The sequence below is a fragment of the Alligator mississippiensis genome, chromosome 3 (assembly GCF_030867095.1).
Source record: "Alligator mississippiensis isolate rAllMis1 chromosome 3, rAllMis1, whole genome shotgun sequence".
Classification (NCBI taxonomy): domain Eukaryota; kingdom Metazoa; phylum Chordata; order Crocodylia; family Alligatoridae; genus Alligator; species Alligator mississippiensis.
In genome coordinates, this window is record NC_081826.1 from 211454382 (window position 1) to 211526470 (window position 72089).

General features: G+C 43.9%; 1 long non-coding RNA gene across 2 annotated transcripts; it reads left to right on the forward strand.

The window, feature by feature from the left end:
* The first annotated feature begins 4903 nt into the window (after positions 1–4903).
* On the forward strand, positions 4904–43452 carry LOC106738417 (uncharacterized). Of its 2 annotated transcripts, none has more exons than XR_001373624.3 (5): positions 4904–5021; positions 7937–8036; positions 14478–14572; positions 16289–16383; positions 41802–43452. It is a non-coding gene; the product is annotated as an uncharacterized LOC106738417 (long non-coding RNA). The 2 variants fall into 2 exon arrangements; XR_001373623.3 differs by lacking the exon at positions 41802–43452 and adding an exon at positions 17026–17231.
* The last annotated feature ends 28637 nt before the right edge of the window (positions 43453–72089 follow it).

Below are 72089 nucleotides of genomic sequence, written 5' to 3' on the forward strand. Positions count from 1 at the left end.
CCCACCCTTCATTCTCTGGTGCTTCACAGTAGTAGCAATTAGAATAGTGGAATGTGGCACTAGTAATAAACTATTTTTCCTCAGTTTTATTCTCTTTAATTTAGAGTTTCTATTCATGTCATTTTTCCACCTTAATTTTGCAGGCCAGCTCTTCAAATAATTTGCATATGGTATTTCTAGTGGTTGGAAATGCAGCAATTGAGCAGAAGATATTACTGTCACTTGGGCTTGACTTGATCTTAACAACCTCTTTTTCAGTTATACTGTTGTAATAGGAGCAATTTGGAACAAAAAACATAAAAAAGCGAAGCACAGGAAAAACATTTCTGGCTTGCTGAACCCTTGGATGTGATGGCAATTTAGTGTTTAGTGAAAAATTAACAAGTTATTTATTCAATATGTTTATCTTTTTTGCTTGTAGAATATATTAATTAGGAAAATTAGATTGGAGTCTTACTCTGCATATAAAGTCTGAATATAAACTATTTGTTTTGTTATGATTAGTCAGAAGTCATGTGCTGTTCTTCCTGATCCTTCATTGGCAATAATTAATTTTCTAATCTGTGTGCTCATATGCAGATTTAAAATTCAGGAATCTTTCATACTGACATGCAAGACTATGACATTTACTTTCCCTGAATTTATGACAGCAATATTTAAAAGTTTAAATATTTTAGGAAAGCAAGCACAAAAGGAGTACACATACATGCATCCAAAGTAAATTCATTTACAAAAATCAAATAAATATTTGTGGAAAACAATGTACCAGCTCTAATTCACATAGTACAGGTGCAGTTGCTAGTATGTTAAAAAGCATTTCTGTGGCTTTGAATCTTTAATTTTCATTTAAAAAAAAAAATCGACCTTTCTACTGGTGAGACAGTAAATTAGTCATTCTCTTTCATCCATCCATACATAGGTTCCAGTTTTCTCAGATCTTTCTCTGCCTTTCCCCTTCCTCTACCTCTCTGCCTTAATCTCTTCCTATTATCTGTTCTGCTTCTCCAGCTCTTTGAATACTAGACTTATTTTTGCTCCCTCCCTGCACCTGTCCCCCAACAGTAGGAAATGGTCCTTCACCATCTGGACTAGCTGTTCTCCCTCTAATTGGCTCAGCCTCTTCAAATTATATCTCAAGACTTAGCTTTTCCACAGTATTAAAAAAAAATGAAATCCTATCTCATCTATGCTTTACACTTCTTTCTTTAATAAGATAATTACATCCCTTTTTAGCCCTCTCTATCCTATCTGCTATGTGGCCATTTTACTTTACATACATGAGTCTTGTTTGGCAAATACTGCATAAACTGTTTTGTGTTAACTTTCACAAGAGACTAACTCGGTTGCATTGTACAAAGTAATCTGAATGTTTCTGTGTGATTGATCTTTAAGGCTGGTGCTTTGTGCCAATAAATCATCATCCTAAATAGACTTGGAGACAATTTAACTTTGCAATAATGAAAAATAGCTGGCAGTTATTTGCTGTTTAAAAATTAAAGGAAGGCTCTTAAAATAGAACCTTGGCTCGAGCGGCAAAGTGGTTTCTTAGACATGAATTGAAATTAATTACCAGGTTTTTATGTCTGCTTTGCTATTGGAAGTCTTCTGTCTTAATTCATAGCCCAGGAGCATACTAATTTTTAGCGTTTAATTTACTTATGTTACTAATGGTAAGATGAGTACATTGGTCCATCCTGAGCTAGGTCTCCTCAGTCACCTGCTCTTAGCATATGCATTATCCAAAGAACTTCATGCTATTATAAAATACTGGGTCAGGATATTTGGCCTAGGCTAAGGTTTCTACTTGATTAAGTGCTCTTTTTCATTACCTAACAAGAAGCATGAGCCTATACAAGTCATCAATAACTGCAAGGTACTCTTAGTATGTGACTTCAGCCATCTTTGTAATCTTTAGTCGACAAAATATCTCTCTTTTTTAGGAAGGGACTAAATTTTGAAGAACAGTTAGTATTTTAATAACTATCAAATAATATCATAAATTGTATGGAAGTCCAAAGATTCTCAGTCAGGACTGCAATAATATTTTTTGTGGTTAAAGTGTATTTATGAATAATATTTTTTGAGGTAGAAGATGATGGGAAAGTATATTTTACTTAGCCATTATGAAATAAGGATTTCATTTGTGCTTCTTTGTTAATTTGCTGCTCAGCAACTGGGGCAAAATGGCCATATTGAATACTTGCTTCTAAATAGACAAAAGTTTCTGAGGGGATACTGGTTTCTGGTGCAAGCCCAGAAATGCAAGTATGGCTAATAATGAGAGGCCTATAACACCCACATAATCCATTAGGGATTGTTGGCCTTCAGCATTTCTCAGGATCACCCTCATTATTTATTACCTGTTCTGCAGATAACTAGTTGTTCGAAACCCCCCCCAAATAGTCAACATACAGACTGCCCTCACATGTGAACATCATATGCCTGTGGTAAATTGGACAGCCATGTGATAAACTACATTTACTGTGTACCTTTGTCACAACTGCACTTTGTCCTTCAATCCAGCTCTACCAGCATGACTCTACTTCTAATATTCAACATGTGGGAGCAGCTTTTAACTGACATCACTTATTTCCTACACAACCTGCCTTTTTTCACCTCCATATTTCATAAGTGTAAAAGGACAAGAGAGACAGTATTACTCCTTGGACCAGAGACATGTTTGTCATGATCAGGGCATTTTACAGGTGTCTAAAAGGTCTTGATTATTTCTTTATTCCTTTTGCCACATATAGGGCATGTCTACACATGATGCTACATCACCATAGTGATGCACTATAGTGACCTAGCATCCACGGGTATCTGCGTGGGATCAGCAGCTACTTCACCATAGCAGTGCGCTCCCCCATTATGGTTATGGTTATCCCCTGTTATGGTTAACGTGCTGTGCTTTAGTGCTTCCAAAAGTACCAGTAACAACGTTGCCATAGGGCAACATGTAGAGGCACTCATACAATTAGAATAATGGATGATTAAATGTAGGTTCCCTACTGGTGATGCCCTGAAAACACAGGCTGCCTCCAAAATTAGAAGCTGTGTAGTCATGGCCATGCAGGTGGGCTAATGAACTTGAAGTAGCCTAATTGGTACTGCCAGGCCTTTGTGGTTATTAGCCAAATGAAGAGGCAGCTGTTTCAGAAGCAAAGCCTGGAGCAACATAGTGTACTTGGATATGCTGCTGCAGGAATGGTAAGTCTACTGCATGGACACAGTTGAGTCTTTCATGCTGTAAAATGTAATGCTTAGGCATTTAGTTGTTGCATTGTTGAATGTTAAGGATGCACATGTTTTAACTGGGAAAATAGGGCATCTGTGTTGATGTTATTTGTGTTTATGCATTTGGTTTTGGCCCATATCTGACTCTTCAGAAGAAAGATAATCTCTACCCTTGTTCCCATTCTGCCCCCATAAAGCACTTGGGTGACTGGGCCTCAGTGAACATGAGAAAAAGTCATTTCTTTTTTAATCCTATCCTGGGTTTCACAGGGATTCTCTTAATGAGATTCAATAAGGACTGAAGGCACCAGCACCCAGCCAAATGAAGCCACTCTGCATAACTTGGGTTTTTGAATGCTTCATTTAGGATTTGAAAACCTTGATGGGTCTTTGATAATATTTTGTGTTTTAATATAGGTCATTTTTTAGGAGTCTGAATGTACTTGCTAAAATGCAATATATGCAGAGGCAAGGATTTCTTAGGGTGGTATCTTTCATTGGACCTGCTATGTTAGATAAGCTTTTGGATGCAAGACATTCTTTCTCTGGTTTCTGCTTACAGGAAGTCAGGCACAGCATAGCCTCCTGCATAATTTCAGTACCATCATGATTACAACATCACTCCTGCCCTACCATATATGCAAAGAACAAAGATCTGAAGATTCATTTAAAAAGAGGAATTTAAAGTCTTTGAAGTACTGTTGAGTATTATTATGGCCATGGCTCAGCAGAGCACTTCACAATGTGATACGTTAAGCATACCGTTATTCCATTGGCTTTAATATAGAACTAAGTACACTTATGTTTTTTTTGCTAGATTGGAACCCAAAATTGTTTTATAAAGGTGCCTTTTTGTAAAGGTAGGGCAGTTGATGTGCAGAAGTGTGCTTTCAACAGCCACTACAGACTGGGGAATACCTGTTTTTCTTTAAGGTAGAAGACTAATAGCAAGTGCTCACATAAAGCAAGGCAGGCAAGGTTCTTTGAATAGATGTGGTATCTTTTATTAGACCAACTGAGTAGTTGGAAAAAAGTTCTAGGCAAGCTTTTGGGTGCAGTCACCCTTCTTTAGGCTTAGGGAGTCTCTGCTGGTCTGAGACTGCAAGGAATGAGAGAAGCATAAACTAAAGCACAGGGCATACAAGTATGCTATCTTCAGACATGGACACTCCTGGACCATAATGCATCAGCCATCCATTTACAGAGATGGGCCATTGAACACATTTCATATTCACGGGTTGTTTGTTCAGGAGGTTCTGTATTTACTAACCATGATGCTATAGAGCCAAATACCTTCGGTACCTTCTTTCATTTGAATGTTTAAATAAGTTAAGTGCTTTCCCATAGCTTTTAATTGATGCTTTTTCATGTGACATGTTTCTGCACTAGTTGGCATGGCTGGGAAACTGTGTAGGAGAGACTCGGGAGCAGGGTAACAATAGAGTGCTGGAAGCCAGGACTGAGGCATGTGCACTGGCGGCACTTGAAGGCTGGCTAGCACAGCACTGCCTGTATCTGGCTCAAAGTTCACTTCCATGAACAATGAGTTCACACGCACAGTTTTCAGAAAAGCAAAAATATACAGTCAGATCTAGTTCCTAGTTGAACATCTGTGAAAGAGCAGCAGCTTTTTCATACCCAGAGCATTTCTTCTTTTTAAATGGCCAAATAGATGTAATCTGGGGTGCAATCTCTATCTCTGGAACATGCATGGTCATTTTTACCCCTGCACTTGAATTGTGGGTGCAAATGTGAGTACTTGCACATCTGATCCATTGGAGGTACAGGTAAGTGGATTAGAACCCACAATTTAGAGATTTGTAAATGTGGGTATAGATTTTACAGGTGCATATTCCTTCCCTTCCACATAACAGGAGTGCTTCTTTTAAACAAACTGTTAAGTGAGAGCTGGAAATACTTTGATTTGCATCTCCACATTTAATCAAGTCAGAGATGTCAAACATAATCAGCAATCAGCCTTGTCTGACTTTTGATAATGTATTCATTTTTGCATAATACATTTAAAAATATATAAAGCTGAGAAGTACTGCTGCATTGTGTAATCAATAAAATATATCAAATGGAATTTGTTGCATGTAATCAGTGGAGCCAGATAAACAATGAACAATAAAGGTGTTGACAAGCTTTTCGTGTAAATTAAATTGTCAAGGTGAAAAACAGTAATTGCCTACTGAAGTAATACAGACACAAAAGCTAGGCATCTGGAACATTGCTTTAACAAAAATATATTCTATACTTGTTTTGCAACTGAAGTCTTTCATCTTGAAGTATCCTCAATCATTTTAACTACTATGGACCCTCTTGTACTGCCACTGAAGTCAAATGTAGAAAGTAACTTATTTTGGTGGAGCAAGATCTGACGTGTATATAGAGATCTACTTATTCAGCAGTGAAATGCTAGTACTTTTAGTCCTTGAAGGTGGTAGTTAAAAAATAAAATAGTGCATGACTATATTACACAACAGGCTGTCACACCAATACTGGAAAGAGATCTGCCTGTAAGATCTGTGTGAAGTTCTGATGCCCTCATTCAGCCTTGATGCAAATAAAATTTTGCCTGTTATATGGACACACATCCATGTAAGTTCTAGGACTTAGGCAAAAAAGGGAGATGTTTTGTTTAGTGCATGCAGTTGAATCTTCAGGGAGGATCTTCAAGTAGGCTGTGTGAAAATGTTCAAACTGGAATTCTGCTAAGACCCTGGAGTTAAGTTTGCTTTAGCAAAAAGAAAATGGGGGATGGTTTTTATCTGTTAATTGTTAAACTTGTGCTCCTGATAAATGCCAGGTGGTGGCGTTGAATACAGACATTATTTATTCCACAGAACAGGGCAAGTCTGGCTAAGGTATCCCAGATATGCTGTGTCACAGATGTGACATGCAATAAGAAATGCCCATACAGTCCTTCTCCTCTCTTCTGATATAGCAATCAAGGGTGCCAAATAAGGCTATTTTAATGGCATTCTGAGATGGGCCCCAGTTCCCTGGGAATGGGACTAAGACTATTAGGTTCATTTCAAACACGCAGCTGAACAGCACAATGGGACTTTGTAATGACCAAAAATCATACATCTCCTTTTGAAGATAGGGCATCTAAAGAATCTGACAAAACTGACAGTACTGATATAGAGGAGATTGCATATTACTGTGTTTACTTGAATCCAAGCTGAGTACATGTTGAATGGGGAAGGAGAAAGCTCCTTGTTTTGGATTTCAGTGCAAGGGCGGGGGGGGGGGGTGGAGACTCTGGCCCCAGGGTTAGAGCTGGAGCTGCAGCCACTGCCTCCCCCATTACCTGCCACCTGCAGTCTCTTTTCTCTTCACCTCCCTCATATTGTATCTGTCCCTGCTCCCCAGTGCTCCCTACTGCCATGCACCCTCTGCCATGGCTCCAGCTCCAGCGCTGGCCCTGCTCCAATCTGGGCTATGGTCGCTCCAGCTTTTTAGTAGTGGTGACAGCTCCAGCTCCAAGCCCAAAGCTGGGGCCAAAGGTTATGCCACTACAACTGCTGCTGCATGGCTGGGCAATAAAGGAGTTGACCATGCACTCTGTGCCTAGGATCCGAGTGGAATCGGAGCTGCAGTGGAGGCTAAACAAGTAGGGGTGGAGGTCAAGTGTGGGGATAGGCACCATTGGGTCAGTTTTCAGGGATGAAGGTATGGGGGCAGGTAGAAGGAGAAGTAAATACTAGGGAGGTAGCAGGTGATGGGGGTGGGCAAGGTGTTGGGGGTTCTACTTTCCCTGCTGTAGCAGTGGGGGGGATGAATTTAAATGACCCTCCAATAATCAGATTCTATACATGGAAAATGATAACAAATTAATATAATTTCCATGTACAGAATCTAATTTTTTTTGGGGGGGGGGGTCATCTTAAATTTGAAGTTACCTTGGATTCGGGTAAATACGGTACTGTCCTGAACCTCACCTTCATAGAGCTTGATATAATTTATCCAAATAATGACCCAATCACAGCTATGCTCATCTTTTGAAATACAGCAAGACCATAGGCCAAGGTAGAATGGCTGTAAGCCAGTGTCCTTATTGAAGGTTTTGGAATTTAATATCCAGTCTGCATGTAATTAATTTAAAACTGAATGCAAATATTAATGTAGCACAATATCTATTGGGGCTAAAAATTATTATTAATTGGATTTATTATTTGGATTTGAGTGGGGGGGGGGGGCAGCTGGAGACTCTGGCCCCAGGGTTAGAGCTGGAGCTGCAGCCACTGCCTCCCCCATTACCTGCTGCCTGCAGTCTCTTCTCTCTTCACCTCCTTTGTATTGTATCTGGGCATGCTACAGCTGCAAATATTAATGTAGCACAATATCTATTAGGGCTAAAAATTATTATTAACTAACATGGGTGCAAAAATGATTCATTGCTTTAATGGATTATTATCTAAATATAAGGGTAACAAAAATGTTTAGTCCTGTTACAACCTAGATTCAATTTGATAAAGTTCACCTATTGTTAGTTATTGCACAGAGTTATTTTGTGAGATCCACCATGATTTACAAAAATGTTAGGGAATAGGGAGACCAGTGATGATGATGATGATGATGATGAATAAAAACGTCAATCAGTTGTTTTGAAGTTTGAAGGAGCTCAAACGTTAATTGGAGCAATTTGATGTTTCTCATCTTTGGCCAAAAAAATTACTATCTTTTTATGTTTCAGGAAAATGCCTAGTGGTAATACTTTCCCTTGAAGTTGTACCACAATACTTGTGATTTGCAGTTTCTGTTACCACAACTTTTCTTTTAAAGTTTGCTGGGAGGTAAGAGATCTCAATTTGTTCTTTTTCAAAAGTGCACTAGGGCTATTCCCAAGCTCTGTTTGATGTCTATTTATCCAGCAAACTTCCAAGAGAGCACAATCCACTTCAACTAGACTGAGGTTTGCATATGAACACTCACTTTGTAATGTCAGGCCTGTTTCCAATTGCCTAGCGCTTTAAAGACAGTTAGTCAGAAGGAACAGCTTTAAAGCCCTTAACCACATCAGATGAAAAGGAACTGTATGTGCACAGGCACTACAACAGACACAGATTTTAATGCCAATTAGCTTAAATTTTACACTCCAATGTACCAGTCTATTTTACAGTTATGTAGAAAAATGACCTCTGGTACTATGAGCACATATAGTCAAATTTGGTGGGCTGGATTCTGCTCTTACAATGAATGTGAGCCATTAGTACTGGTGTTGTTCCCGGCAAAGACATTAACCTCAATTATGTTGTAAGAAAAAGCAAAATCTGGCTCATTTAGAATGGACAGAAAATTGTAGCTGGAAAAGACTGTGGTCCCTGTTACCCTAGTGAGTCTTGATTATACCTTGATGAAGGGATATTTTGCACTGTGGGCCTGATTTATCTAAGATGTTGTTTGAAGGAAAATTTCACTTAATGTTTCTATGCAATTATGTAATATAGTCTTTCTTTATGTAATATAGGAAAGAATGAACAATAGGTGACCTTCTGTGAGATGCAGCATAGGAGATGTAGGCTTGGAGAGTGAGAGACCAGAGCAAAACCACTTTTGCATAACTTAGGTTCTGGGGGTTGATGTGGCCCCTAGACACGAGGGTATTGCTGTAATTTATGGCAACATTACACAAACAAGCTCAAAGCATGCTATGCTACCAATGTTCCCATACTGTCCCCCTTAGCAAAATGAATGTTGTAGAGCAGGGGTAGGCAATTATTTGGGCTGTTTGGCCACTTACTGAGTTTTGGTGACCTGTTGAGGGCCACACCTCTCCCTCTGCGGGCTGCAACCAGAGCAGAAGCCTGAACCTGCCCAGAGCTTTATTTTGCCTCTTCCTCACCTCTGTGGCTGGGGCCTACCCACCTGTGACTTTAGTGCATGCCCCCACCCCAAATCCAGACCCAGCAGCTGCCAGCTGTCTCTGCAGCTGCCCAGATGTGGCCAGCAGCATCTAGGTCAGGGCTCCAGGCACAGGGGAGGGGGCATGCTACAGCTGCAGGCTGTGATCAGCGTGGAGGCCTGAACCTGCATGCAGCTGCATGCCCTCCTTCCCACCTCCCCCCACTTGTAGCCCTGAGCTGAAAGCTGCCAACCACATTTGGGCAGCTGTGGATGCAGCTAGCAGCTGCCAGGTCCGGACCTGGGTTGGGATGAAGGCAGGGTGTGTTACAGCTGTGGGCAGATTCATTCTTTCACTTCCATACTGGTGGTAGCCCTGGCTCAGAGACAGAGAGCATGCCCAGCATGCTAGAAGCAGCTCTGGCCTCCCAGCACCACGTGGCTGTCAGAGCCAGAGCTGCTGCCTGCCTGTGGGCCGGATCCATTCACTGAGCGGGTGCACACTACCAATCAGTTGGTAGGCCAGATCTAGTCTGTGGGCTGTATATTCCTTGTTGTAGAGGCATCCTTTTTAGCTCCTGGCTTGAGGGCATCTCTCTTTGTCCAATCCATTGCAACTTTGTCATGGTCCCCATTTACTGCTTCATCAAGGGCCAGGAACTGGTCCCCTTTGATCTTGCAAATCCTTTGCCTGAGTTTACTTTACTTAAGTTTAGAGTCCTCTTCCATTTAGCTCATGACAGCAATGATAATCAGAGTAGCTTAGATTGTCTGAGATTTGGGCACTTTATAAACATCTTAATAAACAGCTTGGCTGACTCTTTGAATATGATGTTTGGTACTCTCACCTGATGGAGTGGTAAATTCCTCATATGTGTATTTGGTTAACTTGAACTGTAAAAAAAAAAAAAAAAAAAAAAAAATCCCAGAGGCTTCACAGCACCTTACAAGTTTAGGGTATGGATATCAGAAGTTAAATAAAAGTAGGCTGACACATGGTGCCAAATTCTTCTCAAAGTCTTAGAGAGTAGCACCAGCATAAATGACAGGAGCTAGTACCTTTTTAAAATTTGATCTTTAAAACCGGTCTAAAATATGAATTCCATTTTCTGCAGTCATCAGTGATGCCAAAGTCAGCATCGAGGAACCTACATACAGGGTTCCAAACGTGAAGACTGGAAATCCAAAGATGAAAGGAGGCCAGAGAGCACTTCTCCTGGACTGTATTTAATTTAATGGATATAGTTTTTGGCTACAATACCGATGAACATTTGTAATAGCTGAGGCAGCTGGTTACGTTTATTTTGATTTGTAACAGAACAAAATGTTGAAACCTGTATCAGTCATTCTGCCAAAAGATACTGCACCCGCACTGACTTTTTTCCCCCCTTGGCTGTTGTCAGAGACCCAATAGATATCTGTGAGCAAGTCTGTATCTGTTTACATTGGCTTTAAACACTGACTGGCTTCTACAGGTGAAGACGACAAGTTCCCACTTGTTGAGTTTGCTATACTTGCTGCTTCTCTATCTTTTCTTAAAAGACAGAAAAATCTCTGTTACTGATTAAGTACACCTGAGGCATTCTTCTTGACTTTTACCCTGAGAAAGGTATGTCTAAGTCACCATAAGCAATAATAAGTGTGATTTCTCCAGAATTGCATCATGTGTTAGATAGTTCTGAGTTCAGCTGGGAACTTGAGTAGAGTCACTGCTGAAGTCCTGGTAGGGCTGCTTAAAAGAAGTCTCTGCTGTGCTAATGTTTCAAGCAGCTGAAGATTTAATTAGAAAATTTGCAGGGGAATTGGTACTTCCAGTCTAGAGTATAGCTAATTAAAGGCTGGCTCAAGGTAACTCACTTTTTAGTCAATCACATGAAAGGATGACACAACAAAGACATTTGATTTTTGCAAACTGATCACAGCTTTTTTCTCAAATTAGTATGAGCTGTAAAATCAAAATATGGATACAGAGGTTAGAGTGATCCCACTGCCTTAATTCTATTTTAGCAATAACTGAACTGTTATAGTTCCAATATAGGCGTTTTAAGTGAGGTTATAGTTATTTAATACCTAGTTACCCTGAAGCTATAATTTGGAATAGAATTTGGTTCCAATTAAAACATTATTCAGTGGAGAATCCTGTTGGCCAAATCCTACTCACTTTTACTCATGTGAAATCAATAAGATTAACCATGTGAACAAATTGAGCAAGATTTTGCCCATGGTACTTGCACCTCATTTTTACAGCTGAGCAAATAAGTCATAGCAAGTTTGATGTCATTTTCTGGGTTTTAGCTCATCATGGCCAGATCCAAAGCCTACTGATATGAACAGCGAGATGATCATCTAGGCCTCTAGGGTATTCATAGATTCATAGATGTTAGGGTCAGAAGAGACCTCAATAGATCATTGAGTCTGACCCCCTGCATAAGCAGGAAAGAGTGCTGGGTCTAGATGACCCCAGCTAGATACTCATCTAACCTCCTCTTGAAGACCCCCAGGGTAGGGGAGAGCACCACCTCCCTTGGGAGCCCGTTCCAGACCTTGGCCACTCGAACTGTGAAGAAGTTCTTCCTAATGTCCAATCTAAATCTGCTCTCTGCTAGCTTGTGGCCATTGTTTCTTGTAACCCCCGGGGGCACCTTGGTGAATAAATACTCACCAATTCCCTTCTGTGCCCCTGTGATGAACTTATAGGCAGCCACAAGGTCGCCTCTCAACCTTCTCTTGCGGAGGCTGAAAAGGTCCAGTTTCTCTAGTCTCTCCTCGTAGGGCTTGGTCTGCAGGCCCTTAACCACATGAGTGGCCCTTCTCTGGACCCTCTCCAGGTTATCCGCATCCTTCTTGAAGTGTGGCGCCCAGAATTGCACGCAGTACTCCAACTGCAGTCTGACCAGTGCCCGATAGAGGGGAAGTATCACCTCCTTGGACCTATTCGTCATGCATCTGCTGATGCACGATAAAGTGCCATTGGCTTTTCTGATGGCTTCGTCACACTGCCGGCTCATGTTCATCTTGGAGTCCACTAGGACTCCAAGATCCCTTTCCACCTCTGTGCCACCCAGCAGGTCATTCCCTAGGCTGTAGGTGTGCTGGACATTTTTCCTCCCTAGGTGCAGCACTTTGCATTTATGTATGTATAGGCATTACACTTAGATTGACCTAACTCTAACCCAGGGTTAGGTCAATCTAAATGCCCAATCATGCAAATGTTCAGAGGGACTAAATTGCCCCTCCCTCCACCCCACCCCCCCCCAAAAAAAAGAAAGAAAGAAAAAAAAAAGGTGGGCTGATTTGAAGTTATTTCACCTTAGGAGATGCATTAACTTAGACTGAGAAAGGGTTAACCTGATCTCTTGAGTGCTGGCAGACACTTGCATCACAGCCCAGAGACTGGGAAAGCCCCACTGCTTGCCTTAGCCATGGGGGCAGTGCCAGATTTAGGCTTAAGCTACTTAAGTTACAGCTTAGAGCCTCACAATATGATGGGCCTCTAAATAAGAAAAATAAACTAGACATTTTCATTCTAATATGACATATATGGCTCCATAGTTATTATTCATATTGAGTTCATAAGTATGTGAAGAAATAACAATAATTCACCTTAAAATTTCATGAACACCCGTTTTCATGGATTTTGTGGATTATTCTTATCATATGCAGACTCTTAAACTGGACATAGTTTAGGGCCTCAGCATGTCATAATCCAGCACTGCATGGGGCTGTGCGATTCCCATACTTCTAACCTTAACTGGGGTATTTTTAGACCTCTGATCAACCCCACTCTGACCAGGCAACCCTCCTACCCTTGCAAACCCCCCAGCCTCCCCCCTGTAGATCTGCCAATGCGTTCCCCTGATCCTGTTCACCCTCCTATCCTGAGTTAATGGGTTGCCCCATGTGGCTCCCAGCAACAGCAAATATCTGTGTGCACCATTCTCAGTTTACATTTAGGCAGCTTGAAGTAAGTTGCATGAACATAGACTGGGTACAGCGAATGGCTGTACATACCCATTTTTCAATGGGTTTTAGATCTGGCCCATAGCAAATGAAGATAAGGAGAACAGATTTTTTCATTGGAACAAACACTTAAAAAAAAAGAAGTTTTGGCAGCCTGGGCTTTGATCTACTGATTTTGGGAGGCTCAGAAGAGACAGCTAGCATATCCCCTTTTGCTATAGTTCTCTATGTTCAAAGAACCAAAACAGAAGGTTCGATGTAAAACTGAGCCCACAGTAACATTAAAGGATTGCATAATAGTTTGTTTTACATCCAACACAACTTTAACTTTTTTTAAAATTTCAATAAACATTTAATGTGTTCTTAAAAACCAAACCTCAGTGTCTATGAGATTTTGTAGCTTTCCCAATCAGAAAGCACCTATCAAGTTATAGTTGTCTGTGAATATTCATAGACGATAAGCTGCTAACGATCAGGTTTTGATCTGTGTACTGTCTTTCTCTGTTGCTTTTCTCAGGTGTCAGATGTTACAAGCTATCAGTGTGAGGTAATGTCTGATGTAACTGGGATTGCATTGGAATCATGTGATGAACTTTAGACTCAGCTCAACCACAGCAGTTTGTAGATGTAACTGTGACAGCTGAAAAGAGAGCAGGATTTTGATTTGTTCATGCAGTAACCCACCTTAGAGCGAGGGTCTGCATGTAGAAGTCTACTGTGGTGGTGGAGCTTAACGATGCCTCTCCGTATCCTCTTATAATCTCTCAAAGAACTATAAGTACCCTGACTTTCCTGCTTGCCACGTCTTGGATATTTTTATAATATGTTCTAATTTATGATGTCACTAGTCAGGAGGGTTATAATATATATTTCATTTTTTTGTTTGTTTTATTTTTTTTCTTGTCTCTCTATTAGGAGTCCTGGTATTATAGAGGAAAACTTCGCACGCCTTCTCGACTATCCACACGCACTCGAGCGTGCGTGTGTGTGTACATACACACATTCACAGTTGGATGCAGATTAACACTTGTCTTTATTTTTATCCTTTATCACGCTATACAAACTTTCTTTACCTTTAAACAAAAGTGGTCCATTTATATCATTTTTTTTAACCTTATCAGTTATATCAATTTTGTAATTCTATGTATATACTGTTCTTGCATAACTACTATCAGTTCGGTCAGACTGAACTTGGTATTAGAAAACGAAGTCTCTTTATCTCTTGTTCGTCTGTTTATTTCTTTTGGGGAGGAATTTTCTCTTCGCACCCTGCCGTATACTTTCTCTTTATTTCTGTTGCTATACGTGTGTACCTTTTTATCTTGCACTTGCCTGAAGCCTTGAATCCTTGTGACCAACACCCAGATGCTGTCTCCAAGCTTGTGGGAGTGGGTCAATTCACTCTCTTCCTTTTTTTATTGTTTACTTTTCAGGGCAACCACCAGCTGTGTCCCGCGGTGTGTCTCTTTGGGGATCCACCCCTCCTCCTCTGAGCTCCACTCTCTCCGGCGTTGTGAGAAGTCTTGAGGTAAGTCTCTTAGCCTCTGGGGACCTCCTTTTTCCCTCTTTTTCTCCTTCAGCCGCTCTCTTTTTTGAGACTCCCGTCTCTTCTCTTTTTTTCTCCCGGAGCTTCTATCCTAATACGGTAATGGCTCCAGAAGTGGCATTCTCTGGCTTTTTTCGCCGCGTCACAGTTTACTTTTTCACACACCTTCCCCCTTAAGACGCCGCTAGGCACCTTTTGTTGTTTATCCTGATCTTTGATGTGGATGGGGTTTGTATCCTCCTGGGTATTCAATGTCTCTAGGGGTTGCGTACCAGGATGACATCAAGATAGGAAGTCTACTACCATGTTTGTGTGCCCAGGCCTGTATTTGAATCAAAGCGAGTGCCCATTGGATGATTCGAGTATTATACATTTGGGTTGTCTTTAACCACTTCAAGGGTGCATGATCAGTAACCAAAGTGAATCTACGGCCCAGAAGATAATACCAAAAATATTCTACTCCCTACTTTATCGCTAGGCACTCGCATTCGATCGTGGCATAGCTTTGTTCTGGTGGGTTAAGTTTCTGGCTAACATAGGCAATCGGGTGTTCTATCCCGTCCACTTCCTGCATCAATACAGCGCCCACAACATAACTTGAGGCATCCGTCTGTAAAACGAAAGGACGGTGCTCTTCCTATCAAGAGCACACCTAAATGGTTGGTCCACCGGCTGTGCTCTAACCCAGATGCTAATGCTGGTTTTTTGAAGTTTTCAAGGAAGGCCTCTGGGTCGTCTTGTGGGGTCATCTTAGGGACTCTTAATTTGACTTGGTGTTGTTGAACCCATGCCTGTTGCTGTATCCATTTTTCTTCAAGTGTGATTTGTCAAGCGGCTTGTTGTTGTAGTAATTGCCCTACTAGATGTAGGGTTTGTTGTAGAGGCTCTAGATTTCCCATGGGGTTCGGTTGTCTCTCCATGTTGTCTTCTGATCAGGCCGTCGTCATTTCCCAGCCAATGCACCACTGTGATGGTGGAGCTTACGATGCCTCTCCATATCCTTTTTATAATCTCCCAAAGAACTATAAGTACCCTGACTTTCCCAGCTGCCATGTCTTAGATGTTGTTATAATATGTTCTAATTTATGATATCACTAGTTGGGAGGGTTATATAAATAAAATAAATAAATAAATAAATAAATAATTTTGTTTTTGGGGTTTTTTTTTCGTGTCTCTCTATTATGAGTCCCAGTATTATAGAGGAAAACTTTGCACGCCTTCTCGACTATCCACACACACTCACCGATATGTATATATATACTCACAGTCGGATGCGGATTAACATTTGTCTTTATTTTTATCCTTTATCACACTATACAAACTTTCTTTACCTTTAAACAGAAGTGGTCCATTTATATCTTTTTTTTTTTTTTTAATCTTATTAGTTATATCAACTTTGTAATTCTATCTATATACTGCTCTTACATAACTATCAGTTCGGTTGGACCGAACTTGGTATTAGAAAATGAAGTCTCTTTATCTCTTGTTCATCTGTTTATTTCTTTTGGGGTGGTATTTTCTCTTCAAACCCTGCCATATATTTTCTCTTTTTTTCTGTTGTTATAAGTGTTTACCTTTTTATCTTGAGTGTACCTGAAGCCTTGAATCCTTGTGACTGACACCACCCAGATGTCGTCTCCAAGCATGTGGGAGTGGGTCAATTCACTCTCTTCCTTCTTTTTTTTGTTTACTTTTCAGGGCAACCGCTAGCCATGTCCTGCTGTGTGTCTCTTTGGGGATCCACCCCTCCTCCTCTGAGCTCCGCTCTCTCCGGCATCATGAGAAATCTTGAGGTAAGTATTTTATCCTCTGGGGATCTTCTTTTTCCCTCTTTTTTTTCTCCTTCAGTTGCTCTCTCTTTTTTTTTCTCTTTTGAGACTCCCGTCTCTTCTCTTTTTTTTTTTTTTCCTCCTGGAGCTTCTATCCTAATATGGTAATGGCTCCGGAAGCGGCATTCTCTGACTCTTTTCGCCACATTGCTGTTTACTCTTTCACGTCTACCTAAAGCTGAAACTCTCTTGTATCTGTCATGTATCTTCCCAGCTTCTAACTTCCCCAGAATACAATGGATAAGGTTTATGTCGGGAAAGAATTGGTATGTCTCACTCAGTCCTTTAATGCTGCCTGAAGGCTTCAAGTTTGTTAAAAGGAATGTATAGAAGCGGTGGTATAACTAGGGTGGGGTGACAGGGGCAACTGTCGTGGGTGCCATTGGGGTGAGGGGGTGAAAAAATTGGCTTTTACTGCGGCTGTGTGGTTGTAATTATGGCAGCAGCAGGAAATTGCTGTTGCCCCTGTATATAGCAGCTGGCCTAGGTGCCCAGACACATTCTTACACTGCTGGGTAGAAGGGAAAGATTCAAGGCTATCTTGACTGATCTCTCTCTCTCTCTTTATCCATTTTCATGTTACTTTTCACGTTATGCCTTACAAAGAGTGTGGGACAGTCAATGGAATGAAATGTCACTTGCAACAAAATGAAGGGATATGCAGCGAGAGAGGAGCAATAAAAACATTTTTCTTGGAAAGGTTTTTGGAAAATAGAAATAAAAGTACTTTGAACTTTTTTCAATCAAAATGAGGCAAAAGGTAGAGCAAGATAGGCATGAGCTCTCCTAGGGAACACCCTGCTTTGTCAAGTGCTATGATGCAACAAAAGTCAATATAAAAATGAAATATTTTTAAATTATATTCACTCAAAACATTATATTCCCAGATGATTAGTACAGGAGAAATGTCCAGGTTCTGTGTGGGTTTTTTTGGGTTTTTTTCTTTGTGTTCCTGTTCCAAATTAGGACAATTCTCTCAGAATAGGAAAACCATTTCTTACCCAGGTCTATGCCTGATGCTTATGATTATGTAACCCTGGGCGTGACACTACATGCACCCTCACCTGAATAGTGGGATCCTGGGGTACCTGGTAGCCAGTAGCCCTGCCCAGCCCCCCTGGGAAGCTGCTGCAGTGCCCCCAAGCGGAGAGCCTCCCCTTAAAATCAAGCACCCTCACAGACAATTCTCAAACTATTTACAAGATTTAATTATTTACAACATAATAAATAATCATTAAATAAGCACATGGATATACCAACTAATAAACCCTCAAGAACTTATTTACACAGTCTCTCACTTGCACACGGTGTACTAGCGGGGTATCTCAGGGAGCGGTCCTGTCTGTGTCCCTACATGTGGCCTGTGGCCGCTCCCTGGTGCTGGTGTCCGTCTCTATGCTCCTGGGGTCTCTGGACAGCAAGCAGCCTCCGGGCAGCAAGCGGCGACTCCTCTGCAGTTCCTGCAAGACAGCTTTCCCCTGCCTTTTGACCTCCTTCCCTGGCTCTGCAGGAAGCAATGTCTGGGCTGTAGGCTGTAGCAACCCTCCTGTCCCACACAGCCTCACAGCCCCGGCAAACGCAGCCCCTCCCTGGGCTTTGCCGCCCCCCACCCCCAGCTTTGTGGGGCTCACCCAGCCACACCGGGCTGCAGTCAGCTCTTCACAGGCTTGGAGTCTCCACACAAGCAGTCCCTGCCTGATCCTGCTGCCACAGCCGGAGAGAAGAACTGGATACTGTATCACTCCCATTTCAGCCTCTGCTGCAGCTTCAGCAGGGCATTCCCAGGGGCTCTCCAAGGGACCACTGTGTTGAGACTTTGGATACGGTCTCCAGCCTGTCTCTCAGCCCCTCTCTCTCTCTCTCTTGTTCTCTCCTGCGGGAAAACTGCTCGCCCCTTTTATCCTAGCCTTTCAGCCAATCCTAGCTCAGGGCCCTTCCCGGGCTTTTGCTAATGGCTCTATTTCAAAACTTTGCTGGGGTTTCAGCACCCCTCCCACTTCCAACAGGGCTACTTCCAAAACAGCTTCACTTGCCCTCAGAGCCTACAGTGTCCCCTCTGGGACAAACTCTGTCTCTGTCAGGCAGCCCTTCCCATTCTGTTCAGGTGGGTCTATTTTTTTAAATGCTGCTACAATTAAAATAGATGAAAGGGGCTTCAAGAATAGTAGTACTGGTAAGTGAGTAAAGGATAGGGTTAGGTGATATGCGAGGATTCAGGTTTTGTTTCCCATGGAAAAATGGAGAAAAATATGGATTTCCCCCTCTACTGGAGCAAACACACAGGCTTCTCATTTTAGCAGAGAAACCTATGTATTTTGCACTTTTGCAAAGAGCTCTTTGTGGGCTAGCAGAGTTCCAGCCTGCAAAGAGGCTGGGAGGGAGAGGAGGACAGTCAGGCAGGGGGTGCCATGTGTATGCACATGGTCCTTGGCAGCCTAGAGAGCAGCTGCCACGGGGAGGGAATTGTGGCCCCCATAGACAAGGAGTTGGGAAGGGATGTGACTGGGGCTGCTGTCCAGCCCAATGGTGCTTGGGGCCTGGGGCTGCAATGTGCAGCTGCAGGGCCCTGGCAGGGAGCAGGATAGAGCCATGGACAGCTTGTCCAGGGTACAGGGGGGTGGGGCCAGCTTCCTGCTGCTGTGTGCACTCTCAGGGGTTAGAGGGGATCCATGGCCCCCAGATCTGTGCATAGGATGGAGGGGGAGGGGGTAGGCTGCCCACTGTGGGCTCAGGCTTCCCACCCTGCTGCCCTCCACAGCCTGGTGGGTGCAACCTGGTGCTGCAGGGCAGAGTGGAGCCATGCAGGAAAGCTGCTTGCTGCTGTGAGGTCTGCGCTGACCTGGCAACGCATCCCCTGTGTGCAGCAGCTGTGAGGGTGGCAGTGTGGGGTTATGCCCTTCACTGCTGCCATATGCAGGGGATGCATTGCCAGGGCAGTGCAAAGCTCACAATGGCAAGCAGCTTCCCCGTGTGGCCCCTCTCTGCTCTGCAGTGCCGCGTCACACCTGCCAGGTTGTGGAGGCCCCAGAGGAGGGCAGCAGGGTGGGAGCTTGAGCCCACAGTAGGCAGTGTGGAGTTCCCACCCTGTGTACAGGCCTGAGGGCACAGGTTTTCCCTGCCCCCTGAGAGTGTGTGCCACAGTGGGGAACCAGACCCCACCCTGCCTGAACCTGCAGTAGGGGGGGAGCCGGGCTCTGCTCCACTGCAGCAGCCACCACCTCCTGTTGGGGGTAGGGGGGTGTGGACCCAGACCCCTGGCTCCATAGCTCTGGCAGCTGCAAGCCCCCCTGTTGCAGGGCTGGGGTGGGCATGAAGTTGTGGGTGAGGCGTGAGGGACACCAGCAAGGCCAGGGGCCTGTGTGAGGGAGTGAGAGGCCTTTAATTTTAATCATGGATTTTTGGGTTTTTATTTGAGAATTTGCAATTTTTTATCAGGAAAAAACAGGATCCTTGGTAATAAGGAGTGTCAGAGCTATATAAAGCCTTAACATGAGCAGAAAATTGCTCAAAAATATTAAATTGTATTCAGTGAGTGGTGGAACTAGTGGAGTGGGTCAAACATACTCGGCTCTAGTGGTAAAAGGTGTAGAGGTTTCATTTTTGACAGGCTGGAGAGACAAATGATAAGTCAGAAGACCACAGGTAGTGGACTTGCAGTAACCTTGACAGCAGTAACCAAGGTATTGTGTGAATTGTTTCTGGGGGGTAGATGAAGAATCAAATAGTCAACATTTTAGAGACAGAAAGCAATACTTGGGTATAAGTCTGCCCCCAACCCTGGTAACCATATTTAAGAGAATAAGCCAATTGCTAGTTGCTGATATTAAGAAATTCCTATGGGCTGGGGTATTTCAAGACTGTGAATTAAAAGAATTCTTGCACTTCTGAAGCAGCTGCAACTGGCCACAATTAGAGACAGGATACTGGAACAGATTGATATATGCTCTTCTGTGACAGAGCAATTCCAATGTTTGTAACACATAGTACAAAGCCACAGAAGAAACCAAGGGAGTAGATATCTCAAGCCAAACACATCCTTGATATGCACCTTGAATGTAATCATCTATAATAGCATGAAAAACAAGTGTAGCAGTGATACTTCAGCCATTCATTTTGTGCCTCCTACATGAACGCTGGTTCTTTTGAACCCTTGTGTGGCCTTCGGTTGTTTGCTGCCTGACTGCGTAGATTTTTCATGATTAATTTATAAATCATCACACGTGTTGCATTGCATTAGCTTGAGAAGCACTCGTCTTTTTAGGCGAAGCTTTGGAAATGGTTCATATTTCACATACATTATGCTGGTGCCAATATACTCTGGGTATGGAATGACATCAAACAAACAAGGGATTTCCTTGGAGTGTGTCCTGGAAACTTGAGGAGTCCTTGATGGCATCTGACATCCTATTTGCCTTGAAGTTAGCTTTTTTATGACATCTTGCCTTGGCTGTACCTTTATATAGTTATAAGCCATGGATTTTTAAGCCATCTGAAAAAGATTAAACCATTTTCCAACCAGCTGCTGTAGACTGATGCTTGGCATATGGATAATGGATAGAGTTACCAACTTGGAAATGTGCTGGAAAATCAGCAAATACCTTTAGATAACAAGAGTGCAGGGAGACTGGTTTAATGGCTAGGTCATGCATTCAGAAAGAAGACTCTAAGTAAAAATACCCTGTGTTCTGGCATCCATGCAAAATTCCCAGGATGAAGAGCTGCCTGCTTGTTGCTTTCAATGTCAGTTTTACATACATATGCCATTTGGGAAGCTATCTTTCTGCACTGGAAACCAGTGAAACTTCTCTGTAGAAATATAGGGCTAAATCCTCAGCTGTTATAAACTGGCAAATCTCCTTTGAAGTCAATACAGCTACTTTATACCAAGCAAAGAGCTCATGAACACTGAAGAATTGATGCTACTGTCTGAACAGTTCCCTGAAAAATGTGTAACGGATGTTTTTCAGTGCTGGCATTTTGCAGTCACTTTGGACAACTATAAATGGCAACATGAAATGCAAGTCAACAGAGAATCAGGCCCACCATCTCTTAAACTAAGTACAGACAGTAAAGAAGCCCAAAGCTGAATTGATTCAGCCTTTGCAGGTTAATCTAAACTGCAGAGATTAAACTGAGAAACAACTGGAGAGACATTCACTTCTGGTTCCAGAAATGCAGCCACATACCTGCAGTGGCTCAGGCCAGAAGGTGGGGGCTCTAGAGTATGGCTCTCTGGCATGTAGGAAGTATGGGCTGTATGTTTGCTTCCTCTTCCTGCTGCTCCCAAGGTCTCTGGGATTTGCAGTCCAAAATTACAGCAGGAGAATGCTGCAGGGTTGCTCATCACTTCCTCTTCCAGGTGCTTCTGGGATTTGTAGTCCTCAATCACAGCCAGCAGTAAGTGTTTAGCAAAGTAGGACAGCTCTGTACTCAGGGGAAGGGAAGTTTAATCCCCCTCCTTGGGCCCAGACCCCAGCCAGGGTTTGCCTGGGTGGGGCAGTCCCTGCCTCCCTTTCCCTCCAACCCTTCTCTGCTGGAGCAGACAGCATAGACCAACCCAGGGCTGGAAAGCATGCTGGAATGCTGGGGGACTCTGATTTAATTTGAACCAAGAAGGGGTCTGGGACAGAAATTTCATTAACCAGTTTCAACAGTTTGATTGGTTAAGTCTGATACTACTTTCAACCAAGTTTATCTTAAACCAGGTTCAGCCATTTTGAAACTGTCTTATGTGCACTGAGCTTCTGTTCTGTTACAGGTTTAAACCAGTTTCTGATTACTTTAAACCAATTTATATATAACTTCTGTCCCTAACCTTAATGAAGAGTTAAAACTCATGCCAGCAAAATTACATATGGGATTTGCTATTCAGTAACAGATAACACTGTAGCCTAATCTAAGTGGTCAAAATTGGAAATTATATTTCCATCTACCGATGAATAAAAACCAAAATCTTGGAGTCGGGCACACCTGAGATGAGAAACCCAAACAATATCAGTAGTAGATGGTGACAGCTGAAAGAGAGAAGAGGACACATTGGTTAGGAAGACTAACAGTATTGGAAGGATAAAAAATAAAGCAAGTAGAATAAAAAGTATAGTATATTCTCACTCCCTTATCAAAAGAGTATGGAGAGATGGTTCTGCTGAGGTTAACTAGGCTACTGACCCCACTATATCAATGCCCTATGAACTCTGAAACATCTTAGCCCAGCACCATGGTTCACATGAAAAGCAGGCTACAGGAGGATATCACTTTTAGGAGTGCAGGAGTTGCCTCAACAGTTACAAAAGTTGTATCTGAGACACTAAATATAAATATACTTTGTGTAGGTTGACATAATGACACCCACATAGCAGTGAATGGAAAAAAAGAAGTAATGGAATTATTTTAAACTGACATTGTTGAAAGGGATCCAAAATGAATAGAGATGATGTTTTCCTTTTAACAGTTTCAAAGCTAAATTAAGATAAGCTTAGATCACCAGGATATTGTGTTTGTACTCAGGGTGTGCAAAATATTTCCATTATTAAAGTTTATAAGAAGAACATGACATCAGACCAATGCTTTAGGCCTCAGAGAGCTTCCATGGGAATTTTGCCATTTACTTCAATGGAAGCATAAACAGGCCCTTGAGAGGGATGTTATGTCAGAAAAAAGTATGTTATAAAAAATCTTTTGAAATGTAAATAGATTTGAAATTCCTATTGTTGAGACTATGAGTGACTAAAATGAAACGCAGTGGGACAAAGAACAAAATAGATCCACTGGACAGACTTGAAGTAAAATGTGAGAGTACAAGTAAAAGGGAGAAGTTTCTTTAATTGTTATTTACCTGAAAAGATTTGGCTGTCTCAGCTATAGACAGAATCATATTGAAGTCAAAGGCTAAGGACAGAAGTTACATGTAAACCAGTTTAAATGATTAGAAACTGATTTAAACCAGTAACAGAACAGAAGTTCAGTGCACATAAACCAGTTTCAAAATGGCTGTAACTGGTTTAAGATAAACCTGGTTGAATGTAGTATCAGACTTAACTGATTTGGGTCAAACTGATTTATGAAACTTCTGTCCCAGGCTGCTTCCTGGTTCAAGTTAAATCAGAATCCAGCTCTGGGCTGGGCTGTACTGTCTGTCTGTGCCCCTGGCTGGGGCACTGAGGGCTGGCTGACAAGGGGGTGGGGGGGGGCAAGCCCAAGTGGGGATATAGCCCAGTCTATTTTGGGGGGGAGGGGGCAGACACTGCTACTCCAGGCAAACTCCAGTTGGGGTCTGGAGCCAGGGAGGGGGGATTAAACACCCCTTCCTCTGCTTAAATTTACTGCTGGCTGCAACTGTGGACTACAAATTCCAGAGGCCCCTGGAAGCAGGAAGAGGAAGTGATGAACAACCCTGCAGAGTCCTGCTGTTGTAATTCTGGACTGTAGGTCCCAGAGACCTTCACGGGGCAGCAGGACGAAGAAGAGAACACACAGTTCTCTGTGCTCTAGCACCCCCTAGCTTCTGGCCTGAGCTGCTATAGGCATGTGGCTGCATTTCCTGAATCAAAGGTAAATGTTTACTTCTGTTTCAAATTAATCTGTGCAGTTTAGATTAACCTGCAAAAATGGAATTGATTCAGCCTGGTGATTTTTGACTGTCTATACTTAGCCAATAAGGCTAACCCCAGTAAGCAGGGAACCTAATGCTAAAATTCCATTTTGGTGCACATTCTGCTGAGTTCTGGGTCAAGCCTGTGATTTCAGCTGTGACTGGATTTTCTTGATTGATTTTACTATGTTGTATCCAATCAGAGCCTGATTCATCACAATGTTACTGCAGCTTTGTGCAGTCTTAATTCAGACTCTTGATATGAATGCGTGCATATGGGTATAAGTGCATGTGGATCTATTCTCTTCCATTTGAATTCTGTCATTTTGCCCTCATCACTGCTGTATCTGAGTGCCTTCAATATAGAAGTGTGACTAAACTGTCACGTGGGTTAGGGGGAAAAATGTATTGGCAACTATTTTATGTCAATGAGTGCTTTATTTGTAGTTATTGGAATCTGACTCATGCCACTGTGTGTAAAAATGTTACAGACTTTCCCCCTCTTTATAATTATCACCATTGTTATTGTTTGAATTAGCATTTTTGTTATCTGTGAAAATTATAAAACCATTTGCTGCCATGCTTAAAGTAACCTAGGAAAGATTATGCATAATTATCTTGTAACCTTAGTAAGTCTGCACAGCTCCACTGACTTCAGTGAAACTGTATGCATGCTCCTTTGCACCAAGTGGAAAAAAATACACAAAGCTGTACAAAAGGAGATCAACAAAAATGGAAACTGAATTCACACTGTGGTACAGGAATCTGCCAGAACTGCAAGGGGAGGTCATATTTGGGGTTTTTTAGCATTGGTAACTCCAAAGACTACAGACGTTGTGCTTTGAATCTCCTTGCCACTGCTGTCGTGGCAAAATGTTTCCTTTTAGATCAACAGGGTGCTATTGCAGAATTTACTGTATGCATGTAAAGCTGAGAGCTATAAAATATTTGCAGGACACGTGAAAAACAGGTCTGCTGTTCCTGTTTATCATGCATACCTGCTAGATTCGTCATCTCAGGTCTCACTCCACAAACCACTGGTTTACACAGAGACTACAGGTGACAGTACGAACTAGACCCTTTTTCTGTAAACACCATTGCTACAGGGAAGGAACTTGTGTTAGCCATCACAGAAGAACGCAGGAAATCCTGGCAGACCTTGCTTGAGTCAACTGATATGACACAATAGTAAAAAAGCATGGGCAACAACATGTAAACTAAGCGGCAACCCATGAAAGGTAGATCAACATCGTAGTGTCACTGCTAACCAAACTGCTCACCAGATTTGTCTCAATGGAAAAATTCCCCAAACCAAAAATGAACAAAAAAACTCAAACTGGAAAGGTTCAAGTCCCCCAAAGACCTGGGTTTTACAAGACCCTTCTGAATGCTGGTATTAATGCACTGAAGACTAGAAAAGCAGCCAGCCTTGACAACATACCAAACATGTTGGTCAATATGGACCCCAGACTTGAGAATGGCTCTTCTGCCTATACAACTCAGGCACAGCCAGTCAAACAGTTCCAAAGATATAGTGACATGCTCAGGTATTAGCATCTAAAGCCAGGGAAAGATCTATTTGATCCAAAGAACTTCAGACATATCTCCCTGCTATGGCACACATGCAAGCTGTATGAATGACTGATACTGAACTGCCTTACCTCATATGTGGATAAACATCTAATCCCTAAACAGGGTGGCTTTCACCCTGGAAAATCAACGAGCCAGATGCTCAATCTAACACAACATATTGAGGATGGTTTTGAAAGGCCAAATCACCGGAGCTGTATTTATCAAGCTGACAGCTGCCAATGATACCGTTAACCACTAACAACTCTTCCACAAGACCCTGGAAATGACAAAAGATCTACACCTTACACAACTGATATGGATCCTTCTTCAAAAGAGATTTTTTTGTCAAACTGGATGGGAAGTGAAGCAGCTGGAGGTAACAGATTAATGGCTTTCCCCGAGGAAGTGTACTTGTACCACAGCTATACAGCATCTATACGAATGACCAACCAATTGCTTTGGAAACAAAACATTAAATCTGTGCAAATGACCTGTGCATAACAGCCCAAAACACTGGCTTTAACCATGTTGAAAAATCCCTAAATGAGACACTCATCTCATACTTTATTGAAAACCAATTACATTCCAACCCAGAGAAAACACAAATATGTGCCTTCCAGCTGAAAAACCATGAAGCCAACTGGCAGCTCAACATTACATAGTTTGGGACCCCGTTAGCCCGCTGTTCAAATCCAGTTTACCTTGGACTCACCCTTGATTTGAACTCTCTCATACAAAGAACACATCATGAAGACAAAAGCAAAAGTGAGCTCTCAGAACAACATTCTATATAAGCTCGCCAACTCGAAATCGGAAGCTCGCCCTTCAGTCATTTGAACCACGGCTCTGGCTCTCAATTTTCTCCTCTGCTGAGTATGCATGCCCTGTACGGGAGAGATCTGTACATGCTAAGCACCTTGCTTCCATTCTGAATGATAGCTGCTGATGCATTACAGGATGTCTGTAGCCTACAGCCTAAACAGCGTAGACCTGCTGGCTAGCATCACTCTGTCTGACATCAGAAGAGCCGTGGTAGCAAGATAAAATGATTGGGACAAACTGAAGATGTGAGACATGTGCTGTATGACCATTCCATAGTACACAAATGCCTGAAATCATGCAGGAGCTTCCTCACCACCACCCAACCTCTCAGTGCCACACCCAAGGAAGACATGACTACAGATGTGGAACAAGAGGCTGAAGAAAATATCTGACAGTGGAAAAACAGACATTCATAGATTCATAGATGTTAGGGTCGGAAGGGACCTCAATAGATCATCGAGTCCGACCCCCTGCATGAGCAGGAAAGAGTGCTGGGTCTAGATGACCCCAGCTAGATACTCATCTAACCTCCTCTTGAAGACCCCCAGGGTAGGGGAGAGCACCACCTCCCTTGGGAGCCCGTTCCAGACCTTGGCTACTCGAATTGTGAAGAAGTTCTTCCTAATGTCCAATCTAAATCTGCTCTCTGCTAGCTTGTGGCCATTATTTCTTGTAACCCCCAGGGGCGCCTTGGTGAATAAATACTCACCAATTCCCTTCTGTGCCCCTGTGATGAACTTATAGGCAGCCACAAGGTCGCCTCTCAACCTTCTCTTGCGGAGGCTGAAAAGATCCAGTTTCTCTAGTCTCTCCTCGTAGGGCTTGGCCTGCAGGCCCTTGACCATACGAGTTGCCCTTCTCTGGACCCTCTCCAGGTTATCCGCATCCTTCTTGAAGTGTGGCGCCCAGAATTGCACGCAGTACTCCAACTGCAGTCTGACCAGTGCCCGATAGAGGGGAAGTATCACCTCCTTGGACCTATTCGTCATGCATCTGCTGATGCACGATAAAGTGCCATTGGCTTTTCTGATGGCTTCGTCACACTGCCGGCTCATGTTCATCTTGGAGTCCACTAGGACTCCAAGATCCCTTTCCACCTCTGTGCCACCCAGCGGGTCATTCCCTAGGCTGTAGGTGTGCTGGACATTTTTCCTCCCTAGGTGCAGCACTTTGCATTTCTCCTTGTTGAACTGCATTCTGTTGTTTTCTGCCCACTTGTGCAACCTATCCAGGTCTGCCTGCAGCTGTTCCCTGCCCTCCGGCATGTCCACTTCTCCCCATAGCTTTGTGTCATCTGCAAACTTGGACAGAGTACATTTGACTCCCTCGTCCAAGTCACTGATGAAGACACTAAAGAGTATCGGTCCAAGGACCGAGCCCTGCGGGACCCCACTGCCCACACCCTTCCAGGTCGAGACCGACCCATCCACCACGACTCTTTGGGTGCGACCCTCTAGCCAATTCGCCACCCACCGGACTGTGTAGTCATCCAAGTCACAGCCTCTTAGCTTGTTCACCAGTATGGGGTGGGATACCGTATCGAAGGCCTTCCTGAAGTCTAAGTATACGACATCCACCCCTCCTCCTGTGTCCAGGCGTTTCGTAACCTGGTCATAGAAAAAGACTAGATTGGTCAGGCACGATCTGCCCGCCACAAACCCGTGCTGGTTTCCCCTCAGCATAATTTGCCCTGCCGGGCTCTCACAAATGTGAGCCTTGATAATTTTTTCAAAGACTTTACCAAGGATGGAGGTGAGACTGACCGGCCTATAGTTGCCTGGGTCCTCCTTCCTCCCCTTTTTGAAAATGGGGACCACGTTAGCCCTTTTCCAGTCTTCCGGGACTTGGCCTGTGCGCCATGAGCGTTCGAATATTCCCGCCAGTGGCTCTGCAATGATGTCAGCCAGTGCCTTCAGCACCCTCGGATGGAGCCCATCCGGGCCTGCCGACTTAAAGGCATCCAGTTCTTCCAAGTGACTCTGCACCATCTCAGGATTTACGTATGGAAGTCTGGCGCCTTTCTGCTGCCTCTCTACAACCCCAGTGAGAGACTTGTCGTGCCCCTCACTTAGGAACACTGAGGCAAAGAACTCGTTGAGGAGTTCAGCCTTGTCCCCCCTGTCCGTCACCAATTGTTTCTGCCCATTTAGCAGGGGTCCTATTCCTCCCTGGGCCTTCCTTTTACTCCCAATATATCTAAAAAACAATTCCTTGTTGTCTTTTACTTGGGTTGCCATCCTCAGCTCCATGGTAGCTTTGGCCCGCCTAACTGCCTCCCTACAAGCACGAGCAGAGGAGGTATATTCATCTTTAGTGATCTCACCTTGTTTCCACTTTTTATGTGCTCCCCTTTTGGCCCTTAGGCTGCCCTGGATTTCTCTGGTCAGCCATGGAAGCCTCCTGGCCCCTTTCCCTTTTTTGCCTTGCTCGGGGATCGTCTTGCTTTGTGCCTGAAGGATCGTTTCCTTTAGGCACAGCCACCCTTCTTGGGCTCCCATCCCTTCAAAACTCCTACTCTGCAGTGCTTCTTTGACTAATCGCCTGAGTGCATTGAGATCAGCTTTCCTAAAGTCTAGCACTTTCACCCTACTAGTTACCTTACCCACTCGCCGTCTTATGTTGAATTCTATTATAAGGTGATCACTGTCTCCCAAATGGCTACCGATCTGGAGGTCCCCTATCATGTCATCCCCTGTTGCCAATACCAGATCCAGTATGGCATTCCCCCTAGTGGGACCATGCACCTCCTGTGTCAGGTGGAGGTCCTGTACACAGGTTAGAAATTCCAACAGCCGAAATCTTACTACCCAGGGCTGACGAACCATGGCAAAGGTGGCAATGTCTCAACTGCCTACATACCAAAGGTGGAGGCTCCGAGGAACTAATGAAGAAGTGGGGCTATACCATTGATTCAACCACCTGTGACTGCAGCACAGAGCCTCAGACTGTGCGACACCTGCTTCAAAGCCTGCTACTTGAAAACACATGTTCAATGAAAGATTTCAAGAAACAAGCATACGCATGTGCAACAAAATGGTCAAATGTGGTGTAGAGACATGAGAAATAGGTAATTGTCATCTGTAAAGTGCTTATGGGGAAACAGATTTCTGATAGTATGTCAGCAAGTGGAGTTTCTACCACGCTCTGAAAAGTGAGTGTGCACACTGCATGTAGTATAAGCATCACACCTTCTTGGGACTTAGCTTTGTCATGACAAAGCTGGCAGTAAAATACAAACCTCAGTTTAAGATTTCCCACCAAGCCTGATAATTTCCATGATTTTCCCCCAAGGACTTTCACAGTCCTAACTCCCTATTGCTTTCTGCCCCAAACAGACATGCCAGCTTCTTAAATATCTGTTTGAACTCACAGGATCTGCTTACAGCGTAAGTCAGCAGTAATGGCTTTGTAACTTTATGCATGTCTGTAGCACCTGAGGCTTTGTTGAGAGTAGCACTTAGGTCATGATATTAGATTGTGTTTCTCACCTTGATCTAGACACTGGTCTCAAACTCTAGTTAAGACAAAGCAATTGTATTTTAGCCTATCATAAGCTAGTTGAATTAAAGAATAGGGGAACTAGCCATGTTTCAGTGTTCTTATAGTCTTTTGATTTTTATCACATTCCAGTATTTGGGGGGTTTTTAAAACTAGAGGCCCTTGAATTAAATGGTTATGCAATTTTGGCTTCCATGTTTTGAAAAAGTAAGTAGTTTTCATGATTATAGACAGAAGCTTGGAGTAAAATGTATCTTCTTGGCATTCTGACCTTTTAAAGGGACAGAAATTACACACAGACCAGTATAAGTGATTAGAAACTGGATCAAATATGTAACACAACAGAAGTTCAGTGTGCATAAACCACTTTCAAAATGACCAAAACAGGTTTAAGATAAATCTGGATGGAAGTAGTATCAGACTTTACTGATTTAGCTTAAACCAGTTTATTGAACTTCTGTCCCAGATCCCCTCCAGATTCAAGTTAACTCTCAGTCCCCCAGAATCCCAGTATGTTTTGCACCTCCCCTGCAAAACCCCATTGTGGAGTGGGTGGGTTAGCCTTCACCCAAACTATCTGCTCTAGCCAAACAGAAAGGCATGCTCTAGCACCCCACAATTTCTGGCCTGGGCCACAGCATGCATGTGGCTACATTTCCGGAATCTAAAGTGAATGTCATAGATTCATAGATTGTAAGGTTGGAAGGGACCTCGGAAGATCATTGTGTCCAGCCTCCTGCACCAGGCAAGAAAGACAGCTGGGGTCATGTGACCCTAGCATAGTGACTGCCTAGTCTGCTCTTGAAGATTTCCAGCATAGGTGATTACACTACCTCTGGCAGGAGCTTATTCCACAGTCTGGATATAGCCTGGATACTCTAACTGTGAAGAAGTTTCCCACAACATGGGAAGTTTGCTGCCTACCCGGAGCCAGGATCCAGGACATCACTGAGAGGATTCCTGACCTCATCCGACCCTCTGATTTACTATTTCATGGTCCTCATCCATGTGGACATGAATGATGTGGCCAGGAGTAGTCCAGACTGTCATGAGTGACTACAGGGCTCTGGGGTCGAGGCTTAGGAAGTCAGGGGCACAGGCGGTCTTCTCATCCATCCTTCTAGTCAGCAGTCATCATCAGGATCAGGACACCTAAAGTCAACCTACATCTCCAGAGGTGGTGCCATCATGCGGGTTTTAGCTTCTACACACTTCCATGAGAGAGGCATCCTGGGATGAGATGGTCATCCTTTCTCTTGTAAAGGTAAGAGTCTGTTCTCTTACAGGTTGGCTGATCTCCTCCAAAGGGCTTTAAAGTAGGTTCATCAGGGAATGGGGAAGCAGAGGGTAAGGAGAATCTAGGATCAGTGGGCCATAAGCAATGCACTGGACCACCCCAGGTAAGCACTAAAGGGCCCAATAGATATCAGGACAGGAGAGTACCAAGGGCATCCATTGGGGGCGTTAAATATCTTTATACTAATGCTAGGAGCATGGGGAACAAGCAGGAGGAACTTGCACTCCTGCTTGCAAGCAACAACTTTGACCTGGTTAGACTAACTGAAACCTGGTGGGACCCTAGTCATGATTGGGCAGTAGGCATTGAGGGCTAAACGTTGTACAGACAGGATAGAGTGGGGAAAAGGGAAGGGTTCTTGTTCTCTATGTTAAGGAAAAAATATACATCCTCTATAATCAAGATGGGATCAGAGGAAGGCCAAACTAAGGTACTGTGGGTCAGGATACAAGGAGGTTGGGGGGAAAGGGACTTGGTAGTGGGGTTCTACTATAGACTGCCATACCAGCTAGACCTGGAAGTCTCCAGACAGCTCTCAGAGGCCATACGGTCGAGAGATATGTTTGTCATGACCTAACTTACCTTGATATCTGCTGGGAGGAGCAGTCAGCCAAATCTAACAGCTCGCATAGGTTCTTAATCTACATACAGGACCTCCACCTAATGCAGAAGGTTTATGATCCCACTAGAGGAAACGCCTTGTTGGATTTGGTATTGGCTACAGGGGATGACCTGGTGGGGGATCTGCAGGTAAAAGGTAACCTAGGAGATAGTGACCATCGATTGACTGAATTCACTATCTGGCGAAAGGTGGGTAAACTAACCAGCAGGGCTGAAGTGCTAGACTTTAGAAAGGCTAACTTCAGTGTGCTCAGGAGATTAGTTAGTGAGGTGTTAAAGCTCAAGAGCATTGGCGAAATGGGGATCCAGGAAGGGTGGTCGTTCCTCAAGGGAGCAATCCTACAGGCACGGAAGGAGACAATTCCATTGTGCATAAAAGGGAGCAAAGCAATGCAAGAAGCAATACAAGTAGCCCCACACTCACTGGCTGCAGGAGTGGCGATTGGGGATTATGGGTGCTCGTGGCAGAGCCTGCCTGCAGAGCATGGGGCAGTGGGGATTACACCCCCCTGCCCTGCTTGGCACCCTTGCAGCGGATGCCCATGATACAGGTGCAGCTCGGCTTGGCTCTCCAGGGCTGTCTGGGAGATGGGGCTGAGTGCTGCTGGTCTCTGGCTGCCACAGCTCCCAGTGAATTGAACAGGGAGCTGGAGAATTGAACTGGGAGCTGGAAGAATGTTCAGGTCCCTGAACATTCCCACAGTCCCTGGTTCAATTCTGCAGCTCTCTGATCACTTCCCCCAGCTCTTCCTGCGGGGCGCAGGCCCCTGGATGATGTGGGATGACAGCAGGCTGCTACTGCTGCCAGCTCGTGATGGTGGTGGCTCTGGGCTATTTCTCCAGCCAGCAGCAGCAGCCTGCTGAAACCCCATGCACAGATCCAGGGGCCACACCCCCCTGGGAAGAGCTGGAGGAATTATCAGAGCACTGGGGATTCAAACTAGGAGCTCCGCTTGACAGATGGAGCCACCCCAACTCTCAGGCAGTGCACAACACCCTGCCAAGCTGTGCAGCACTCACACCATGGGGCAGCTGCCAGGCAGGGGGGCAATTTGTACTGCCCCCCACTGCTGCATGCTGCATGGGGGGGTTCTGCCACGATCACTCAGAGGCCCCAATCACCATTGCCAGAGCTGGTGAGTGTGGACTTTTTTTTTTTTTAATTGCCAGGATGCTGGGGATGGGGCAGGGCAGTGCAGCCATGGGGCTTCTCCCACTGCTTCTCTGTCTGTGCCTGCCTCTGCCCCGGTGGGGGAAGCCATGGGGGCTCTGCCCTGCTGCCACTTGCCAAGCCGGCATAGTGGGGGGGGTGGAACGGGCATGCAGGTGTGGCTCACTTCAGGCAGCAGCAGGGCATAGCCCCCGCTTCCAGTGCTACCTCACCCACATCAATGCTTGGGGCCAGGGCTCTGCCCTGGCACTGCTTGCCAGTGGGATGTGGGTATAGCAGCACTGGAGCAGGGGCTATGCCCTGCTGCTGCTTGTCTCCTTCTGCCTGGAGCAAGGTGCGCCTGCATCCCACACCCCCCACCTCAGCTGGGCAAGTGGTAGCAGGGCAGAGCCCCCGCTCCCAGCTCTACTGCGCTCTCATTCCACCCCCCCCACGCCCCCCCAGTAATGTGCCCTCCCACCCTGGCAGGGCCGCTTGTCCCAGTCCAAGCCCCAATCCCCCCCAACAGACTTACCAGCTGGAGGCAGCTTTCAGCTGCCTGTTTAGTTTATAGCCGAATCTCTGAATTGGTTGAATCTTTTTCTGAAGCTTTTCTGAATCTATTTGGATGCTTTGAATCAATTCAGAGCTTTTACTTGGTCTCTCCATTTGATTGGGATTTGGAGATTCAGTCCTCAAATCAGGCTGAATCTCCTCCAAATTGAGTCAGCTATTGAAGCTTCACACAGCCCTAATTTCCAGGACCAAAGAGGCCTCCTTGTTCCCCATAGCCTCAGCCTTAACTCCAAGTTGTTCCTGGAGCTGGAGTGCAGCAGGGAGATGTTTCTTCCCTGCTGGCTGATCTCACACTGCTCTCTACTCTTTCAGAGCTGGTTCCTAAAATGGCCATCCTCATCGGCCACCTGGCAGCTCCCTGTTCCAGCCCTTAAAGCAACAGACTCCCAAAACGGTGTTTTGTCACAGCCATGCTCCTGGCATTAGTGTACAGGCACCTGAGTCCTCCTATTGAGACCCTCAGCTTCTTGCTATGCTGAAGGAGAACTATCCTCTCAGTTCCTGCAAGAGCGGCTCTCCTAGTGTCCCTATCTATGGAGCTTTCTTGTATGTTGGTCCCCAGGTAAGTTCCAGTCAGTGTTTCCTCATCCCCCACTTTAAAGCCCTATCTAGAAGATCAGCCACCCTATCTGAGAACAGAGACTTACCTTTGCGTGTGAGGTGGATGGTGTCCCGTCCCAGGGGATGGCACTTACTTATGTCTATTCACTCATCAGTTCAATCTATGCAGCTTAGACTAACCTGCAAAGATTCAATCGATTCAACCTCGGGATTTTTGACCATCTGTATTCAGCCCAAATAATTTGACATTACTATCCTTGCTTGGTCTTGGAACCAGCACTTTGATGCAATATCATACTTATAAAGAAATATATACGAAAAGTTAAAAGAGCTAACATCTAGGTATATATAAGCTGCTAAAAAAACAGTGCATAAACATTGTTCTAAGAGTTGAATATGCTATAAAATTACAAGTCACATCTTAGGAAAATTATAACCTTAAGTATCAATGTGACCTACTCTGTCAAAAAGCCTCAAGATGATGTCAAGATTATGCTCTAATGATACATATGAGAGGGAATTACTTGAGCAAACTTGTTCTGTTTCTCATTCAAGCTGACCTTTGGCAGCAGATGATTCTGCATCATTTGAATGCTGTTTTCTTTTAAACTGTGTGGTGCTGCCTCCAGAATATGCTGACTGGATATATTGCTGGGTTTATTGCATGTGTATTTACCTATCATCAGACAGAGCATCCTAGTCCTATAGTACATGTTAAAATACATGTAGTCTTACTAGATTAAATGCTTATGGATTTGTATGACAAACATATGAGGAGGAAAAAAATATAAGGGTTTGAGTAGCTGTTAGTTTGTTGTGTGAATGTTTCAAAATAACCCAATTAACACATTTGGTTTCATTCATCAATGGCTACTTTTTGTAAGCACTGTGATGGAAACCATTTGAGTTCTTGACCCAGGAGGTCATTTTGAATACCATACTATAGGACTGACATGACTATGAGCCCATATGATTATGTAACATTTTAAAAACTTGCCTTGTTTAAATATTTTAACTAATGTTTTTTGGGGAAAACTTTTAAATGGCCTATTTCTAGACAATGGTGGCGTGATGTTTATCTTACAGCATAATTCTGCAGTCAGTTTTATTAGTAAAGAGCTGAAATAACACCTTTTAAGTCAATTAATATTAATAAGTGTAAAATCAGCATAGGTATTAATGAATGAATGTAGAGAACAGAATTTGCCTATAATGATGATGATGGTGATGATTATTATTATTATTAAGTTTTTTTTATAAGAATTATGTGGGTGTTTATTTATTTATTTGAGTCCCATTATATTCAGTGTGGCCCACAATTTGCAATCTTGCCAAACCTACATGTTAAAAAAAAATCATGAGTCAGGTCTCAAATATCATTACATTATTCTAAAAATCATACATTTAAAAAAAATATTTGTGTCACTGCCATTTGCCCCTGTCTTATGAAGGTTTCAAAGGATAGTCTTTGCTGTCTAAAGAAAGCTTTTAAGGGTCAAAATCAAGCCTTAAATACAAATGCAAAAATATGTCCTTCTCAGTGGCTCACTAGAAAGGTGAATCTGCTATCCTGTTATCTGTTGTTTTACCCTCCAAAAATCATAGAGAAATAAGGCTGGAAAAGACCTCCATAGGTTATCTAGTCTAATCCCTCCTGCCTGTGGCAGAAACATGCCTACCCAAACCATCCTCTACAGAGTCATTATCTTACCTCTCCGTGAAACTATTCAGTCAAACTGACAATGCAAGACATAGAACCCTAGACTGCCTTGGGTACAGCAGGGGCACCACAGTAGCCAATGTTCTGCTGCTGTGAAGTTGTTAAAATATGCTCAAAAGATCCCAGGAAGAGGGTAATTCCCCCACTTCAGGGATGCATACAGACATTCAAGGTGGTTAGGGGGAGGTTAGATCACCTTAAAAATGGCCACCCAATCTAACTTAGTTAGATTGGGTGGCCATGTGTACACATTACACTACTTAAGTTGATCTAACTGTGAACTGTACAGAAGTTCAGGACAGTTAGATCAGTCCAAAATGGCTGACCCAATCCAAGTTAAATATACCTTGCAGGTAGGGTTAATTTAAATTGGGTTGGCCACTTTTAGACTAATCTATTTTGAACTTCTGTACAGTTCCCAGCCCATCCACTGGCCCAGCCTTTGGGCTACACTTTCCTTTCCCTTTCTCTGGCACTGGGCTATGTTTAGGCCCCCTGCTCCTGCCCTCCCCTCCCTTTCTTGAACTAGCCAGCACTTCCCCCACCCACAAAACCCCTGTCCTACAAGTTGCTCCCAGTGCCAGTTTTACCAAAGTTTGCCATGGTGGGAGCTGAGGAAGTGAGTTTGGGTGGGAGAAAGATGGACAGGATGGGGTGGGAGGAGTAGTTCACTGGGGAGAGGGATTGATTGTATGAAGGTAGGGGAAATCAGGAGGCTAAAAAATAGCCCCTGGTCCAGAGAGACTCCTCCCATCCCCACCTGTGGCTCCCATGAGTCTCCCAGAACCCACCAACCCCACTGTAGACCCCACCTTCCCTCCCAATCCCCCTGAACCCTCTGAGCCTGCTTGCCCCCATCCCCCTCAAGTTCCCTACACCTGAAGAACCATTTCATTTATTTGAACAATTCCAGCAGGTGTACTTTAGCTAATTGTTGACTGTGAACCTACTTTGAGGCATATGATGCATCTTGATATACCTCTGGTGCTTTGTTGGTCTCAGTGGTGCTATTGACTCCATTGTAACATTTGCTTAAGGGTGATCTGTTGCTGGCAATCTCCATCAAATGTTTTCATGTCAAGGTAATCTGAAACAGGACAGAGTTGAGGTAGCTTATTAGATACCCTTGTTGGGTATCTAATAAGGAACAAAACTGTAAATTTGTGGCAGCCATCTTGGAATCCAATATGGCTAGTACAACAGAAATGTTATGATTGATTTCCTCAGTTCATAAAATGTTGGTTTCACTATTGGTATTAATTTTCTATCCCTAGCAGGGGGTGAAATATTGACCAAAACTTTAATTTATGGGAGCCATCTTAGATTCAGTACAGTACTACATGTATTATTCACTAGATTGGCAACATGGCTTTTCTGACATGAGTAGACCTGAAGCACACTATTGATGTGTGTGACAATGAGTTGCCTGTGACAAAAAAATTCTAGACACCTTATTGGCCAATTTATACCCTACTATCAGTAATGACATTTTTGTTTACGTCTTTCAGAAAAGCTGTTTTCTTTTTGTCTAGACCAGTTGCTCATTTGATAATTTCATACATTCTACAGCTATCATCAATGTTAGCTGCTTTCTTAATATTATCACAGAGTTTCAGCCAAAAAACTTGGGCACACATCTTGAATAGTAGGAAATTAGGGTGTGTCCCATCTTCCTGTGAAGCTTCTGAAGAAATTCTCCATGGAGTGTAATGAGTCACACCAGGTCTGGGTACTTCCCTCTAAGGAGCTAGGAGGAAAGAATTTGGAGCAGGCACCATAGCTTGGGACAGAAATTACACACAAACTGTTATAAGTGATTGAAAACCAGTACAAATCTGTAACACAGCAGAAGTTCAGTGCACATAAACTGCTTTCAAAATGGCTGAAACCAGTTTAAGATAAACCTGGATGGATGTAGTGTCAGGATTAAATGACTTAGGTTAAATCAGTTTATTGAACTTGTCCTAGATCCACTCCAGATTCAAGTTGACTCACAGTCCCCCAGCATCCTAGGATGCTTTTCACCTCCCCTGCAAAACCTCCTTGCAGGGTGGGTGGGTTAGCCTTGGCCCAAGCTGTCTGCTGCAGCTGAGCAGGGAGGTGTGCTCTAGCATCCCCCAGCTTCTGGCCTGGGCCATTTCAGGCATGTGGCTACATTTCCAGAAGCAAAAAGGAATGTCTGTTCACTTGCTTATCCATTCAATCTATTTGGTTTAGACTAACCTGTGAAGATTGAATTGATTCAGCTTTGGGTTTTTTCTGAACTTAGCACATGACTTCTGAGAGCATGTCTGGAATACAAGAAGACATGTATGCAGTTGCAGCATTTCTGTAAATGATTCTCTTAATTAAAAAAAACTGGTTTAGCTTTAGAAATAGAGTCATTGCATAATATGTGCCCAGTGTACAGTACATGAAATGGGGTGGCATCAGTTAGGAAGACTTGGAGCAAGGAAGGGAGAATGATTAATAAACAAAGCAGCACCATAAACCACAGGCCAGAGGTAACATGGAAGGACTATGATGAAGAAACGCATTGGATTTTTGTGACATGGAAACAACTGACTCTTGGGAGCAAGGATAAAAAATGAAAGCAAAGGTTGTTTAATATCTTGCTAGACAAAGATAAAAAGTGAGGAACAACTGGCAGGAATAATGTCAAAAAATTTTTGACCAGCTGAATAAAGGTGCTTGATAACTCCTGTGAACCCTAAAGGAAAACTGTTTTTGTTTATTTGTTTGTTTTTTTTACTTCAAATGAAGATGCAAAAGTGAGAACACATACTTAATGTTACAAAGCTGAGAACTCTGGCATCCACCTGGAGCTTTGGAGATATTAAGGACAGGACATACAATTCCAGTTTGCAGGAGTGGTTGTTGAGAGAAATGGATTTAGCCTTAGAGAAATATCTCTAACTAGCAAGCGTAAACAAATGGTTCTGGAAAGTACAAAAGTTATGATGGCCAGAACAGTGCAGAACAAGTACATAGAGTCTAGGTAAAGGAACCTAGGGAGTAAGAGAGAGACAGACTGACTGAGAATGCTTGCATGATGTTCCAGTGCGTATATTGTAGAAAGCAATGCAAAAGGTAGAAAGAAAAATATTCAACTTATGCACAATAGGGCAAGGCATGGGGGAAAGGAAACTACTTTTTGTCCTAACATTTTAATCACATTAGGAAAATAAAAATCAGCAGTATCTTAGGATTTGGAGACTTCCAGTGAATAGGAGGATAATATGCAATGTGACTTTACTAGTTCCAAGGACTTTCCAATACACACATTACAGAAGAAGGCTGCCAGCTAGTCTATTGCCAAATTTGTAACTATGCTATCAGCTCAACAACCAATTACATTCTATCTGGATTGTGAAGCCAGCTGCAATGTAATCCCAGAAGTACTGATAAGTGCAACTTTTGAGAAATGTGACCAAGTGTGGGTATATAGTACAATAAAGCCATTCTGAGGCCAGTAGACAAGTAAATAAGAAACTCATGAAACAAGAGACTTTATCACCTAGAGTTTATAGCAGTTGAAACACGGAAGCAATATCTACTTCTCAGCGCCAGAACATGGTAAACCCCAGATTTGATTGAAGTATGCTGCTATAATATCTTCAACATGGGGAAAGGAGGAATAACAGTTACCATGGGCCCTGTCCATCATTTTAATTGAGTTTCAAGAAAATGGATGCTCAAGAAGCCATACACTACTGTAATTTCCATGAAACCCATGAAATACACTTTCATTGACTGAGGAAAGAACTAGCAAATGTACAAAGAATAGACATTATTACACCCAATAAAACTAGCATTGAGTGGATCAACAAACTAAGCTGAGGATCTTCACTGACCTGAAATTACTTAACAGACTGTTTATAATTGAAACCAAGGACATGGCATTCAGGACAGAAGTGTTCACTATGGTGTAATGGATGTATTGAACTAGATGAATCATCTAGCTACCCAACAGCCTTTGCCATGCCTTTTGGCTGGTCTCATTGGAGTATGAATCCCTGTTGGCATTTGTCTGGCCCCAGAATTGTTCCAATGTAACTTGAACCAGGGTCTACAGGGGTTTGGAGGTATCAAGATGGTGGTGGATTACGTTATTTTTCCAGAGAGGAAGATGTTGAGGAAGCGGTAATTCAGGACCATGATATCAAACAGCAGCAACTCTTTAACAAGTGCTGGAAGCACTACCAGTCACCTATGCTACTGTCCCAGGAAAAAGTGGTAGCCTATTTTATTTTACATATTTCACAGGTACTTGAAGTGGAACAATGGGCTTATACATATGTAGGATCCCAGGACAAAAGACTTTCTCCTGGGAGAAATGCAGTATCTGTTTTTACCTTGAGAAACTGATAGTCTTTAAGGAAATGCTTAGATGATAGGATAGCCATCTGTTTTTCAAGAAGCCTGCAGATCATCAAGGTAGTTCATGCACAATGATGCAGTGTGGAAATGGTCAGAGACCAAAGAAGAAGCACTGGAAAGAATAAAGAAAGCTATATACAAGGTATAGTCTTAACAAGCTTCAAACTTAGTGTGATGCATCTAAAACCACCACTTATTGTCGCTCATGACATGCTCAGCGTTGTAACTAGCAGTATCAGTAACGCTCATACAGGTGAACAGAGCAGGGTTGTGGTCTAAGGGCCAGATGAGCCTTGACAATTCTTGTGTGGTGTCTTTGGATTTTGACTCTAGGCCGGTAGCATACCTCTTGGGATAATTGACTGAGTCAGCATTTCACAATGGAGACTGATCACCACTACTCTTTTTCTCCTTCTCATGGAGGTGGTATCGATGAACTTTCTGTCTTTGGGACAAGTGGCTGCTCTTATTTGGGTCCTCTTCTGAGATGGAGACATATAGGCCTGGGCCTGTAACTGTGTTCCCATAGATGGACATAGAGGAAAGTCTGCCAGCAGGGTTGCAGTGTATTGTTTCCTACCCATCCTTCTTTTTCTTCTGGAAAAAGAACTGATGGAAAAACCTGCTTCCTTGTTGTCTGTTGCTGGTTAATTCCCTGGATCTCTTCAGTTGGGGTATATTTATTATCTGTACTTTTTCTTTTCTCCTACGCATCGTATTGTACAATGCATTTTATTTAACAGATTGCTCTAAGTATTTTTTCCAGCAAGCAAAAAATGAGAGGAAATGATTTCGAATTTTACTGTCTCCATTAATTTATCAAAGACTTTCCCTTAAATCTCTATTCTTCCTAATAGTTCTTGGCATTTACATAACCCTGCCTAGAAATGGATGTTTTTATGTGAAGAGCAAATAGTAGTTCCTGGAAAGGTGGAGCAGACACTTAATATCTGCTCTGATTGAATAATTAATGCATGTAAGCCTTTCCTTGATGCTGGTAATTATTTATAAATCTGTTGTAGAGGTGTTACTCCTTGTCTTCAAACAGCTTGTCTAGTTACACATGCAAAATCAATATATCAAAGTTCACATAGTAAGGAACTATTACTAGTATACACATTTAACTGAATTTGACTATAGGTGCTGCTGATAATCCTCTGTCAAGCAATATTATTTATCCATTAGACGTGCACATATGTGTTGCAATATGAATGGCATCTATCCATAACTTAAGGGTAAAAAAAATTAGCTGCATAATTTGTTTAGTTGAAGAAGCTTTGTAATCTGTTTAAAGATTTTTCCTTTATTTATTGGGGTTAGTAAACTTTAGTTCCTAATTTTTGCAGAACTTGAACAACACCCATAAGAACAGATGCTAAAAAGCCTTAACTGCACATCTACATGTACATTCTTCAGTTGGCATTGTGGCTGCAAATACCTTTCAAAGGTTTCTTCTTGTCAACATTTGGAAAGCATAGTTTTGTATACAGCAGCATATTGCACAAGCAAGTAAGGAATGACTTAGAAATGAGAGGCAAATATACATAGGTGCTCCCTTAATATTTTTTAATACTGTATTTCTAAATTTCTGTAGGAAATTGAAAGCACCCATTAAACAGTCACTGAGATCCACGCATCATGATCCTATTTGTTAGCCCTATTACTGTCCGAGCCCCCAAGGTCTGGAATATACTACTGCCGGAGGTGGTTCAAGCACCTACTTTGAAAGCCTTCAAGAGAAATGTGGATGTTTATCTTGCTGAGATCCTATGACCCCAGCTGACTTCCTGCCCCTGGGACAGGGGGCTGGACTCGATGATCTTCCGAGGTCCCTTCCAGCCTTAATGTCTATGAAATCATTTATGTACAGAGATAGGCAATGACAGTACACACTTCCCCTCTTTCTTCTGCCTATATATATCCATTTGGACCCAGATAGACTTCCTGTACAATGAGCTGGTGGTGAGGAAGACTTGGCTGACCTCAGAATTTGGGGATTTTTTTGTTTTTAAATGAAGTCCTTAGATCAAATATGTAAGTATGGTTGCCCTTTCATATCACTCCTACACAGCAACTTTAAAGTTGATTTCTTTAGTTGAACTGCAAAGCAGTCTTCAGTGAATTAGGTCTCCTGTTTTCTAAGGGTGACGTATATGCCTGGGTGAACCCTGTATGCTAAAACTTCTGAGGAGCTATTTTTTTCTGTTATCTTTTAGCTATATTTTTACATCATGCTATGCTTATAACCAGAAGTATTCTATCTCCCTCGCTGCAGTTAAGACTTTGATGAAAACATTATATTTTATGAAAGCTTTTTAGAAAATACAGTAAGGTTAATCCAAGGACTTAATCAGTGATGCCAAGGCTTGTGATACACTGGTTACTGCATTTGAGATGACAAATGGATATACATAAATCTACAAATATAGCCATACAGTCACTTTTGCAATATCCATTAACCTTGGAGACAGCATATGTCTCTGGCAATCCAGACAAATTCACAAAATGCCGTCTAGACAAACAAGTCTTTCATCTTAAATATCTTTTCAATCACAGCTCCTTTAAGCATGTGGTACTGTACATGTTGGGCTCAAGTCTATGTATCCTGAGATGGGACCATGTGCTTAAGAGTACACATCATTCATCACACTTATGCTGCTCACCTCTAGAAATCCCTCCAGCTGCTCTTGTTCAGAATAGGGCTGACAAACAGGACTAACAAAGTTAATATAACAATTGACAGCTGAATCAGAAATTATTATTCAGCCTCAAAGGATACTTTAATTCACTAGGTTGATTTTTGTGGGCTTATGTTGGGACCTGCATGGCTGGGATAATTTGAAATAACATGATTTGTTGGTTATCTTTATACAATAAAATCTATGGATGCTATTCTAAATGCATCTGCCTCCAATATGTGGACCTGTAAGTTGTCCTTTCAGAGTACATGTTCCTGAAAGTTTGTGGAGCACTCTTTGGCGTCCAGATGAGATGAAGGTGTGATAGTTCATGATACATGCTGTCTTTCTAACTGTTCATGTGACTGCTGAAGATACTTGTTAGGGATGTGCGAAGCTTCAGTTGCTGATTTGATTCGGAGGAAAGTCGGCCTGATTTGGCAGCTGAATCTCTGAATCTGAATTGAATCAGGAGACCCTTTAATCTCTCCGAATCAAATCAGAAGCCTCTGAATCAATCTGGAGAGATTCAGAGAGATTCAATGATTCTGCCATAGACACAATTTTATGTTTTTTCTATGTACCCTGAGGTACCAAGTGTGGTTTGTGAACGCTGAGATGGTGGGGCAGATGGAGCATCCCATGGAAGCATGGGTGGGGAGGTCCCCTGCATGCTTGGTGACGAACCTGGAAGTGGACCAAAAGTACTTCCGGTCCACTTCTGGGTCTGCTGCTGAGCGCACCCCCCCCCCCCATGTGCACACTCCCATGGGATGCTCCATCTGCCCCACCATCTCGGCATTCATGAGCCATGCCTTGGACCTCGAGGTATGTAGAAAAAACATATAAAGCTGTGTCTATGGCTGAATCAGAATTGACTCTTCAGATTTGGCCAAGTTGAATCACTGTGCCCCGAACTGGGCTGAATCCAAATCCGAATTGAATATAGCTTGCTGTACACATCCCTAGTAATTGCCTTTACTCCTTTGTCTCATTTCCTCTGGCTCTGACTCAAATTAGAACCAACTGGAAAATGGTTGGAGATATATGTAAATACTAGCTTGTCTCTTTAAAATATGTTGCATTTATTGCTGATGATATGTTTGTTGTTAAGCTAACAGATGTGGGAAGGGTTCATTATTCTGCTGCTTTGCACCAGGGTGTATAGAGGTTGTATATAGGGCATAAGAAGTGTTATGCTGAGCTAAGAGGCAGCTTATGACTTAACTGCAGAAGTTTTAGTCAGGGTGGATGATGTCCAACTTTGTCATGTGCAGTAGGGTACCTTTTAGGTTCAGCTTAGACAAACACAAGATAAATGGCTTTGTGCAGCCCCAAACTTAGAGCCAGCTTAGTTGCACGCTATTCAGCCCTTGTGGGGTGCATCCACACATGCAGGCATGTGCGCTTGCAGCAGCTCAAATAAGAGTGGTACAATTTGTGCCGGGGATTTTTGGCTCAGCACACATGCCTGAAAATGCACTTTGGTGTGTGACAAGTTGTGCCACTTGGGGCAAACTGACCCTGCCCAACTCTTCCAAGATCTGCAGCTAGGGGGAGCTGGAGGCTGGGGCCAGCACCTATGCAGTATAAAAAGCTGCTGTGGTAAACAGCTCATGGCTACTTGCTTTCAGGAGCTTCTGGGGGAGGAGCCACTGGGAGGAAACTGGCCACACCTGTTCTGGTTGCAGGCTGTTGCTGTTGCTGCAAACTTGGTCTCAGGAGCTTCTGGGGAGAAGATGGCCAGGCCACTTCTTGCTTCTTACTACTGCTAGCTGCTAGCTTGTTCTCAGAGCTTTTGGGGGTAAGTTGGCCACACCCCTTTCTGCCTTGGGCTGCTGCTGCTGTTGCTGCCCCCGCCCCTGCAGGGGGGTCCTCTGCTGCACACTGCTGCCCCCCTTCTGGGAGGGGCCCACCGCACTGCACCCCAGCTTTTGTATTCCTGTTCTGGCCTGCTGCCAGCCCACCACCAAGCCACGGCTGGGGAACAGCCTGGGGAGGGATCCTGCACTGCCTGTGGGCCCCTTCCCCACCATCACTGCTGGAGCCTAAAGGTGCCTTGCCTGCCCCAGCTGCCTTGGCAGGCCACCCCCCACCTTTACTTCTACTTTCACCTGAAGCACACCTTGAGTAGCCGAACTGGACAGCTGCTACCACTGCAGCTGCTGTTGCTACTACTGCTGCCATCTGTTCTGCTGCTGCCCCCTCAGGAGAGAGGGAGATTCCCTGCTGCCCCACCTTGCACCACTCAATACCACATCTGAACTGGATTACTCCCTAATTGACTGATTGTTCCTGCACTCCCCCACAGCTGCCTCACTGCATCTGATCCTGCTCTGTGTTCATGCATATTGCTCTGCTGCTAAGTGCCTGGCTGGAGGCCTGAGGGTCTCCTGGACTGATCTTCAACAAACAAAGTCCCTCCATTGCTCCAGCCATCTTTTACATCTGCCTCAGCAGCCTTCCCTGTGTGCTTTTGCCCTTGTGTGGTAAGTTCAGTGAGCCACTCCCCCTGACCTGGTATTTGTGTGGCTGAGTAAGCCAGCTCAAGTTTCCCCAGCCTGTGTGTGTGTGTTTTCCCCCTGTAGCAAAGTTGGAGTCCCTGGCTGGCCACAGAGCTAGTTTCCCATGTGCCTCTGGACACGCTGCCACCTGTCTCCTCTGCCATGCATTGTTGTTAATTAATTAGGTTGTTAATTAAGGCAGGAGGCTGCCCATTGTACACCCCGATATTGGGGGGGTTATCCGTGGCTCTGTTCCACCCCTACACCATGGCTTAAGATTCACAGATGGCATCTCAGGCAGTTGAGCCAACTGTCCCCTTCGCCCATTAGCTGTGGCCCCCAATCATGGGTTCTTCGGCTTCCATAAGCCCTGGCCCCATCTCAGGCCAGTCAGGACCCTGAGCTTCTCTGCTCATTATCGGCACGCCTCACGGTGAGCCCCTGGCCCTTTTGACCCTTCCAGTCCTGGCCCCAGCACTGACCAGTCAAGTGCCTTGGCTGGGTTTCTGCCTCCTGCATGCGCTTAGGGATTGAGGTCTCCCATTCCTGGCTCAGGTGCTCCTGGAAGCATGTCTGGCCCTGCGGGGTCACTCCCCCAGCAGGCTATATGCTAGTGCCCTTCCCTGTCCTTGCCCGACACTCTCAACCCACAGCCCCCACCAGTCCCCTCACTCCTGACCCACAGCCCCTGCCTACCCCCACTAGATCCCTCCTGGCAGCAGCTCTGTCCCAGCACCAGGACCTGAGTCCACCTGCAGCTGTCTTACCAGCTGCTTTGTGGCTCTGAGCAGTGCCATCCCTTGCTGTTCTGCTCTTTGCGCCTGTGCCCAGGCCCCAGTGATCCCCATACCATTTCTGGGAAACCCTTGACTGGGGCTCAGGGCCTGGGGTGGTTAAGGTCCTTCCTTTTCAGGCTGGCCTCCCCCTGCACAGGCTGCTCTAGGGGCAGGGGAAGCTCTAATCCTGTCTCTGGTGGCCTCTCCTACCTGGAGTACTCCCCCATACCCCAGCCCCCATCTATCTTTCTCTCTTGCACAACCCTGCTGCCACCTCCACTCCTCCCCCCAGCCCATCACATCCCCAAGGTGTTCCTGGGACCAGGAACCCCTCCAGGCTGGGGCATATGTCCCAGCACTAATGTGGGCATGAGGAAGGCCTGCAGTGGGGCAGTTGCCTCTGCAGCCTCAGCTCCCTCCAGCAGGTCCCATCCCATCCCGTATGGCCAGCTAGGCATGCAGGGTGTGAGATTTGTCGGGGGGATGGGGTTGGAGGTGGGAAGGAGTGTGGGGGAGTGGGTGTGGGGTTTGTGGGAGGTGTTGGGACAGGTTTGTGGGTGGGTTTAGGGTTTGTGGAGGTGAGGTTTTGGGGGGTATGGAGCTTATGTGGGGATTTGTGGGTGGCTATGTAGAGGAGGGGTTTGTGGGGGTGGTTTGGGGTGGATTGTGGGGGGTTTTGTGAGTGTGGGGGGACTGTGGGTGTAGGGGAGCTGTGTGGGGGAGGCTTCCCAAGAGGGGTGGGCCCCCTACCCCACACAGGGCACATAGCCCCTCCACCCCCACCTCAACAGAAGTGGCTATAGAGTGCTTAGGGCCTCCTGCTGGCAGAGCTCCCATGGTGCAGCGTGGCCCCAGCCACCTCAGACCTGGCACTGTCTGTGCCTCATGTTGCGGGCCTGGCCTGGCCCGGCCTGGGGCCATGTGCTTTTGGGCAGCACCAGGCTGCTCTGGCTATTACCTGGGGCCCAGCACTGCACACAGGGGCCATGCATCAGGGTGGGCCGGGTCCTGCCTCCAGGGAACAGGTCCAGCCTGACTGTGCATGGGACACTTAGAGGCAGGACCCAGCCTGGCCCAACGTGCTGCCCCTGTGAGCAGTGCTGGGACCCCAGGTGACAGCCAGAGTGACCTGGTGCTGCCTGACGATGCATGTCCCTGAGCCAAGCTGGGCCTTGCCTGTGACATGCAGCAAAGGTGGCATTGGGTTTGAGCTGGCCGGGGCTGTGCCATGCTGCAGGGGGGCTTTGCCAGCAGTGGACTCAGAGTGCCCCGATGGCCATTGCTGCTGTAGGGAAGATGCGCACCCTGTGGGGTACCCATGCCTCACAAGTAGCCCTTTCACCCCCACACAACCCCTCCATCCCCACAATCCTCCCCACACACCCACAATCCTCACCCACACATCCCTACTTACCAGGGATGGTGCCAGGGTCCAGGTCATGCCGCAGCCTTGTTCCATTCCTATTTGCCCTAGCACACTGAGGGAGCATGCTGGGGAAGCAGGCAAAAGGGGCAGCCATAGAAAACATAGAAATGCTCTGGCTGGATACCAGAGCATCCCTATGGAGGATGCAGCCTCTGGTTGCCTCAAGCCATGTTCCTAGACCATGCCCTGCCCTGTTTCTTCTCCAGGATTTTGTTTTTTTGATACCTGGATTTCCAGGTATTAAATTTTAAAGCCTTTATTGCAAATATGCAGCATGAGAAACATGTTTTTGTTCCCAGTCTGCCTCTTGCAGCATCTCAAACTGCTGTAACCTGGGTACACCCAAGGATGTGCCCTATTCTCAATTGGATGGGAGGGGTAGGCAGGAAGGGGTGCTGTGAGAGGGATGCCAGAATTTTAGGCAAATCCCTCTTTCCTCTATAGAGTTAGCCCAAGCCCAAAGCTCTTAACTATATACAATTTATTGAGTTATATTATACATAATCATAAAACTAAATATCATATCCATATATTTACTCAGTGAAAATTAACCAATAACCAAGGTCAAACCCTAAATAATACTATTTACTCATCACAATAAAACAATTTCAGCAGCATCAACACAATACAACATTTCGATTACAAAATATAAGGTGCAAACAGGAACAATCTTAATAATACTTATTCCTTAATATAGTCCCTGACACATGGCAAGAGGGAGTCCTCCTTCCAATGGGGTCCCTTGGGGGTGTCCAAGGGGCTCCTCCCCTTAGGGCTTTGACTAGGTGCAGGGCTGCTCACCCAGCCCCTTCTCTGGGTTTGCCCACCCCAAATGTCTTTCCCCTGTGGGACACAGGGGCCCAATGACTCATGTTCCCTCAGGTGGTGGTGGTCAGGGTGCAGCTCAATGGTGTCTCCTCTGCTGGAGCACCTTTCCAGGCTCCTCCTATGCTGCTGGGTTCCTCCCCACCCTGTGCCCTGCTCTGGGCATCGAGGGCTCAGCTCCTCTCGGCTACTGCACCACTGCTGCTGGCTCCTGGGTGCTGGGCCTCGCGCTGCAGCACTACTATTTTGCCATGCCCTGGCTTGGTACTGAGGGCTCTTTTAGCACAGGCCGGGCCCTTCAGGCTCTGGCCAGCTGTCCTTATGTCAGGTGGCTAACCAAAACAGCCTCCACTGCTCCCTGGCTCCATTCCCTCATGTGCCGTCCTGTGCAACGTGTGCCCTGCTGGCCCTCCAGGGTTACAGGCTCGAGCCACCACTTGCAGCTCCCAAAACCTGGGTTCCATGCACTGAACTGCGCACCATGATGGGCTCAAGCAGTCTCACACTGTTCTCAGGACTGGGTCTTCACGCATTGTTCCTGTGCACTGTCAACAGCCCGAGCGGTCTCGCACTGATCCCAAGGCTGCTCCTCCAGTGGCAGCTTCAGGAGCCTTGGGCCTATTGCCTGCTGGGGGAGAGCTCCCCAGCTTTTCTTGGCTCCACTTTTCTTGAGTCCCTCGCTGCATCTGTCCCTTGTACTGGGCACACATCTCCTTTTATACGCTTCAGGGCTCCGCCCCTGAAGTCTTCCGGACCTGACAGTTTACAGTCTTCAATCAGGTCCAGGGAGCTCTTCTCCCCCTTCCCTCAGGAAAGGGGCGTGACTTTATTTCTCTTGCTGCCTCCTGATTGGTGGATGGGCTCCACCAGCAGGATCTCAAGCCTGGGACTCAACCCAAGCTCTGAAAGGTGCTGCTACACTGCTCTGCTACACTGCTTTGAGATGCCACAACAGGCAGCAGCGTGGTTGTCTGGATGTGCCCATGGAGTCTACTGTCTGGGAACTTTTCTCACTGATGGCTTGAAGTTCACAATATCCCACATATTTGTCTGGTTGTTCTGGTGCAAAGGAACAATGAATTTAATAAAGGATAACAATAAAAAAATTTCCAGCAAAATAATAAATGATTAGACCTAACCGGGTTTAATTCATAGATTTCATAGATTTCATAGACATTAGGGCTGGAAGGGACCTCGGAAGATCACCGAGTCCAGCCCCCCGCCCAAAGGGCAGGACGTCAGCTGGGGTCATAGGATCCCAGCAAGATAAGCATCCAGTTTCATCTTGAAGGTGTTCAATGAAGGCGCTTGAACAACCTCCGGCGGCAGACTGTTCCAGACCTTGGGGGCTCGGACAGTAAAGAAATTCTTCCTTATGTCCAGCCTGAAACGATCTTGTAGTAGTTTGTGACCATTCGTCCTCGTCATCCCTTGGGGCGCTCTGGTGAACAAACGATCCCCTAGATACTGGTGATCACCCCTGATAAACTTGTAGGTGGCCATCAGATCACCCCTGAGCCTGCGCTTATCCAGGCTAAAGAGCCCCAGGGCTCTCAGCCTGTCATTGTAGGGTCTGCTTCCCTGACCCCTGATCATGCGCATGGCTCTTCTCTGGACTCTCTCAAGCTTCTCCACATCCTTTTTGAATTGTGGAGCCCAAAACTGGACGCAGTACTCCAGCTGCGGCCTCACTAAGGCCGAGTACAGGGGGAGAATGACGTCCCGGGATTTGCTTGAGAAGCATCTATGGATGCAAGCCAGTGTTTTGGTCGCTTTACTAGCCGCAGCATCGCATTGCAGGCTCATGTTCATCTTGTGGTCAATGATGACCCCCAAGTCTCTTTCTTCCATAGTGCTAACCAACATAGCACTGCCGAGCCTATAAGGATGCTGTGGGTTTTTCTTCCCAAGGTGGAGAACCTTGCATTTATCGGCGTTGAACACCATCAGATTCTCATCCGCCCACTTGCTGAGCCTGTCCAGGTCAGCCTGGATCATCCGCCTGTCTTCTGGCGTGGATGCTTTGCCCCAAAGTTTGGTGTCATCGGCGAACTTGGCCAGTCCGCTTCTGACTCCAGTGTCCACATCGTTAATGAAGATGTGGAAAAGTATGGGTCCAAGGACAGAGCCCTGGGGGACCCCACTGGTCACAGGACACCACGATGAGTGACTTCCATCAATTACTACCCTCTGGGTCCGACCCCGGAGCCAATTTTCCAGCCAGTGGATCGTGGGGGACCCAAGGCGACAATTGGCCAGTTTCTCCAAGAGACGATCATGGGACACCAGATCGAAGGCTTTTTTGAAGTCAAGATATATGACATCAATCTCATCTCCCTTGTCCAGGTGATAGGTCACCTGGTCGTAGAAGGAAATGAGATTGGTCAAGCAAGACCTACCCGCAACAAACCCGTGCTGGCTATCCCTTAAGATGTTGGCGTCGGCCAGTCCATTAAGGATGGCCTCCTTAATAAACTTTTCTAAGATCTTCCCCGGGATAGAAGTCAGGCTGATGGGCCTATAGTTAGCCAGATCCACTTTCCTCCCTTTCTTGAAGATAGGCACCACGTTGGCCTTCTTCCAGTCTTCGGGCACTACACCAGAGCGCCAAGAGTTTTCAAAGATCCGCGCTAGAGGCTGGGCTATGATGCTCACCAGCTCCTTGAGTACCCTGGGGTGAAGATTGTCAGGGCCGGCTGACTTGAAGGTATCCAGCTTCTCAAGATGTTCCTTCACAAAGTCAGCATTAATGGAGGGCAGGGGATCACCCTCACCCGGACTTAATTAACAGTATGGGTCCAAGGACAGAGCCCTGGGGGACCCCACTGTAATTAAAACTCTTTCTTTCAGAATGAATTTTCTTTTGCAGGGTAATCCTGTGAAATCTCCTGTTTCAAACTGGAAAAAGAGACTGGAAAGATTCCCAAGGCCCTACCACTAGCTCCCTGGCCTGGATAATTCCTATATGTGCCTAACCTGGTAAGCAAAAATGGTGTATAAAAAAGCCTGCAAGATAACTATAACTTTCCTCTTCCCTCATGAATGAATTATAAGCAAAAACAGCATTAGGCTCTGAAATTTCATTTTTTTGTATTGAACTGGTTGAAGGTCTCCAGTGGTCTATTCCCTGCTGGGATTCAACCCTGGTTCCTACAAGCTATCCCAGGGTGTCTGATCAGAAGCCCCCCTAGTGCTGTATAGGCAGACAAGGGTCTTTGGGTGAATCTGATATCTTTTATTAGACCAACTTGAATAGTTGGAAAAAATATTTTTTTAAAAGCAAGCTTTCGGGTTTAAAAATGCTTCGTCAGGCTGAGGAAGTTTCAGCAGTTGGTGTGTGCTCTTCCTGGATGGAATGAAAAGTAAAGAAGCCAGAGGCTGGGCTGGTATGCATACAAGATAGACAGTCAGTGAAGATATAAATTGAGGAGTCAGCGAGTGAGAGACAGGCTGGGGGGGAGAGAAAGGGGATGAATAGTGGAGAGGTACCTGGGGAGTCAGATGTCAGGCAGGTTATAATGTGTCATAAATCCAATGCATATATTTAGTCCATGATTGTTAGTATCCAGGAGGTTGATGAAGTTTAGATTATAGGCTTGTCTCCGAAAAGTGTTTTGTAAGTTTCCTTTGAGGGTTAGAACTGAGAGATTGGAGAGAGAGTGGTTTTCTTGTGAGAAATGTGTTCCCACAGGTAACTGGGTATTCTTGTCTTTGATGGATTTCTGGTGTGCGTTCATTCTGGTGTGCAGTTGTTCACCCAAAGACCCTTGTCTGCCTATGTCCTTAGACCAATACGGCTACAACCTACACCCAGGCTCATGTATATGTATTTCCATTTTTTCCTAATGAAATCATAAGTTCTTTCCATGCATTTAAAACACAAATGTTTCCAAATTAACATTTCTAAATCTTAAAACAAGTCCCTAAACAATAAGGCAATAATATGTTCCTGATCATTAGTAAGGTTTCCAGCATAGCTTTCTTTTACAACCTTCTTCATAAACACCTCTTTGTGTCTCACTTTTACTTTACCTCTTCAGGGAAGGTCTGACAGGTTACAAGTAAGCCAGTGAAGAAATGGGACCAGGAAAACTTTAGGAAAATGGTGTTGCCATGGGTAGGCATGTTTAGCTGAAACATCTCACCTGCTCATAGCTGCTATTGTACCTCACTGGAAGAGAGGCAGTTACTTGAAATAAGTAGATACAAACCATTTAGAGTTTTATAGTGCAAAATCAATACCTTTAACGATACCCATGAGGTAACAAGAAAATGTGCATGAAAGTATGGGAATTTATGTGCAGGCAGTGTTTTACTGCGGTCCTACAACCATTTCACAACTGTTCTTTCTCCAGATGGATGAATGTTAGTTATTTGGCAGTCTGATAGCTGTACCCTAAAGTTGTGTAATTAAGAATAAATAAATGAAAATGACAATTAAGTGCCCTTCTTCATTGTTGTTTCCTTCTGTGAGAGATCTATTTAATTGACTTGTTAGCAAGGAAAAATCTCCTTCCAAACAACATTGGCTGTTTTAGCTGTTACTGTAAATGTTCCTTGACAAATCATTTTGTAAGACCTGTTGGGGAAATGATAATGGATCTGTTGCTTTCTTTTGCAGTTCTTTGCTGAGACCTATCCATTTTTTCATGAAAAACAACAAACCTGCTATGACTTAAACCTGAGTTCCCTCAGATAAAGACTCTGATCATCAGGGTATTGGCTGTGCTGGGTGAGGTGCTCTCAATGTCTCTGGTTGCAGCTGTTCCACTTTGTATAAATCATTAAATAATCATGTGGCCAGAGAGAGAGAATGAGATGGACTCTGGGTATGTTGACAAGTTTCATTGAGTATGTCTACACTTCAGACTACAGTATGGTGTAGAGATACTTGAGTTGACTGTAAATGAGCTAACTTGGGTACCAGATAGAATCTAGCTTCAGTAGCATGGAGCGTCACATGATGAACTGCAAAGTGAGAACCACACAAAGTCAACATGCTAAACCTTTTTGATCCATGCAGTTATGATATAATGCTATTATGCAGACTCCTATAATAGAAAGCTATAGATGTCTCTATAGTCATAATACATTTTTATGTTTTAAAGTTCTTTGGTATTTGACTTTTTTTGTTGGCCATTCATTGGGGATTCCTGTTTCTCTCTGCAGTAAGGGTGGATTATATGTTGTGTTTTTCATTTAAGATGTCAGATTATATTTCCAAGGGGATTGACGAGAGCCACTTCCACGTAGTGATCCCTGATAATGTCTCTGACGGCCAAGAGCTCCCGAATTGACAAAAATGCCAAAGCGCACAAAGATGAAGATATGGACACTGTTTTTGCCAAACAAAAGGAAACATTTCCAATATGGCAAGAATTCTTGTGCATACTATCTTTTACTGAATCAACTGTATAGTTTGTATAGAAACAGGCAAGCTTTTGGGTATCACAGTACCCTTCCTGAGGAAGGGTATATGTTTTTACCACCCATACAGTTTGTTTAATAAAAGTTATCATCCACAAGAGTTCCTTTCCAAAATTTTCTGGACTATCACAACAATAACAGCACCTCAATACAACTTTTTTCCAAGATGGGTAATATTTGAGTCAGATTTACTTCAAAGACCAGGTGTTCTGTAAGTGTGGCATGGAAGGGCTCCTCTCACCTATCTACCCAGAAACTGTCTGAGTCCCAACATAGTTTGCAATCATAAAGTCCTGCTGATGCAAATACCCCTGAAGTCAATGGAAAGCCTCCAGATGATTTTAGTAGGCTTTGGACCAGGTCCAAAGGACTCTGCTATACCTGAGATCAGAATCAGGAGAAACTCTGTTGATGTCATTGCAGTTACATGGGTTTGACACTAGTCTGACTTCACGAGAATCAGGCCCAGCTATGGGAGCAGTTGTGTTGAAGTTAGTGACGCTTTTCCTGTAAATTACAGGATTGCCCTCTTGGCTGTTGTATTTCCTCTCCCACTCTCTTTCCAGAATGAATGTCACTTTTGTTCAGGTGCTGCATAGATTTGACTGATATATGTCAGTGAATTTAATAAAAGCTGTGGATGCTTTTCCTTTCCTTGTTATAACTTCCTTTCTGAGGTCTTCATTGGCTAATATGTTGCTGTTCAGGAAGGCAAACTGTTCTATCCTCCTGATGGTTTTGCTTTCTGGAATGATTGTTGTTGCCTGACACGTGGGTTTCTAGGACGTTTGTTTTGACATGATTGATTTTGGGCCCTGCTTGCTCTGCTGTTTTTACTAGGTTGTCTTTTTTTGTAGTTTTTCAGGAGTATTGCTTAACAAGGCAATGTATTTAGCAAAGTCTAGGCTTTTGAGGTATTTGCCTTCTACCATTGCCTGTGTTTGTGTTGCCTACACACTAATTATGACAATGTTAAGAGTAGAGGAGACAAAATGCAGCCCTGTTTCATGCTAGTGTCCATGTTGAACCCCTTTTTTGTCTTGTGGGTTTACCCTTACAGTGCAATTAATCATTTCTGCTGATTTGTCTACCATACTTTCAGATCCTTAGTTACAGTCCATACTTCAGAAAGATAAAGAAATGGAAGGAGAAAATGCAGAAATAAAGATGTGCTTCTAAGTATGAAGTTCTGAGGGGCTCAGTAAATTCAAAAGATCATTTTTTTTTAACGAACTGTCATCTTTAGTGCAGGTCTTTTAGTTGCAAAGTACTATGATTGAATTTTTGTAAGGAGGAATATTTCAGCAGTTCTGAACGTTTTTCAGTCTATGTACCCCTTGATCTCAGAGTATCCCCTTTCAATGGGAAATTAATTTTTATGTCAAACTACATGTAATCCCATGTACATGCATGTTTTATGCAGTTTCAAATTGTCAAGACTTTTTTTAGGCCCTTTGACCTGTGTTAGACAATGTATGAAATATATCTCACATACCACCTGATGAGGCTTCATGTACCCCCAGTTCAAAACCACTGGAATATTTTGATGCAAGTACATCCTTGTAGTGAAATACTCTTCTGTGTCATGTATTTCACAAGCTGATTCTGTTGCAAAGAGGAAGCAAGAGCAGTTTAAAACTTGAGCATCATAGTAGTAGCCATTGCTCTTGGTAAGTACTTACCTCTCTGAATTCTTTTGTCTCTGGAATGTTACATTTCCAGGGAATAATGCTCTGGTATGCCTGAGACTTGACTGATTACATTGTCCAGGTTTTAATGAAACTAATGGACCAAAAAGCTATGATTTTCAATAGGGTGAATCGTGAAGCTCAAAGGAACACCATTTTGGAAGAGTGAGCTGTTTTGCCTCTGAAAAACTGTGTTAAGGCAGTATGTCCTAAGATTAGGTTGTGGAACAAATATCACCAAAGCTATTATCTCAATGGATGGCCTTTTGGCAAGTCCCTTCAGTTAAGTTTACACATCTATACAGTAGTCATAGTATTAGTTAGCTGGAGTGTTTCCCAGGATTGTTTTGAAGGTCAGTTAAAGTTGGCAAAATCCTTGAGATCCTTGGATGAAAAGTACTTTCTAAATAAATTCTTTATGATTTTCAGTGAAAAGTCATGGAAAACTTGAGGCGTTTTGTATGTGTCCCTGCAACTGGCAAGCATGAGCAAACATACTGGGAATATGCTTTACAGGAAAACTTCAAAAGCTAATATGCTAGTAGTCTGTTCTAAGTTTAGTTCTTATAATGGACATCTTATAAGTCCTGTTCTTGTAATGGATGATCTCAATGTGGAGCCCCATTGAGATTGTGCAGTACTCTTCATAGATGGAGACTAGGGCTGTGTGAAATTTCAGCAGCCGTTTCATTTCGGAAGTGTTTTGGCCCATTTTGGTGCCTGAAACACCAGATCCAAAATGAAACAGAAGGCTCTGAAACATCTGCAAAACAAAGCAAAACCATCCAAAACATTTCATAAATGTTTCAGATGTTTCAGAGGAGCCCCCTGGGAGCACTCCAGCACAGCCCCGCAGCCCTCCTTTTAAAGTGCCGGGAGGCTTGGGCTGGACAGGGGATGGGCCCAGGCACGGCAGCCATGGGGGCTTCTACCATGGCTCCCCCTGCCAGGGCAGAGGCAAGCACAGCTGGAGATGCTGTGGGAGAAGGCCCCATGGCTGCCCTGCCCAGCCCCATTCTGTGCCCAGCTCCAGCCTCCTGGCGCTTCAAAAAAAAAAAAAGCCCCGCACTCGCTGGCTGCAGCAGCAGCAGCTATTGGGGCCTCTGAGGGCTCATGGCAGAGCTCCCCCATGCAGCTTGGGGCAGTGGGGATGCCCCTCCCTGCCTGGCATCTGTTCAGCAGCTGCCTCATGGCGTGGGTGCAGTGCGGCTCAGCAGCATGCTGTGCAATGTCTGGGAGCTGGGGCTGCTGGGGCTGAGTGGTGCTGGGCTCTGGCTGACTGCTGGAGCAGCCCCAGCTCTCAGACAGCACGCAGTGCCCTGCTGAGCTGTGCAGCACCGGTGTGATATGACAGCTGTGACACGGATGACAAATGTGGGGGGGGTGATCCCCGTTGCCCCCCACTGCCTCACACTGCACAGGGGTGCTCTGCCATGAGCCCCCAAAGGCCCTGATTGCCGCTGCTGCATCCAGTGAGTGTGGGGCTTTTTTTTTTTTTTTTTTAAGTGCCAGGTGGCTGGGGCCAGGTGGGGGATGGGGCCAGGCAGGGCAGCCATGGAGGCTTCTCCCGTGGCTCTCCCTGCCTGGGGAGAGGCAGGCACAGCCAGAGGAACCATGGAAGAACCTGCAGCTGTCCAGCTATGCCTGCCTCTCCCCAGCCAATCAGAATCTCTGAATCTGCCAAAACAGCTTCAAAACTCTGAAACAGATTTGGCCAAATCAAAATGGAACAGTTATCCAAACCACTGAAACAAATCACTGTCCTCCAAAATGGCTGAAACTGAAATGGAACATAGCCATTTCTCACAGCCCTAATGGCAGGGGTGGGCAAAATGTGGCCCGCGTGCCGGGTGCAGCCCGCCAGGCCATTCTATCCAGCCTGTGGGGCACCCCCAAAATTTAGAAAATTAATATTTATCTGCCCCCAGCTGCCTGTTATGCAGCCCTCGATGGCTTGCCAAAACTCAGTAAGTGGCCCTCCACCCAAAATAATTGCCCACCCCTCCCTAATGGAGACCTTTGTAAGAACTAGGACCTTGCACTTTTAAATTTTGATAAACAGAAAAAATGTACTGTAGTTTTAAAACTAATTAAGATAAACTGTTGCTCAATGTTGCTTAAAATGTTTATATATTTTTCTTGGGAACCCCACCCTTCTTGGGAAAACAACAACTATCTTAAAGGCCTGAATCATTTAATATAGTACTCTCTCCCCCTCCTCCCCCCATGTATATCTTTTACATATCTTTCCATATTTCGACATGAACATGAATATTTTGTTTTATCATTCTATGTCCTCTTCTGTTGTTCTGGTATTCATTTAATTTGTTTGATGACAAATACCTTCTTGGGAAGATTTAAGTGTCTGCAGCTGATCTGGCCCTTCTAAACCCCATAGGCTCAAAGACTTTCCTCTAATTTCCTAGAAATATATAGCAGAGCCCCAGCTTTTATATAATTTTTTTTTATTTTCTTGCAAAAAGAGACTTAAAAATAGAAGCTGATGACTAGGATTGAAAGCTTGCAATGACTCATCCCAAAGATTATAAATTAGTCACAGTTCCCCTATGGCTACCCAGGACTCTCCTTTGGGACCCACAAAATTCACTTGCTTGCCCAGTGATTACTTAATTTTCTATATAAAATAGAACAGCTTCAACAAGAATAAAAGAGAGCCAGACTCCATAACTGGTGTTTAGGGCACAACCTGGGCTGTGGGAATCAAGGTCTGCTGGACAAGGTGGTACAGAGATTAGCTATTCTGAATTGGGAGAACTGTGCTCTCTTTTCATGGAAAAACTTTTAGGAATGTCTTGGATTCATACCAGTGAGGAACAGAAAAAAAATTGAAATTGTGAAAATTGTCCTGGGACAGGAAAAATGTTTCCTGCTCAGAGCTATTCTGTACTAGTCTGCTGTCTGGAGCTGAGCCAGCTCTTCTGCAGAAGAAGCCAGAGGCCAGAGATTATCTGGCGTGACATCCTGTGTTAATACAGGTCATAGAATCTTACCCAGGAATTTCTGCATTGAGCCTGTATCATTTTAGCTATAGCATACATTTTAGGACAATATCCTTTTCTAATATACAGACTTTAAATGATAGAGAATCTACTCCACTTTATATAAGTTGTTCTAATTATTGTTTTTCAGTGCTGAAATTTCTAGTCTGAATTTGTTTAGAATCGCCTTCCCAACATTGTATCTTGGTGTGCTTACTGGGAGAGAGCACAGTATGCCAGTGCTAGTTTCTCTGGTGTCTATATCTTGCAAATATCACCTACTGACTCCTTGATGTTTCCAAGGATCACATTAGCCCTAGAAGCAACAGTATTGCTCTGGGAGCATGTTGTTCCAATGAGTCCAGATTACCAAAAGACCCAGATAACTAACCTGTCTCCATCATTATTTAGTACTATGCCATCTTTATGTTACCTGCAACAAATGACTAGTAATGATTTTATATTTCCTCCCAGATCACTCACAGATAAACATTGTGTATTTTTGGACCAAAAATGGATCTCCGCTAGCAGTACTTCCATTGGATGACTTGTTTACAATTACTTTTTGAGACCCAGCAATTTAATTTTTAATTACGTTAAGATGGGCATTGAGTTTTGTACAGTATTATTTTTTATCAGACTATCAGTGGGACTAAGTCACATGGTTTCCTACAAAGGTATATGCAACCTCTGGTTTAAGCAAAACTCTGACTAGTTCAACTCACAGCTGCACTCTGAGGGCATCTATACACATGCAGGGAGCTGGATCTGACATGCTGGAAAGCCAGCATGTCAGAGCAGACTTGATTAATTGAGTCTACTGGAATATGGAAATAAACATGTTCCAGCAGACTCTGGTGTCATGTGTATCAGCGTCCCTGCACTGAAAAATAGTGGTATGGTACTTTGAACTAAAGCTCCTTTGATGAACTATAGTTCAAAGCACCCCAGTGCCATTTTTCAGTGTAGAAATGCTGATACATATGACACTTGGGCACAGTTTGCTAATTTAAAGCACTTCCCCCTCCACCCCATGCCTCCCGGAGCATGTATAAAAATGCCCTAAGTCACAAGCCTCATTTTTTCTCTCACAGCAGTTTTACATTAGTGTAACTCCAATTAGGTTAGTCTTGATTTCTACTAGTCTAAGAAAGAAGAGAATCAGACCCTCAAACCCCACACTGATCTGACATAAGTTTGGCTTAGGGGATGTTTAAGGAGAGCCACGTAGCACTATTAATGACAGACCAAAGAGAGTCTTCATATGGCAGTGCCTTCATTTAGCCTGCTATCATTTTCACCCATTTGACAGGCCACCTGTTCCTTCAGGTAGCTAGTGAGTAATGGTTTATTGGAAAAAAAAAACTCTACGCAAGACTAACAGAAACCAAAATGGGGATGCTTTCACCCCACCATGGACATAACTTTCCTGTTTATTGGTAGGAAATAGGGATCTAATGCTCCTTTTCACCAATGCAGAACCGAGTGTGCTAGTGGTGAGCAACTATCGGTTAATATATTTTCTTTAGAGTGGGGGGGCGGGGGGGCTTGGTATGAAAATGTTTCATGGGTCTGTTGCAGGGGGAGGAAATCAAGGCCAGTCATGCAGGCAGCACTGGAAATTGAAGCCTTTTTTTTTTTTCTTAATCTACTTGCCAGGTGCAGAGAAAGCAGCTGCAGTTGATGTTTTTCCACATTGCCCTGGCAATGACTTCAGCCTTAACCTATTGTAGAAGGACCCCTATCTGTACTCAGCACAGTTGCTCAGCTCAAAGTTTATTTCGATCACTGGTCTAATCCTTGATCATTTCTTTTCTGTTATTCTAATATTAGTGATTTCTTATACCTTAATTTTTCATTGCATTCCCATTTAGCTTTGGCTGGACTCATTCTGAGAATTCAGAATGGGAAGCCCCTAACATAGGCAGTTACTCTGACAAATGCATGCACACTTTTTTCTTGTTATAGAAACACATTCAAGGTCTTTTCAAATCACTGCAACTTTTATAAATAAAAATAGCTGCAAAAATGTTCTCACTAATATCTTTATTGACTTGTGCTCTCTATCCTTCTCTCATTCCCAACCCTTTTGCCCCCTCTCCTCCAAGTAAACATCATTGCAGTATTTGTATTTGAGGGGGAAAAAAAATCTCACTGGTTCCTATGTGTACAGCCTCAGTTCAGAAATTCTCTGACAGTGTGGAATGGGGAAATATGCTTTTCCTGAAAACCTTCCAAATAGTCTGTTAATGCCATTCCTTCCATAGCTGAACTGCCTGCAGGATCCACTCCATCCAATACATTTATTATGTCTTTCACACAACATTACTGTGGCTAGGGACAGACATTCAAAAAGCCTGAACCTGAATTGATTCAATCTTTGCAGGTTAGTCTAAGTTGGCTAGGCTGAATCAGTTTATAGCTGTACAGACATGCCAGAAATGCAGGCACATGCCTGCAGTGGCTCAGGCTAGAAGCCAGGGGATGCTAGAGCAGCCCTCCCTTCCCTACCGTAGTGCTGAGCTGACGGGGGCATGGCCAGGACCCAGCAGGATGCTCTGATTAGGGAAGGGTTCCCCCCCTTCTGACCCACCTAGTAGGGAATTTATAATACAGTGTTTATCACCCCTAACTCAGTGTTTATCACTCCATTAACAAAACAACAGAGGGACATTACCAGTTACATGTTGATTCTGCCTTTGTCCTGTCTGCCACAGCACAGACTGTAGCCAGCATGCGGTATGCTAGCTAATGCTGAGAGGTGTCTGTGTAAGGCAGAGAGGAGGGGGGAATTCCTGCTTAGCAGAGAGTGGGGAGGGGAGCGGGGAGTAGGGGGAAGTCAGGCAGATGCCTGCAGTCTCTGCTGGGCTCCAGCCAGGGAGCAGAGGGGAGGAGCCGGCTCTTGTGGAGCAGAGAGTCCCAGCCAGTCCAGAGAGCATGCTGGGATGCTGGGGGAGTCTGGTTTAACTTAAACCAGCAAGCAGTCTGAAACAGACATTGCATAAACTGGTTTGATCCGAATCAGTTAAGTCTGATATTACATTCAACCAGGTTTATCTCAAACCAGTTTCAGCCATTTTCAAACTGGTTTATGTGCACTGAACATCTGTTCTGTTACAGGTTTAAACCAGTTTCTGATCACTTAAACTGGTTTATGCGTAACGTCTGTCCCTAGCCCTTGAGAGCTTTGTATACACTGGATGGATATGGATGCTCCTCACACGATCCAAAAATCTTACTTATATCTACAGGAGAGCTGCATAGATTCTGCTGTGCCTGGAGCTCATTGTGTCTGTGGAAAAACACAGGGGTACTCCCCAGACAGAGGTGCAAAAATGTATCAAGAATATATAAGAAAAAAGGTAGACAAACTCTTAGAGCTACCAATCTCAGAGTGCTCCTTTGACTTTGTAAGCAAACAGAACTCTGCCATCAGGGAGCAGTCTGGAACATGGTGTTCTGCAGAGAAAATATTTAGTAGAGGTGTCCTTTATAGCTTAGTTAATGAGAGATACATGGAGGCAAAACAGGAACTGGAGGAAAGAGAGATCCAATCTTTTAGAAAATTATTTAGCAGAGCTGCTTGAAGTGATTTGAAGTTTCAAAGTTTTAATGATATTTTATGAAAATATCATTGCCAGTTTTGACCAGCTCTGTCATTCACCTTTTATGGGTGAAAAAAAGAAAAATATGAACTAGACCAACATTACAAAGAAATATTTCTGTTCCTGAGTATGGTGAGAGATATGGAGATCTATAGTATAAACTAGCATAGAAAAGTAGAGGGGACCCTGTTTTATATTGGTCTGGACTGACCTCATGAATGTTAGTGGGAGTGTTTCTTCAACTGTGGGGATGCTGTCCTCTTGTGTCTTTGCAAAATTACAGGTCTGGAAGTAGGTGACTGTTTGTGTGTAGGGTGGTAGGATGATGAATGGTGGGTTATGTGTGCCTTTTCACATAAGCTCTTTTCTTACAGTTCAATAGTTTTATGAGCCCTACTGATGAAGATTACATGGAGACAATCTGTGAAGGCAATGGAACTACTTAAAACATTTGTGGATTTTTCTGTTGATGAAACAATGATCTAGTGATGCTGCTTCAGAAAATAAAATGGAAAGCTATCCAGCAGACAGCCTACTACCTGCCTTTCCATATTTAAGAACTTCTTAGACAATAGTTTTGCCATAGTAAGATATTATAAATTTGTCACCAAATTTAAAGAAAATGGTTACAATCCACAAATGCTCACTATAGTGCCTGCTACAGTGGCTCTCTTGCACTCTAGACCATGCAGATATGTGGACAGGAGTCACAGGATAATTTTATACACACACACACACACACACACACACACACACACACACACACACACACACACACGCATCAACCCTGTTTGTCTGACCACTGTCCTCTGCACAGAGAACCTGGCTGAAGGTTTCCCTACTCAAGAGATACCCCCCCATCAGAATCATTATTCCCTCACATGTAATGCATGAATCTCAAAATGTTCAGACATTTCATTTGACCAGCCATTTCTCCTTGTTTTCATCTATAGATTTTGTTTCCAATATTTGGTATGCAGTATATGAAACCTAAGGTATACACTGTCAGTTGTGATGCATAATATTGTTTCTGTACCCATACTACATGACCTTGAAAATACTTCCAGCCTGTGCACTCACATGTAGAAACCTAAAATTTGATCATGGGAAAATTGTATGAATATTTATTCACGTCACTTTGAAGTTTGCTTTTCTCCAGTGTTCCTGTCCACGAAACTCACTCTTTAATATTAATTTAAAGCAAGCATATTAGGATTGTGAGTTTGGCTGAAGCAACTTGAATTTAAAAATGGACTACATGTCTTAGGCAAACTGTAGTATTTGCCCACTGTCAATACTTTTCTATGTGCCTTTGTGAATCCACTCTTTACTGCACACACCTTTCTCTCTCTTTCCTTGAACATAATCTCATTCCTTTCTAAACATCCTTAACCCCTCATTCCACTACTAAAAAGCTCACATTTAGAAGGAAGGAGGACTGAAGATGAGAGCATACTGATTGCTTCATGTAGGCCTTCCTTCATTTTTATTAGTAGTCCCTTTTCATGGAGCTGGGCTTTGTTTTTCTGTTATGTGGAATCTATGCAGGAAGTCTGGTATTTGTACCACTTTTAATATGGTCATAACATAGCTGTCCCAGTGGTCTTTACACTGTGTTCTGTGCAAATGATGCTGAGCCAAGGAATTAATGCTGTTTCCTCAAGTGGGAAAACTGTTGGAAGTTGACCCTATTTATGACTTTGTCTCCTATAAACATCTCAGCTTATGCTGTGATGCTAGGATGTGCTGAATCATCTAGCCCACAGGCTGCACAAAGGTTGTTTGGTCAGCATGGGAAGCACATTGCTGGTTTGCAACTGAGTAAAAGCAGTCACAGTGGATGAGTATAGTCAGAAATGTAATAGCACATCAGGGTAGCTTATTGAAGGCTGGAAGGTCTTTGGACGGATACATGGTTCTACTGTACTCTTAGGGTTTGTGGGAGTTATATGTTAGATATGCAGAAAGTAACTTCCAGATCAGATTATCATACTTAATTTATATGCTTTATTTTTTGGGGGGGAAAGGAGGGGCATGAAACTCCTACAGGTGTATCTGATATATAGGTATGATTATGAGTGTCTTGTTTTGAGTCTTAGTCCATGGGCATATTGCACACACAGTGAGGGTTCCATTAATCTGTTGAAAGCCAAATCATTGGCTTCTGTTTTTGACCAGCATTTGGCAAGCCCAACTGAAAATGAGAGCTGTGTTTGTGTTCTAGAGGATAGATATAGATAAATATTTATAGATATAGATAAATATAGATATAGATAAATCTATATCTATCTATCTAGATCTAGATAGATAGATAGATATCCTCTAAAACATATAGCTATCCTGTGTTTCTCTGGTGTGTGTGTGTGTATAAAAGAATTGGGAGAAGGCCAAGCCATTTGATCCATTACTACAAAATTAGAGTGACAGCACTCACTTTTCTTGACTAAACTACGTGTCAAATAAAAAGCATTTCTCCTCCGAGGTGACCCTAGAATAGTTCCTGTTGGTTCAGGCAGAGAAAGCTTGTTCTTTGACTCATTTGGCAGAACTATTGCTGCTGAGCTGTACTAATATTCAGAATGCATACACACTAAGTCCTGCCACTAAATGGAGGATACTGCTAATTGGATAAGTCTGCTCCAGCATCTGGCCATCAGTTACAGACACAACAGTAGGCAATTTAGATTTGGCCAGGAGTCAGGTGATTTTTGATAGACTGCCAGCCCTGAAACTGAATGTGGAGTCAGACCAGCTGAGATCCTGCTAAACAACTTCTATGCCAAGAATCAAGACATGACCAAAACGTGATTTTTTTTTTTCTCCTGCCACAATTGTATGGGCTGTCCCTAGCAGACTGTTTAAGGTGGAGGTACTGCAGTGATAGTCAATTTACAAACATAAGAGAATCATTGTGTGCCGAGAACACAATAGAGCTAAGCTGGGGATTTGGGCAAAAGAAAACACGAAGGAAAAAAAGAAAGAGGTGCCATGTTCCTAGTGGTGAGAATAATTAACCCAGTGGTTCATTTGCTGATTTAGCCCTTGGCCTCCCTGCATCTCAATTACCTATCTGTAGACTGTGGAAAATTATACTTCTTCCTACTAAATGGAAATGCTGTGAGGAAAAATACTTTCAAGTTTGAATGGAATCCAGATATCCTGGCCATGGGGGCAAAATAGATAAGGTAGATATATTTAAAAACTATAGTATTTTAGGTTGTTTCCTTCAGATTACATCAGGATTTGTTTAAAATTTCTTCTCTTCTCTTATCACTCTCTAGAAAGGATGAAGGGAAGGCAAAAGATGCTTAGAAAAACTGTATTTGACTCTCCAACTCCTTTTTTTTTCTTGTGTAACCCAGGTGCACCCCAGTATGTGCTTCCCCCCTTCAACTGGAGGGGCTAGGTGGCCAGGCAGGAGTGCTGTGAGAGGGGTCTGCTGTGCAGACCAGCCCCCCTCTAATCTTCTATAGTGTCAGCCCAGGACAGCTTAATTATTTACAGGTTTATTAGTATACAGGTAACACTATTTACAGATTTATAAGAGAACATTGGTAAATATATACAATATCCAGATTACCCAAATACTGTTATGCTCTATAATCAAGGCCCAAGGGACTACCAATTCAAAAGGGCATTGGTCCCTACATAGGCAAGCAGCTGCCTGCAACAGGTAAGTACAATAAAGGCAGATAAACAACAGATATCAACAGGTACGTTCTAACAAGAACAACAACAAGTAAATACAGATAAACCTCAGATAGATGACATAACCCTGATCACATTAAAAGATGACAATATATGAATAGCTATTTACAAAATATGCGGCACAAGTCTCCCCTTCCAGGTACTCATGTGGCCGAGACCACTGGGTATTCCCCTAGGGTGCCAAACCCTGGCACTGCGCCTAGGGGAAGTAAGGGGAGGGGCCGAGTACCTTCTTAGTCCATGATGGGCCCCCCCTTGTCCCTGATCCCTTGGGACCCCCTGTCAGGGATTCATCACCTGTGGGGACCCATTCTTCAAGTACTCACAGATCCAGGGAGCAGACCGGAAGGGGCTCCTGGAGCCACAGGTGCCTTGTCGGGGCCACTCGGGGCCCTGCCTTCTGTCCTCCGTTGGGGCTCAGGCAGCCTTGTGTGGGTCCCGACACCCAGGCCTTGCCTTCTGCCTTCTGTTGGAGCTCGGGCTGCCTCGTGTGGGTCCCAAAACCCAGGCCCTGCCGGACCTCTGCCACACTGTGCTGGTGCCTCTGGATGCCCAGCCTCACACCAGGGAGGGGTTGCAAATCTGAGCAGTCTGGCACCGCTCCCAAGGTTTGGGACACTGTGCACTGCTGTATGCACCGAGTCCTTGGCCGCATGCCAAGGGTAGCAGACCCGAGCTGCCAGTGCAGCTCCCAGGGTCTGTTGGCTCTGTGCACCACTATGTGCAGCACCAAGTGTTCAGAGACCCGAGATGCCTCCCAGGGCCTGCCCCATGCACTGTGCTGTGCACTGGTTGGGGCTGACATCACTCGCCACTCTGGTCTCATCAAGGGAGTCTTATGGGGCTCTTCTGGGCTACAGCTTCCACCCACTGGGCAGCTCTCCCCAGCTCCTCTTAGCCCTGGTGGCTTCTCTGTCCCTCGATGCATCTGCTGTGTGCTGGGCGTGCAGCTCCTTTTATTCACTCTGAAGGCTCTGCCTTTGAAGTCTTGCTGGACCTGCAGAACCCATGCTTCAGTCAGGTCTGGGAGGCTCTCTGCCCCCTCCCTCCATGTATGGGGCAGGGCCGGCTCTGCCCAGCCCTTACCCGACTGGTGGACAGGCTCCACCAATCGAAATGAAGATTTTCCGAGCCCTTTCAAGCCGGGCTGCATTTGTGAGTCCACCACACTTGTAAAGACAGAAGAATACTTGGTCAATTTTGTGTTTGCTTACCGCAACCTTTATCATCAATGTGCATGGAAGTATTCAGGGCCTGTGTGTCTGGCAATGTGGGCCTCCATTCATTCATTGATTCATTCATTTCCCACAGGATGAAATAACCAGTACTATTTGGGTTTCCCTTGCTTTCTAATGGGTTTACAAGCAAGCAGAATGTTGTAAAGCACCAGACATAAATAGCAATGGTGGTTTTTTCTTAAAAAGGCAAACAGGGTGAAATGGTCTCCTGGTACAAATGACCACAGAGCAGTTGACTTGTTTGGGTTTTCATCTGTTTACAGCATTTGGTAATTTTGGCATAAGTGCATACTGAGATTGTGAATTAATGAAACTTTCCATTTTTCTTAAGAGAAGCTCTGTATCTGGCAGCCCTAAAACTAAGAGCAGCAACCCTTAAGTGGGGTTGTGATACTTAGAAACAGGGTTGTGAGTTTGAGGAAAATTTAGATGTAGAAATGGGGACTGTAAATGCAAATGCAACCAGGGCTGTTGGGCTTATGAGCCTGGAAGTGGAGTTGCCAGCAAGAACATTTAAGAACTGCCCATCTAAACCCTGTGATACCCCTGTGAAGTAGCTGCTTAAGCATTATTATAGCCTCATTTTACATGTAGAGAAATAGAGGAATAGAGGTTTAATGATCTCTCTAAGTTTACATGAATTAGGGTCAGAGTCAGGATTAGAATTCAAGACTTCTGGACACCTAGCCCACTGCTCACTCTTCCAGCCTATCAATTGACTGATAGATTGTGGTAAATGGGCAACTAGTGGACAGGCAGTCTGACTCATGACTATTGGTAAGGTTTAAGGAGAACTCTGCTATCTTCCCTGTTGTTTTTTTCCTGGAATTTCCTGCTTGATCAGGGAGTCTTGCCAGAAGGCCCTCATTCTTGCTATTTGTAGTCCCATATTTGCAGTTAAAGAGACTAGGGTTGATTGGAAAAGGCTGAGACTAAGCATTTTGGTGCTCAACAAAATGAACTGCTAAATCTATTCAGGTGCATTTGGGAAGATCTCAAATTCTTCTCAGGATCTGATTAAGGAAATGGCACTAAATATCTATAATGCCAATGACAAAAACGGGGTAGAAGCAAGGCAGTCCCTTGGCTTCACTGATCTTGTAGGCAGATGGCTTGATGCTGCAGCCTTTTTTAAAGGGTCTTGGTCCTTAAATCTGTATGATGTCCTATGTTTCCTGTGATAATCAAAAGTGGATGTGGTGGGAAGTAGAGGCAAGAATCCTTGTGGGTGATATCTTTTATTGGACCAACTGTATAGTTGGTATACAACTAGGCAAGCCTTCAGGTATTGAGTTGACATACGTACTATGATACTATGAGTACTCTTCCTGAAGCCTCCTCCCTCTCTATACTTGGAGAAATGTAGTGAATTTCATTTCATAGACTGTTTGTAGTACTTTTTTCTTTGCCATTGGTTTGTCCATGAACAACACAATCTGGCCGTGAAGGTCCTTTATCAATACTATCCCAATTCACATACATCCTGGCACCAATTCACATATACACAGGCTTACATTTAAGCCACTGATGGCTGTGTCTGTATTATTCATGTTCTGTACTTGACTCATCATATTAAGTCGTCTTCTTCCATATGGCTGATGTAGATACAGAACAGAAACTATAATTTTACATTATATTAATATATACTCAGCTGAATTTATAAACAAATTGCAAACCATAAAATGCATTGCCATACATAATGCACTATTTTGCTGATAATAATGAAAAATATTGCTTTATGGCTTGGCCTGATAAGCCTAATTTAACTTTTAATTTTTATTTTTTCTTTGAAGTAGTGTGACTGCAATTAATAAAGTAGAAGCCTTGCTTGGTAAGTGTGATATGTTGCTGTATTAAGTACAATATATTAGTCATACAGAGTTGTTTGCATAAGGACTTTCCCTGCTTGCTTCATGAATATTCGTATCACTCTCTTGAGTTTATTGTACCTTTCATACCTTTCATCTCCAGGGGTACAAAAGTTCCTTAGAAGCTATAAACACTTATGTTATATCTGAATGAAAGAAAGAGTAGAAAAGGTCTATCAGGGCAACATCTAGTATTTGTAACTGCTAAAAACAGCTCAGGTTCTGAATAGCTGTAACCTAAGCTATACCCAGAAATATAAAAATATAAAAAAATGATGATTATCCAGAAGAGTTTTCGCTATATACTTTTTGTTATGTCTCAAGCTCATCTGCCAGTCAGGGCAGGCACAGCAGTGATAAAGTGACTAGCTGCCCAAAGTCTTTACAGGACAGTCCTCAATTTCAATACCATGTCCTGACGTCTGCAAGGACTCCCTAAAATGGAACCTAATTAAAAGCATCCGAGTGTCACGTGTATCAGTGTCCTTGTGCTGAAAAATGGTGGTGGAGCATATTGAACTAAAGCTCATCAAACCAGCTTTAGTTCAAAGCGTTCCGCTGTCATTTTTCAGCATGGGGATGCTAATACATGTGATGCTGGAGGCTGCTGGAGCCTGTTAATTTCCACACTACTGCAGCCTTGATTAATTGAATCTGCTCTGATGTACTGGATTTACAGCATGTTGGAGCAGCCTCACTGCACATCTATAGGAGCTCTTTGTTCCCAAGAGCTGGTCCCTGATAGGTGCCAGGCAGCATCCATCCGCATCTGCTGAGGGCATGCAGTACACTGTTGCTTGACCTTGTGGGAATGCAGTGATGCTGCTTTTGGGTTCCACTGCTTCTGAGTGGGAAGCAGCATTGCTCCGTTCATGCAGCACTTCACCTGGGCTAAATAACCCTTCCTTTTAGTAGAGCTAATAGGCCTTTGCAGGGATGCACTATGACTCCACTAACTGGAACTGGTGTTAAGCACTTTCCAGTTCCAGAAGTCTGTGGTGCCTCCAGGCCTTTGTTCTTCATTTCGCTTCCTGAAAGTTGGTTCCCTGCTTAGGCAGTGGCCTTAGACAGGCATAACCCTTGATGTCAGCTATCCAACCAGCTATAGGTGTTGCTAAACCAGTGAATTTCACAAAATCTTAAATCTGTAGGGCCACAAGAGTCCTCAAGTAGTCACCCCTTCCACTCCCTGTACTGAGATTGATGGTGTATAGGATGTTTATCTAACCTGTTCTAACAAACTTCCAGGCTAAGTACAGACAGTCAAAAAGCCTGATGCTGAATTGATTCCATCTTCTCAGGTTAGTCTAAGCTGCATAGATTGAACTGATAAGCAAGCAAACCGATATTCACTTTTGGCCTGGAAATGCAGTCATATGGCTGCAGTGGCCCAGGCCAGAAGCCAGGGGGAGCTAGAGCACATCTCCCTGCTCTGCTGGTGCAAACAACTTGAGCCAAGGCTAGCTTGCTTGCCCTGTGGGGGCGGGGGAGTTACGGGAGAGATGCAAAGCATCCTGGGATACTGGGGGATTGTGAGTTAACTTGAATCTGGAGGGGATCTGGAACAGAAGTTCAATAAACTGATTTAACCTAAATCATTTAAGTCTGATATTACATCCATCCAGGTTTATCTTAAATCAGTTTTGGCCATTTTGAAAGTTGTTTATGTGCTTGACCTCCATTGTGTTACAAATTTGAACTGGTTTCTGATCACTTACATGTAATTTCTGTCCCTAGCCCCAATGGAGATGCCAAGATAGCTTCACTGCCCTTGTAGTTGGAAGCTTTTCTTCATATCCAATCTAAATCTTCCATAATGTAAACTAAACTGATTTCCTCCAGTGCTTCTCCCAAATGGACATGAACAACAATGGATCATCATCATTTGTAGTGTGGTAGTGTCTGTGTATCATAGTCAGGGCAGTCCCTATCCTTAAAATCTTATATTCAAAGTATAAGATTGAATCCACAGATTAATACAACCAATTGATAGTGGGAACACATGGTAAAACATTTTGTTTTGAGTAATGGTTGCTACACAGAAATATACTTGCTAAATATTTTCTCACGTGGTCAAAGATAGTACTATTCAACTTGTAGAATGAAGGCCACAGTTTGCTTTATTTCAAGTACAGTTCATCTTTACAACTCTCATTCTGTCTTTTCAAGTGTAAAGAGTATAATGTTTTATTGCATTAAGCTTCCATAACTTGTATGTAAAGACAGAAGTATTTAGTTGCATGTGCCTTGGTTGTCAGCTTATTTTAAACAAGATTTCACTGGATTTATGATATTGTTGAAATCTCATGACTGTTTACAATGAGCCAGCAGAAGTTGGGTGTTGAGTAATTCTGTCATGTCATAAAAAATTGTTACTTGAATGAAGTCTAAGAATAATTTATTCACTCATTGGTGAACTTTGTCCTTGTTCTGGCTAGTAAGGCAGATTTTACATGTGACGACTACAGGATGTGTGCCATTTTTTTATTACTCTTTTATGACATCAAGAAAATTAATTTGTTCCTGTTTGTAAGTTTCATGCAACTCTATTACAGGGTTTGCATGCTTTTCTTAGCCTCCTTTTTTATTTTTTGTTGTTAAATTTTCATGGTGATGTAATGCTTGTGAATGATGCTAGCCTGTATAAATTCAGATGAAGGAAGGAAACTAATCCCCTGAAGAAAAGAGCTTTCCCTTGTAATGGATTAGCTCTCCATTCCTTTAAAGGGGAGGTACCAAAATGGAAATCAGGACAATAGACTTCAAGACTGTGAAGTGATGAATGGGGTTTAAATGTGCTTTTGGTAGGGGCCAACAAATGACTTCACATGACAAACAATGCTGTCCTATCCAACCCCAGTTTGGGAGGAAGGGCCTCTTAGGGGCCCCTCGCAAAATAAGGAGAGTGGTTTTTCCTCCAAACAAGGGAGGGACGAGAAGGAAACTTGATGACCTTAGATTAAGGTTACAAATCAAAAGTGCAGGGCCTGGAGGGTGGGGGTCCAAAGAGTGCAGGTTGGCACTGAGCACAAAAAACTAGATAACACTTACAGTACAAAAAGATGCTGGGCTGAACTCCATTGCAAACAGTGTCTTCTATTTGTCCACAGGGCAGATACATCATGGTCAGCCCCTGCCAC